Here is a 72089-nt window from a genome sequence, read left to right as displayed (position 1 = left end):
TTGCCCAAACCCAAACCTGCCCAAGACTTGCCTGCTACACAAAGGACTAGTGGATAAATAAACTTGCCTGACGTTTTTACCTAACTTTCCTGATAGTGAACATCAACTTGCGTGGTACCTAATAAAAACACGGACTCCTACCCGAACCAACAAAACAGGGCCAAACTTGCCTGACATTTAGCATAAACTTGCCTGACGTTTGGCATAAACTTGCCTGCTGGAAAAAAAAGTCAAGGAAAATTCCTCCGCAATCTGCAGCGGGGGCACGCACACCTCCAAAACCTATTTTCGACCATGAAAATCGCACTAACCAGCCGTGGGGGCGAACATACATCCATGGATGACTAGAACTAGCGCGAAGTGAAAAACGCTGGCCAGGTCGGAAAAACGCATGACGAATCCCTAGTAAAACTTCGCGCCACCAGCAACGGAGAGACCCAGAGCGGGATTTACCTTCACATCGATGAACCGCCTCCTTCCTTCGCCACCGCCCGCACAGAACGACTCCCGTCTCGCTTCGTCTCATTCGCCGTAACTACCGCTCTACGTGGCCCGCCGATCTCGCTTGCGAGAGCAGCTCCCCCAACGGCCGACGAGCCGCGCGGGAGAGCAACTCGAAGCGCCGACCACCCCGCGACGCCTAACCACTCCTGAGAGCACCGATTTGAACTGCGGCGAGGCAGATTTGGGCAGGCGCGTCGTTGATTTCGTCAATTTGGGCGAGGAGGAAGGAGGAAGGAGAAACCGCCCACACCACCGAATGGGGGGAGAGAGTCATTACGAGAGGTGGAGAAGACACAGGTAATGGCGGGCCCCACCACGCGCGACGTCTCATACCAGCCAGGTTCCACCTGGCCGCGATCGCATGCGATCGCGATGCATCCGACGGCTCTCGCAGGGTGTGCTCGTTTTAGTCAAATAGCACGCATGCACTTTTTAGAATTTGGGTTTTATTTTTGATGGGTAATCTGGTTTGGACCATGATATTGTTACCATCCCCCTTTTATGTGAATCAACATTAGTTTAAGTATACGATACTTGTGCTTTCTATTAATGTTTTCTAAACTACTCCCTTCGTCTCATAATGTAAGTATCAAAAAATATCTTACATTATAAGACGGAGGGAGTTGATCAATGGTAGAGTGATGCTTTTGCTGTATGCGGCACTCAGGTTGGTTTAAAGAGGGTTAAGGCCAGACACAATAGGTATGTTTGAAACATAGGACCGACTTGGTCAACAATATCTGTCTGTTTGTATATGAAAGGGCGATGGCGACGCAGACAACGCCGCAGGCGACGCCGGGAGGGTCCGCGCCCATCGGAGGGCAACTGGTAGGAGGCCGCTTTTGGGCCCTATGCGGCGACGTCGGCGACGAGGAAGACGAGGACGGGGACTCCGGCGGTGACCTGTCACCGGTGAGTTCTCCGACGCCATCTGATGCAATCTGCGAGGCTCTTCGCGTAGGTTACTCGGAGCAAGATGTGGCGAGCCTAGTGGACTTGGCGATCCCCATGGATAACCCGGCCCGGCAGGGACGTGTGGACGCGGTTGAGATTGTCCGCCGGGTAGTTCACCGGCGTACGTCGGCGACGGCAATCTGACCATGGCGAGGACCACTTCCGAAGGTATGTCTCCCTAAACCTACCTTGTCTGATTTTCTCGAGGCCGGGGCATGGAAAGTTGTCACAAGAAGAAGGAAATCGAGGCCGGCGGCGGCGGCGGCGCCAGCGCCGGTGACCAGAGGACCGACCAAGATCCGAGCCGACAGGGCAAAGCGTTTGAATTCGCTCTTGGGCCTAGGTGGGCTCGATTGGTCTGTGATGGAGCTGGGGAGGCCTGCTGATGGGTGTGAGGCCCATCGTGTGGCAACGCAGAGTGGGCCGGAGTTAGCTGGGTATGTGGCCCAGGCTAACCCGGACTCCACAGACTCCACGGGCGACGAAGGAAATACCTCCTGCATGCGTACGCGCGATCGGGTGTCGTCGTGCGTACTGTTGCCGTCGTCGCTGTGCCCTAGGTCGCGGCGCTGTGGGGGTTCTTCGGGATTCCTTCGCTGTGGTCCGGGGAGAGCTACTCGGATCCCTCCACTGATGGCGGGACGGGGGGATGCGGCGGCTGCCGGCCCCAATAACTAGCTGATCGCCAGGGCGGCACCGGCGACCCGTTGTGGCGGCGCTACACCTGGCTAGCGGCCGGTGCTGCCAGCCGGTCGTGGAGCGCCTCAGGGGCCGCGACCCGCGGTTGTGGCCGGTCGTGGCACCACGCCAGGGCCGCGTCCTACGCAGGTGGGGGCGGTGCCGGCCGCCGGGCGTAATGCTCAGGGTCTCTGGCCTCCGGCGCTGGCGGCAACTCTGCCGGTGGCCGCAAGGCGCGGTGTGGTTCAGCCGAGGCCGCCGACGCCTGTGCCAGTGGGGCGCGGTGCTACTCCGCCGAGGCCGCCGACGCCTACGCCTATGGGGCGCGGCGCTACTCCACAGAGGCCGCCCATGCTTGCTACGGTGCCGGGGTTGCCACCTCAGGCTGCGCCTCCGCCGCATTATGTGGCAAGACTGCCTCAGAAGCGTGCGGTGCCTGTTCAGACCCCACCTGCATTACCTGTTGCGGGAGAGGGAGGTGTGACCACGGCTCGGGCGCCGTCTAATCACGGTGGTAATGGCCCGCCCCGAGGGAAGTGGGGTGATGATGGTTTCAATGCTTATGGGGCTAGACAACATCGTGGTTCATCGTCTACGGGTGGCGGGCGTGGCTACGCATGGCAGGGTGATGGGTCAGACGAATGGCCTTTCTACGGTCCGCCGGGAGGTTTTGTCGAGGGGGCATCTGGCCCCGACTATAGGCAGCGAAGTGGTTACCGAGGGCACCGTGGGGGTCGCGGTGGTCGCGGTGGCAGGAACTGTTACTGCCAGCCCCCACCTCCGGTCGTGGTGGATCCGGCGGCCGATGCTACCGGTCAGGAGATGGATCTATCCGGGCAGGCTATGGAGGTGGTAACTGCTCTCGCATCTGCGGACGTGCCGCTGACGGAGTCCGTAGAGACGGAGGCTGCCGAGGCTGTTCACAAGGCGGAGGAGGAGAGAGCCTCCAAGTGGGCTCGTAAAAAGGAAAAGATGTTGTGCTACCGTTGTGGCGAGAGAGGTCACTTTATTGCTGAGTGTGAGACTGAGCTTTGTGATACTTGTCTTAAGCCGATGCATGACTCGGGGGAATGCCCTATTCTGCGAGATCAGATGCCGAGTATCACCATTTATGAAGTCTACTGTTCTGAACTGATGTTTTTTGAGTATCCCAGTGCGAGGGAGATACCTGACGAACCACAGAGTACAACTACAGGGATTGTAAAGGTAACTAAGTGTGTTGTGTCTGAGGCACTGATTATTCACAGGCTTTCTGAGTTAATACCAGATGACTTTGTGTGGGAACTTAGTCGCCTCGAGGATAACACATATAAGGTTGACTTTCCGACCTCGGAGGACTTGGAGTGCATGCTCAGTTTTGGGTTATGCGGAGTCTCTGGTACTGAGTGCATCCTCGAGTTCCATGAGTGGAAACGAGTTGAGCCGCAGGGCAAGCCCTCACTCAGGTTTGGTTGCGATTCTCTGGGGCGCCTTCCAAGCCGCTTCATGATGCCCGAGTTGCTGCTAGCTTGGGAATGCTGGTCAGGAAAACTGAGAAGGCCGATATGGCTTTCACCAGAGCTAATGGAGTGGCACGCTTACTGGTGAGTATCCTTGATATTGAGTTTGTACCTGACATGGTCAAGTGGACTTACAAGGGCAAGGTTTTCAACCTTGAGATTGAGTTTGAGGACTCAGATCTTTTTGCGGAGGCTATGGCAGGGACAGATGTGGATATGCAGGATAAGGATGATGGTTCGGGTAACACGGAATCGCGAGGGGATGAGGTTGAGCATCAGTTGGCCAATGGGCCGAGTTCCACCTCGCAGGCGCCTGGGTCTGGGGTGGCCCCTTCTGTTTCGGCGCCTATGCGCACTTTGAGATTCGGATCATTTGAGCCTGCATCCGCTCCTCCGAGGCTCTAGAGTGATCGGGTGGAGTCTGGGGACGTGCTAGAGGGCACGCTACCACCCTTAGACTTTGCAGGGTTTGACGGCTCTGCCGAGAGAGGGGGGATCGTGGGCAGGCGGCCCCCTCTTCCCCCTCTTCTCTTGTTGCTTCACCTCGGTCGAGGACTGTAGGGGAGGTATCTCCATTGCCCACTGCCGTCGTGTCGGCGGTGAAAGGGAGACCGGGGCAAGAGGCCTTTGGTCTTTCCTCTCCTGTGGTGGCTACGCCAACATCTCCTGCGGCGCCGTTTGGCGCTGAGGGCGGGCTACCCCTTGATCCGCCGCAGGGGTCCGGACTACCGGCGCCGTCTTGGCTGGGTGCATCACCCGCCGGCCTGGCAGCTCGTCCCAGTGAGGGGGGGGGGCAGGCGGCCTCTGATCTCCCTTCCCCTGTGCGCCTGTCAGTACCAGCGCCGATGTCGGGGCCGGGGGCTTCTCGTCTTCCGAGCGGTGGGGGTGAGGCGGGAGGCCTGACCCCTATCCAGGCTTCTAGGAGGTCATAGCTTTTGGAGGTATCCCGGATCCTGTGTCTCAGAGGCGGCGGATGAGCTGTCGCCTCCAGGACCGGCCGGAGGTTGATGACATGCAGCTGAGGTGCGCCAGGTGGGCGGCCAAGCTTCATGATATGGAGGTCACAACTGGTATGTCGGTCAACACCTCCAACTCTGTTCTACATTTTTCTGATGTTGAGATTATTCATAATGCAAATCAGTTAGGTGTTTCACTTGGTAGTAATGATAATGAAATCTCGCATTCAGTTAATGATATCTTGGATCTTGAAGTGGATCGTGCTTTAGACATGATTCGCAATCTAGCAGCGGTTAAACCTATGAACGATGCTGATATTGCTCAGTTGGGAGTCAGGGTGTTAGATTCGCTTTGTGCAGATATTGCCCCTCCTCCCCCTGAGACAGGGGAGGAGGATGGTTCTTTAACGATTGGGGATAATGAACCTATAGAGGATCTTGATACGTCCATTTTGCATCATGCTTTTATATCTATATTTATTGCATTATGGACTGTTATTTCACTTTATGTCACAATACTTATGGCTATTCTCTCTTATTTTATAAGGTTTACATAAGGAGGGAGAATGCCGGCAGCTGGAATTCTGGGCTGGAAAAGGAGAAAATATTAGAGACCTATTCTGCGCAACTCCAAAAGTCCTGAAACTCCACGGAACATCTTAAAATAAATAAAGAAAAATCCTCGCCAAAGATGAAGGCCAGGGGGCCCACACCCTGCTCACGAGGGTGGGGGGCGCCCCCCCCCCCTCCTAGGGCGCACCCCCCTACCTCGTGGGCCCCCTGGTGGGTCTCCAACGTCCATCTTCTGCTATATGAAGTCTTTCGATGAGAAAAAAACCAGAAGAAACTTTTCGGGACGAGACTCCGCCGCCACAAGGCGGAACCTTGGTGGAACCAATCTAGAGCTCCGGCATAGCTGTTCTGCCGGGGATACTTCCCTCCGGGAGGGGGAAATCATCACCATCGTCATCACCAATGCTCCTCTCATCGGGAGAAGGCAATCTCCATCAACATCTTCACCAGCACCATCTCATCTCCAAACCCTAGTTCATCTCTTGTATCCAATTCTTGTCTCAAAGTCCGGGATTGGTGCTAGTAGGTTGCTAGTAGTGTTGATTACTCCTTGTAGTTGATGCTAGTTGGTTTATTTGGTGGAAGATCATATGTTCAGATCCTATATGCATATTATTACCCCTCTGATTATGAACATGAATATGCTTTGTGAGTAATTACGTTTGTTCCTGAGGACAAGGGAGAAGTCTTGCTATTAGTAGTCATGTGAATTTGGTATTCGTTTGATATTTTGATAAGATGTATGTTGTCTAGCCTCTAGTGGTGTTATGTGAACGTCGACTACATAACACTTCACTATCATTTGGGCCTAGAGGAAGGCATTGGGAAGTAATAAATAGATGATGGGTTGCTAGAGTGTCAGAAGCTTAAACCCTAGTTTATGCGTTGCTTTGTAAGGGGCTGATTTGGATCCATATGTTTCATGCTATGGTTAGGTTTACCTTAATACTTTTGTTGTAGTTGCGGATGCTTGCAATAGAGGTTAATCATAAGTGGGATGCTTGTTCAAGTAAGAACAGCACCCAAGCACCGGTCCACCCACATATCAAATTATCAAAGTATCAAACGCGAATCATATGAACGTGATGAAAACTAGCTTGACGATATTCCCATGTGTCCTCGGGAGCGCTTTTCCTATTATAAGAGTTTGTTCCGGCTTGTCCTTTGCTACAAAAAGGATTGGGCCACCTTGCTGCACTTTATTTACTTTTGTTACTTGTTGCTCGTTACAATTTATCTTATCACAAAACTATATGTTACCACTTATTTCAATACTTGCAGAGAATACCTTGCTGAAAACCATTTATCATTTCCTTCTGCTCCTCGTTGGGTTCGACACTCTTACTTATCGAAAGGACTACGATATATCCCCTATACTTGTGGGTCATCAAGACTCTTTTCTGGCGCCGTTGCCGGGGAGTGTAGCGCCTTTGGTAGGTGGAATTTGGTAAGGAAAAATTTATATAGTGTGCTAAAATTTACTGTCACTTGTTACTATGGAAAGTAATTCTCTGAGGGGCTTGTTCGGGGTATCTTCACCCCGTCCAGTAGAGCAAAGATTTGCTCCTCAACCTACTGAACCTATTGAAAATGAAACTCCTTTTGAATTTCCTTCGAGTATGATGGAAAAACTGCTAGCTAACCCTTTTACAGGAGATGGAACAAAGCATCCTGATGAGCACTTAATATATGTGGATGAAGTTTGTGGATTATTTAAGCTTGCAAGTGTACCTGATGATGTTGCTAAGAAGGAGGTCTTCCTTTTATCTTTGAAGGGAGACGCATTGATATGGTATAGGCTATGTGATGATATGAGATCATGGAACTATAAAAGATTGAAATTGGAATTTCATTAAAAGTATTACCCTATGCATTTTGTTCATCGTGATCGCAATTATATATATAATTTCTGGCCTCGCGAAGGAGAAAGCGTCGCTCAATCTTGGGGGAGGCTTAAATCAATGTTATATTCATGCCCCAATCATGACCTCTCGAGAGAAATAACTATGCAAAGTTTTTATGCTCGGCTTTCTCATAATAATCAAACCATGCTCGATACTTCTTGTGCTGGCTCTTTTATGATGAAGACTATTGAATTCAGATGGAATTTATTGGATAGAATTAAACGCAACTCTGAAGATTGGGACCTCGATGAAGGTAAGGAGTCAGGTATGACACCTAAGTTTGATTGTGTTAAATCTTTTATGGATACCGATATTTTCCGTAAGTTTAGCACTAAATATGGACTTGACTCTGAGATAGTAGCTTCTTTCTGTGGATCTTTTTCTACTTATGTTGATCTCCCTAAGGAGAAGTGGTTTAAATATCATCCTTCCATAGAATTAAAGTAGTTGCACCTATTAAAGTTGAAGAAAAGACTGTCACTTATAATGATCCTATTGTTCCTACTTCTTATGTTGAGAAACCACCTTTCCCTGTATGAGTAAAGGATCATGCTAAAGCTTCAACTGTTGTTCGTAAAAGCAATATTAGAACTTATACACCCCCTGAGCAAGTTAAAGTAGAACCTAATATTGCTATTGTTAAAGATCTCTTGTCTGATAATATTGATGGGCATGTTATTCAGTTCGAAGGTGAAACTGCTCAAGGAAATATGCCCTAGAGGCAATAATAAAGTTATTATTTATTTCCTTATATCATGATAAATGTTTATTATTCATGCTAGAATTGTATTAACCGGAAACATAATACATGTGTGAATACATAGACAAACAAAGTGTCACTAGTATGCCTCTACTTGACTAGCTCATTGATCAAAGATGGTTATGTTTCCTAACCATAGACATGAGTTGTCATTTGATTAACGGGATCACGTCATTAGGAGAATGATGTGATTGACTTGACCCATTCTGTTAGCTTAGCACTTGATCGTTTAGTTTGTTGCTTTTGCTTTCTTCATGACTTATACATGTTCCTATGACTATGAGATTATGCAACTCCCGTTTACTGGAGGAACACTTTGTGTGCTACCAAACGTCACAACATAATAGGGTGATTATAAAGGTGCTCTACAGGTTTCTCCGAAGGTACTTGTTGGGTTGGCGTATTTCGAGATTAGGATTTGTCACTCCTATTGTCGGAGAGGTATCGCTGGGCCCTCTCGGTAATGCACATCACCTGAGCCTTGCAAGCATTGCAACTAATGAGTTAGTTGCGAGATGATGTATTATGGAACGAGTAAAGAGACTTGCCGTTAACGAGATTGAACTAGGTATTGAGATGCCGATGATCGAATCTCGGGCAAGTAACATACCGATGACAAAGGGAACAACGTATGTTGTTATGCGGTCTGACCGATAAAGATCTTCGTAGAATATGTAGGAGCCAATATGAGCATCCAGGTTCCGCTATTGGTTATTGACCGGAGACGTGTCTCGGTCATGTCTACATAGTTCTCGAACCCGTAGAGTCCGCACGCTTAACGCTACGATGACAGTTATATTATGATTTTATATGTTTTGATGTACCGAAGGAGTTCGGAGTCCCGGATGAGATCGGGGACATGACGAGGAGTCTCGAAATGGTTGAGACGTAAAGATCCATATATTGGACGACTATATTCGGACTTCAGAAAGGTTCCGAGTGATTCGGGTATTTTTCGGAGTACCAGAGAGTTACGAGAATTCGCCGGGGAGTATATGTGCCTTATTGGGCCATACGGGAATAGAGGAGATAGGCCAAAAGGAAGGAGGCCTGCGCCCCCCCTCTGGTCCAAATTGGACAAGGGGTGCAGCCCCCTTTTCCTTCTCCCTCTCCTCCTCTTTCCTTCACTGTTACTCCAACAAGGAAAGGAGGAGTCCTACTCCCGGTGGGAGTAGGACTCCCCCCTTGGCGCGCCCTCCTCCTAGGCCGGCCGCCTCCCCCCTTGCTCCTTTATATACAGGGGCAGGGGGTACCTCTAGACACACAAGTTGATCAAGTTGATCGTCTCTTAGCCGTGTGCGGTGCCCCCCCTCCACCATAGTCCACCTCGATAATATTGTAGCGGTGCTTAGGCGAAGCCCTGCGTCGGTAGAACATCAACATCATCACCGCGCCGTCGTGCTGACGAAACTCTCCCTCAACACTCGGCTGGATCGAAGTTAGAGGGACGTCATCGAGCTGAACGTGTGCTGAACTCGGAGGTGTCGTGCGTTCGGTACTTGATCGGTCGGATCGTGAAGACGTACGACTACATCAACCGCGTTGTGCTAATGCTTCCGCTTTCGGTCTACGAGGGTACGTGGACAACACTCTCCCCTCTCATTGCTATGCGTCACCATGATCTTGCGTGTGCGTAGGATTTTTTTTGAAATTACTACGTTCCCCAACAGTGGCATCTGAGCCAGGTTTTATGCGTTGATGTAATATGCACGAGTAGAACACAAGTGAGTTGTGGGCGATATAAGTCATACTGCTTACCAGCATGTGACACTTTGGTTCAGTGGTATTGTTGGATGAAGCGGCCCGGACTGACATTACACGTATGCTTACGCGAGACTGGTTCTACCGACGTGCTTTGCACACAGGTGACTGGCGGGTGTCAGTTTCTCCAACTTTAGTTGAACCGAGTGTGGCTACGCCCGGTCCTTGCGAAGGTTAAAACAGCACCAACTTGACAAACTATCGTTGTGGTTTCGATGCGTAGGTAAGAACGGTTCTTGCTCAGCCCGTAGCAGCCACGTAAAACTTGCAACAACAAAGTAGAGGACGTCTAACTTGTTTTTGCAGGGCATGTTGTGATGTGATATGGTCAAGACGTGATGAGATATAAGTTGTTGTGTGAGATGATCATGTTTTGTTGAAGTTATCGGCAACAAGCAAAAGCCTTATGGTTATCTCTCTATTGCATAAGATGCAAGCGCCAAATAATTGCTTTACTTTATCGCTATGCGATAGCAATAGTTGCAAGAGCAATTGTTGGCGAGACAACCATGTGACTACACATTGATATAGATCAAGATGATGGAGATCATGGTGTCATGCCAGTGACGATGGAGTTCATGACGATGCTTTGGAGATGGAGATCAAAGGCACAAAATGATGATGGCCATATCATGTCACATATTTTGATTGCATGTGATGTTTATCTTTTATACATCTTATTTTGCTTAGTTCGACGGTAGCTTTATAGGATGATATCTCACTAATTATCAAGGTAAAAGTGTTCTCCCTGAGTATGCATCGTTGCGAAAGTTCTTCGTGCTGAGACACCACGTGATGATCGGGTGTGATAGGCTCTACGTTCAAATACAACGGGTGCAAAACAGTTGCACACGTGGAATACTCAGGTTAAACTTGACAAGCCTAGCATATAACAGATATGGCCTCGGAACACGGAGACCGAAAGGTCGAGCGTGAATCATATAGTAGATATGATCAACATAGTGATGTTCACCATTGAAACTACTCCATCTCACGTGATGATCGGACATGGTTCAGTTGATATGGATCACGTGATCACTTAGAAGATTAGAGGGATGTCTGTCTAAGTGGGAGTTCTTAAGTAATATGATTAATTGAACTTTAATTTATCATGAACTTTGTCCTGGTAGTATTAGCATATCTATGTTGTAGATCAATATCTCGCGTTTAGGTCCCCTGTTTTATTTTTGATATGTTCCTAGAGAAAATTAAGTTGAAAGATGTTAGTAGCAATGATGCGGATTGGATCCGTGATCTGAGGATTATCCTCATTGCTACATAGAAGAATTATGTCCTTAATGCACCGCTAGGTGACGGACCTATTGCGGGAGCAAATGCAGACGTTATGAACGTTTGGCTAGCTCAATATGATGACTACTTGATAGTTTAGTGCACCATGCTTAAACGGCTTAGAATCGAGACTTCAAAGACGTTTTTAACGTCATGGACCATATGAGATGTTCCAGGAGTTGAAGTTAATATTTCAAGCAAATACCCGAGTTGAGAGATATGAAGTCTCCAACAATTTCTATAGCTAAAAGATGGAGGAGAATAGCTCAAGCAGTGAGCATGTGCTCAGATTGTCTTGGTACTACAATCGCTTGAATCAAGTGGGAGTTAATCTTCCAGATAAGATAGTGATAGACAGAATTCTCTAGTCACCATCACCAAGTTAGTAGAACTTCGTGATGAACTATGATATGCAAGGGATAACGGAAACGATTCCCAAGCTCTTCGTAATGCTGAAATCAATGAAGGTAGAAATCAAGAAAAATATCAAGTGTTGATGGTAGACAAGACCACTAGTTTCAAGAAAAGGGCAAAGGGAAGAAGGGGAACTTCAAGAAGAACGGCAAGCAAGTTGCTGCTCAAGTGAAGAAGCCCAAGTCTAGTCCTAAGCCTGAGACTAAGTGCTTCTACTGCAAAGGGACTGGTCACTGGAAGCGGAACTGCCCCAAGTATTTGGCGGATAAGAAGGATGGCAAAGTGAACAAAGGTATATTTGATATACAAATTATTGATGTGTATTTTACTAGTGTTCGTAACAACCCCTCGGTATTTGATACTGGTTTAGTTGCTAAGAGTAGTAACTCAAAACGGGAGTTGCAGAATGAACATAAACTAGTTAAGGGTGGAGTGACGATGTGTGTTGGAAATAGTTCCAAGATTGATATGATCATCATCGCACACTCCCTATACTTTCGGGATTAGTGTTGAACCTAAATAAGTGTTATTTGGTGTTTGCGTTGAGCATGAATATGATTTGATCATGTTTATTGCAGTACGATTATTCATTTAAGTAAGAGAATAAATTGTTGTTCTGTTTACATGAATAAAACCTTATATTGTTACACACCCAATGAAAATGGTTCGTTGGATCTCGATCGTAGTGATACACATATTCATAATATTGAAACCAAAAGATGCAAAGTTAATAATGATAGTGCAACTTATTTGTGGCACTGCCGTTTAGGTCATATTGGTATAAAGCACATGAAGAAACTCCATGTTGATGGACTTTTGGAATCACTTGATTATGAATCAGTTGATGCTTGCGAACCATGCCTCATGGGCAAGATGACTAAGACTCCGTTCTCCGAAATAGTGCAGCAAGCAACAGATTTTTTGGAAATCATGCATACTGATGTATGTGGTCCGATGAATATTGAAGCTCGCGGCAGGTATCATTATTTTCTGATCTTCACAATTGATTTGAGCAGATATGAGTATATCTACTTGATGAAACACAAGTCTGAAACATTTGAAAAGTTCAAAGAATTTCAGAGTGAAGTGGAGAATCATCGTAACAAAATAAAAATTTCTACGATATGATCGCAGAAGTAAAATATTTGAGTTAAGAGTTTGGCCTTCAGTTAAAACAATGTGAAATAGTTTCACTACTCACGCCACGTGGAACACCACAGTGTAATGGTGTGTCCGAACGTCGTAACCATGCTTTATTAGATATGGTGCGATCTATGACATCTCTTACTGATTTACCGCTATCGTTTTGGGGTTATGCATTAGAGACAACTACATTCACGTTAAATAGGGCACCATCTAAATCCGTTGAGATGACACCGTATGACTATGGTTTGGCAAGAAACCTAAGCCGTCGTTTCTTAAAGTTTGAGGTTGCAATACTTATGTGAAAAAGTTTCAACATGATAAGCTCAAACCCAAATCAGAGAAGTGCGTCTTCATAGGATACCCAAAAGAAAATGCTGGGTACACCTTCTGTCACATATCCGAAGGCAAGATATCCGTTGCTGAGAATGAATCCTTTCTAGAGAAGGCGTTTCTCTCAAAAGAAGTGAGTGGGAGGAAAGTAGAACTTGATGAGGTAACTGTACCTGCTCCCTTATTGGAAAGTAGTTCATCACAGAAATCTGTTCCTGTGACTACTACACCAATTAGTGAGGAAGCTAATGATGATGATCATGTAACTTCAGATCAAGTTACTACCGAACCTCGTAGGTAAACCAGAGTGATATCCGCACCAGAGTGGTACGGTAATCCTGTTCTAGAGGTCATGTACTTGACCATGACGAGCCTACGAACTATGAGGAAGCGATGATGAGCCCAGATTCTGCGAAATGGCTTGAGGCCATGAAATTTGAGATGAGATCCATGTATGAGAATAAAGTATGGACTTTGATTGACTTGCCCATTGATCGGCGAGCCATTAATATTAAATGGATATTCAAGATGAAGAGGGATGCTGATAGTAGTATCACTATCTACAAAGCTAGAATTGTTGAAAAAAGGTTTTCGACAAGTTCAAGGTGTTGACTACGATGAGAGTTTCTCACTCGTATCTATGCTTAAGTCTGTCCGAATCATGTTAGCAATTGCCGCATTTTATGAAATCTGGCAAGTGGATAAACAAGACTGCATTCCTTAATGGATTTATTAAAGAAGAGTTGTATATGATGCAACCAGAAGGTTTTGTCAATCCTAAAGGTACTAACAAAATATGCAAGCTCCAGCGATCCATTTATGGACTGGTGCAAGCATCTCGGAGTTGGAATATACGCTTTGATAAGTTGATCAAAGCATATAGTTTTATACAGACTTGCGGTGAAGCCTGTATTTACAAGAAAGTGAGTGGGAGCATTACAACATTTCTGATAAGTATATGTGAATGACATATTGTTGATCGGAGATAATGTACAATTATTCTGCAAAGCATAAAGGAATCTTTGAAAGGAGTTTTTCAAAGAAAGACCTCGGTGAAGCTGCTTACATATTGAGCATCAAGATCTATAGAAATAGATCAAGACGCTTGATAAGTTTTTCAATGAGTACATACCTTGACAAGATTTTGAAGTAGTTCAAAATGGAACAGTCAAAAAGGAGTTCTTGCTTGTGTTACAAGGTGTGAAGTTGAGTAAGACTCAAAACCCGACCACGGCAGAAGATAGAGAGAGAATGAAAGTCATTCCCTATGCCTCAGCCATAGGTTCTATAAAGTATGCCATGCTGTGTACCAGACCTATTGTATACCCTGCCCTGAGTTTGGCAAGGGAGTACAATAGTGATCTAGGAGTAGATCACTGGACATTGGTCAAAATTATCCTTAGTGGAATAAGGATATGTTTCTCGATTATGGAGGTGACAAAAGGTTTGTCGTAAAGGGTTACGTCGATGCAAGTTTTGACACTGATCCAGATGACTCTAAGTCTCAATCTGGATACATATTGAAAGTGGGAGCAATTAGCTAGAGTAGCTCCGTGCAGAGTATTGTTGACATAGAAATTTGCAAAATATGTACGGATCTGAATGTGGCAGACCCATTGACTAAACTTCTCTCACAAGCAAAACATGATCACACCTTAGTACTCTTTGGGTGTTAATCACATAGCGATGTGAACTAGATTATTGACTCTAGTAAACCCTTTGGGTGTTGGTCACATGTCGATGTGAACTATGGGTGTTAATCACATGGTGATGTGAACTATTGGTATTAAATCACATGCCGATGTGAACTAGATTATTGACTCTAGTGCAAGTGGGAGACTGAAGGAAATATGCCCTAGAGGCAATAATAAAGTTATTATTTATTTCCTTATATCATGATAAATGTTTATTATTCATGCTAGAATTGTATTAACCGGAAACATAATACATGTGTGAATACATAGACAAACAAAGTGTCACTAGTGTGCCTCTACTTGACTGGCTCGTTGATCAAAGATGGTTATGTTTCCTAACCATAGACATGAGTTGTCATTTGATTAACGGGATCACGTCATTAGGAGAATGATGTGATTGACTTGACCCATTCTGTTAGCTTAGCACTTGATCGTTTAGTTTGTTGCTATTGCTTTCTTCATGACTTATACATGTTCCTATGACTATGAGATTATGCAACTCCCGTTTACCGGAGGAACACTTTGTGTGCTACCAAACGTCACAACGTAACTGGGTGATTATAAAGGTGCTCTACAGGTGTCTCCGAAGGTACTTGTTGGGTTGGCGTATTTCGAGATTAGGATTTGTCACTCCGATTGTTGGAGAGGTATCTCTGGGCCCTCTTGGTAATGCACATCACCTGAGCCTTGCAAGCATTGCAACTAATGAGTTAGTTGCGAGATGATGTATTACAAAACGAGTAAAGAGACTTGTCGGTAACGAGATTGAACTAGGTATTGAGATGCCGACGATCGAATCTCGGTCAAGTAACATACCGATGACAAAGGAACAACGTATGTTGTTATGCGGTCTGACCGATAAAGATCTTCGTAGAATATGTAGGAGCCAATATGAGTATCCAGGTTCCGCTATTGGTTATTGACCGGAGACGTGTCTCGGTCATGTCTACATAGTTCTCGAACCCGTAGGGTCCGCACGCTTAATGCTACGATGACAGTTATATTATGATTTTATATGTTTTGATGTACCGAAGGAGTTCGGAGTCCCGGATGAGATCGGGGACATGACGAGGAGTCTCGAAATGGTTGAGACGTAAAGATCGATATATTGGACGACTATATTCGGACTTCGGAAAGGTTCCGAGTGATTCGGGTATTTTTCGGAGTACCGGAGAGTTACGGGAATTCGCCGGGGAGTATATGGGCCTTATTGGGCCATACGGAAATAGATGAGATAGGCCAAAAGGAAGGAGGCCTGCGCCCCCCCCCCTCTGGTCCGAATTGGACAAGGGGTGCAGCCCCCTTTTCCTTCTCCCTCTCCTCCTCTTTCCTTCACTCCTACTCCAACAAGGAAAGGAGGAGTCCTACTCCCGGTGGGAGTAGGACTCCCCCCTTGGCACGCCCTCCTCCTAGGCCGGCCGCCTCCCCCCTCGCTCCTTTATATACAGGGGCAGGGGGCACCTCTAGACACACAAGTTGATCAAGTTGATCGTCTCTTAGCCGTGTGCGGTGCCCCCCTCCACCATAGTCCACCTCGATAATACTGTAGCGGTGCTTAGGCGAAGCCCTGTGTCAGTAGAACATCAACATCATCACCACGCCGTCGTGCTGACGAAACTCTCCCTCAACACTCGGCTGGATCGGAGTTAGAGGGACGTCATCGAGCTGAACGTGTGCTGAACTCAGAGGTGCCGTGCGTTTGGTACTTGATCGGTCGGATCGTGAAGACATACGACTACATCAACTGCGTTGTGCTAACGCTTCCGCTTTCGGTCTACGAGGGTACGTGGACAACACTCCCCCCTCTCGTTGCTATGAATCACCATGATCTTGCGTGTGCGTAGGAATTTTTTTGAAATTACTACGTTCCCAACAACTGCTAGAATTGCTAAACCTTGTGCTAAAGATAAACATAGACCTGTGGTAGGCGTGCCTCTTATTTCTGTTAAAATAGGAGATCATTGTTATCATGGCTTATGTGATATGGGTGCGAGTGCTAGTGTTATACCGCATACTTTATATGAGGAAATTAAGAATGAAATTGCACCTGCTGAGTTAGAAGGTATTGATGTCACAATTAAACTTGCCAATAGAGATACTATTTCATCAATTGGAATTGTTAGAGATGTTGAAGTCTTGTGTGGGAAAACTAAATATCCTGCTTATTTTCTTGTTCTTACTTCTCCGCAAGATAGCTTTTGTCCCATTATATTTGGTAGACCCTTCTTGAACACTGTTAATGCTAGGATAGATTACGAAAAGAATGTTGTTACTATTGGCTTGGATGATATGGTTCATGAGTTTAATTTCTCTAAATTTAGTAAACAACATCGTGAGGAAGAATTACCTGGTAAGGATGAAATTATTGGCCTTGCTTTTATTGCCGTACCTCCTAGTGATGCTTTAGAACACTATTTGCTAGACCATGAAAATGATATCTTCATGAATGAAAGAAGGGAAATAGATGAAGTATTCTTTAAACAGGAACCTATTCTGCAACACAACTTGCCTGTTGAAATTTTAGGGGATCCTCCTCCACCCAAGGGTGATCCCGTGTTTGAGCTTAAACCTTTGCCTGATAATCTTAAATATGATTATCTTGATGAAAAGAAGATATATCCTGTTATTATTAGTGCTAACCTTTCAGAGCATGAAGAAGAAAGATTATTGAAAATTCTGAAGAAGCATCATGCTGCTATTGCATATACTCTTGATGATCTTAAGGGCATTAGTCCCACTCTATGTCAACATAAAATAAATTTGGAAGCAGATGCCAAACCAGTTCGTGATCCTCAACGACGTCTGAATCCTAAAATGAAAGAAGTGGTAAGAAAAGAAATACTCAAGCTTCTGGAGGCAGGTATAATTTATCCCGTTGTTGATAGTCAATGGGTAAGTCATGTCCATTATGTCCCTAAGAAGGGAGGTATTACTGTTGTTCCTAATGATAAAGATGAATTGATTCCACAAAGAATTATCACAGGTTATAGGATGGTAATTGATTTCCGCAAATTAAATAAAGCTACTAAGAAAGATCATTACCCCTTACCTTTTATTGATCAAATGCTAGAAAGATTATGCAAACACACACACTATCACTTTCTAGATGGTTATTCTGGTTTCTCTCAAATACCTGTGTCGGCTAGAGATCAATCAAAGACTACTTTTACATGCCCTTTTGGTACTTTTGCTTATAGATGTATGCCTTTTGGTTTATGTAATGCACCTGCTACCTTTCAAAGATGCATGATGGCTATATTCTCTGACTTTTGTGAAAAGATTTGTGAGGTTTTCATGGACGATTTTTCCATCTATGGTTCATCTTTTGATGATTGCTTGAGCAATCTTGATCAAGTTTTGCAGAGATGTGAAGAAACTAATCTTGTCTTGAATTGGGAAAAGTGCCACTTTATGGTTAATGAAGGTATTGTCTTGGGGCATAAAGTTTCTGAAAGAGGTATTGAAGTTGATAAAGCCAAGGTCGATGCTATTGAAAAGATGCCATGTCCCAAGGACATCAAAGGTATAAGAAGTTTCCTTGGTCACGCCGGATTTTACAGGAGGTTCATTAAGGACTTCTCAAAAATTTCTCGGCCTCTGACTAATTTATTGCAAAAAAGATATACCATCTGTCTTTGATGATGATTGTGTAGAAGCATTTGAAATACTTAAGAAAGCATTAGTCTCTGCACCTGTTGTTCAGCCACCTGATTGGAATTTACCCTTTGAAATTATGTGTGATGCTAGTGATTATGTTGTAGGTGTTGTTCTAGGGCAAAGAGTTGATAAGAAATTAAATGTTATTCATTATGCTAGTAAGACTCTAGACAATGCTCAAAGAAATTATGCTACTACTGGAAAAGAGCTTTTAGCAGTTGTATTTGCTTGTGATAAGTTCAGACCTTATATTGTTGATTCTAAAGTAACTATTCACACTAATCATGCTGCTATTAAATTCCTTATGGAAAAGAAAGATGCTAAACCTAGTGTCGGTGTCAAAACCGGCGGATCTCGGGTAGGGGGTCCCGAACTGTGCGTCTAGGCCGGATGGTAACAGGAGGCAGGGGACACAATGTTTTACCTAGGTTTGGGCCCTCTTGATGGAGGTAAAACCCTATGTCCTGCTTGATTGATATTGATGATATGGGTAGTACAAGAGTAGATCTACCACGAGATCAGAGGCTAAACCCTAGAAGCTAGCCTATGGTATGATTGTTGTTCCTACGGACTAAAACCCTCCGGTTTATATAGACATCGGAGAGGGCTAGGGTTACACAGAGTCGGTTACAATGGTAGGAGATCTACATATCCGTATCACCAAGCTTGCCTTCCACGCCAAGGAAAGTCCCTTCCGGACACGGGACGAAGTCTTCAATCTTGTATCTTCATAGTCCAGGAGTCCGGCCGAAGGTATAGTCTGGCTATCCGGACACCCCCTAATCCAGGACTCCCTCAGTAGCCCCTGAACCAGGCTTCAATGATGATGAGTCCGGCGCGCAGATTGTCTTCGGCATTGCAAGGCGGGTTCCTCCTCCAAGTACTTCATAGAAGATTTTGAACACAAAGGTAGTGTCCGGCTCTGCAAAATAAGTTTCCACATATTGCCATAGAGAGAATAATATTTACACAAATCTAATATGCTGACGTATTCCGTAGCATGACATCACACCACGGCCAAGTCTTTATTCGAATCGTTTCACTGTCCCACCTCAGCGCGTTTAGCGAGGCGGTTTCCTTGGCACGTCTTGTCAAAGCAGAGATCGTGTCCCCTTATTCCAGGATTCTCATCAATACGGGCGTGGGTAACCCAGTCGTACCCATTGGTATGTTTTCTCGATCAAAGGCGAGTCCCAAACGGTCACGGGGAGGGCCCTTGGTATTCAACCTCTTATAAAGAGACCAAGGCCTTACTCCTTTCTTTCAATCTCAAACGAGTTCGCCCTTCGCCTCGAGTTCCAACACCCAAGGCTCCAGATTTCAGGCGCTTCAGACCTTCGACAATGTCCGGTTCCAACCTTCGAGGCCGATGGACAGAGGAGGACGTGCTGAAGTTGAGAGAGGCCAGGTTCTTGACCGGCGAAATCTGGCATAGGCTGCCTGCTCAAGGGCAGGTCATTCCCACTCCCAAGCCTGGTGAGAGTGTGGTGTTTATGTCTCACTTCCTTCGGGGGCTAGGCTTCCCGACGGATCCCTTCGTGAGGGGGCTCATGTTTTATTATGGGCTGGAATTTCACGACTTAGCCCCGGAGTCCATCCTCCATATTTCCTCATTCATCGTCGTGTGTGAAGCCTTCCTCCGTATTACTCCTCACTTCGGACTATGGCTCAAGACCTTCAAAGTAGAGCCAAATATGATCGAGGGACGGCACGCGGAGTGCAGAGGTGCTTTTATAAGCAAGAATGCTGGTGCTCCATGGCCTGAGGGCTCTTTTCAAGAGGAGTCCAGCTTATGGAAACGAGAGTGGTTTTATATCACCGCTCCCAGGAGCACCAAGTGGGTGGCGCCACCTGCCTTTCGCTCGGGTCCCCCACCACAGCTAGTGTCATGGGTCAATAAAGGATTGTACTGGGGGCCATCCAAGGATGTGCCTTGTTGCAGGGCCGCATTCAAGATCTCTTAGAAAGAGACATTAGCCTGGTTGTGGTGACGCAGGTCATGTTGATCCGCCGAGCCTTGCCCGGCAAACGTCGCCCCCTTCGCCTGTGGGAGTTCAATCCGGAGGGACCACGAGCTCTCCAGCATTTCATGGGCGCAACGCCCGTGTAAATGTACAAATTGTTCTTCGGATCACAAGCAATGTGTCCGGACTTGACCGAGGACGCAGGCCTGAGCTGCAATCGCCCGGATACTCAAGTAAGTAGCCTTGTGCCCGGACTCGCTATCTGTATATTTATCATAAAATTGCCCCTAAAAGAGATGTCCTTTAAACAGGAGTGGATAGCGAAAGCAAAGCTAATCAGGTGTCCGGCCCCCCTCCCCGAGACCACGCCGGATCCCGTGCTAGTCAGGATGTTGGAGGTTGTGCCTTTGGAGGAAAGCGAGGGAGGGGACAAGGAAGCTACAGCCTCCTCGAAGAAGGTTGTATGGAAGGGAGGAATCGAAAATTCCTCTCCTCAGGGGAAGAAGAGGACCGCCTCTAACGACCCGGAGACCATGGCCTCAAAGCGGGGGAAGAAATCTTCGTTAGAGGATCCTGCGCCGGGGGATACTTCGGCTGAATTATGCCCTCAAGGGGATCAGCCCTCCACCAAGCCATAAGTAGAGAGGAGTTTTTCTTTTCAAGAAATGAGAGAAATCCTTGCGTTATATCTGAGAAGAGTAATCGAAAATTTACCTTGTATCTCGGACCTTAGCCCTTCTCAGCGGAGCTTGTCTTCGGGGGATCTTCTTCCGGAGATGATGGAGAGTGGAACGCCTCCCCCTGCCGTACCGCCTTGCGAGGTGGGCGACCCTGAGGTATCGTCGCGGAGGGTTTCTCCGAATCCGGCAGGGCCGGAAGGTAGTCATATAGCCCCCCAAAGCCCTCCGCGTCCGGCCTTCGAAAAGGGCCATCGGACGAGTCCGGCACCATCTGGTGCGCGGTCGGAGGAGCTGAAGGATCTGCTAGGGCGAGCATCTATCTCAAAGGAGCACCATGCATTGATGGGTACGGTGATTGAGAGGATTTCATCCGCGGAGAGCAGATTGCACGAGGCCGTCAAGAGTTTACTGACAGGTTTTGAGGTACGCGAAATAATGTACCCTTTTTGGACAGTTGCGCATAAATAAGATGCGCCCTGTGTAGATGGTAGCCCCTGAGACTCTGTGCGTTGTCAAAAGTGACGGCGCGCAGAGGATCATAATCCCAGGTCTAATATGCCGCCTTCATACGTAGGTGGCGAAGTGTCGGGTGGCCAGCTGGACTGATGAATTTGCCGAGCTAAAGCGGCAACTTGACGTGGCAGATGCCGACATCGCGCTTGTCAACAAGCGGCTTGACGAGGCACAAGGTATCTAATTACTCCGGCGGCACCTGGTAAGAGGAGCTTTATGCCAGTATCTTACAATGTGTGTGCTTGATGCAGATGGTGCTGCTGCCATGGAGAATATTCGGGCGGAACTTGCCCGAGCCAAGGAGCAAGCTAGGAAAAGTGATGCGGCTGCCAGAAAGGCAATTGAAGAGCTGAAAGCCGAACAGGCTGCTCACTGCTGAAGCAAGAAGGAAATGGCCGAGATGGCTGTGAAGCTGAAGAGCGCTGCTGACCGTTGCAAGCTTCTTGAAAAAGAAGATCAAGCGGAACAAATGGACCTGGAGAAGGCCGTTGCTGATGCCAAGGATGCTCGCTCTGCGATGAGAGCTATGAAGGAGGAGCTGCGTCAGGCCGGAGAGATCGCGGCTGGAAAGCCCTTTATGTTGCGGAGGAAGTTCTGTGATCCTAAACATGCTCCGTTAGACCGGATGTGGAGTACGGCGGACATCTATCTGGATTTGGCAGCGAGTGACGCAGATTCGGCCGAACACTTCCGAGATCAAGAACATCACGAAGTGGAAAAGCTCTTTTGGTCACAGTTCCACAATCCAGAGCGTCCACTGTCATTAGCCGATCGTTTGGCCGAATGGGCCAAGCTAAATAGGTTGTCCGGACTCGCCATGAAGTATGTCATGAGTCATTTGTGGCCAGAGAGGCCAGAGCCGAAAAGTTATTTCAACTTGGTGCAGCAGTTCCTTGGTGCGGCGCCGCATATCAATGCGATGAAGAGGTCAGCATGCATAGAGGGTGCGCGGGTGGCTCTTGCCCGTGTCAAGACATACTGGGCGGAAATGGAGGCCACCGCTGTTGCATCCCCAGACTCGGATGGAAGCCGAGTACCTGCCGAGCACTATTTTCAGGAAGTTCTGCAAGGCGCTCGTTTAATAGAGAAGCAGTGCTCGAAGGATACTATATTCGAATAGCATATATTATTGTAAAACAATATTTTTATAAATTGTAGAAGCTTTTTATACTTGTGCCTGCAAGTATTATAATACCTCCTGTGCGGCCGTTTAACATATATGTATATATAATCTGAAAGATGGCAGACATCGGCTTCAGCCCCCCCACACGTAATGTGGGGGTGTTCGCAGAAGGTGCATTTTCACACTTGATCCAACGTCTTGGTCCTACAAAGGAGGTGATAGCGCAGCGAACTAGGCAATCGAACTATGATGCTTTATCACTTTCACTTAGCCATAGGAGTTTGACAGTGTGGCTACTTATATAGCCCCTAGTGGCGCCTGCGCTCGCCCGAACTCGGGGCGCGTATGTGCCTGGCCGGGAAGCGGCCCTTCGTTAATGCGGAGGAATCCTAAAGATTCCGGTAAGTCATCGAGTGGTTGACCAGTCTCACGCTATATCATGACAGTCAGTTTTCGGCTTTCTCTACTGAGGTGCTCGCCTGGCCGAACCGGGGCACAATCGCAGTAGTTCTCCTGGTGCCGCCTTAGCCGATAGAGCGGAACGTAAGGTAGCAAAACACAGGAGCCGAGCAAACCCAACATTTGACCAAAGACATGATTCGGAGATGATGCATATAAGGCCAAACTCGCGACGCCGAACACTCCCTAAGGTATTCGGTCTTTATGAGGGCGGGCAGGATAACGCCCTTAGTAATAAGCCCCTAGTGTCCAGGTACGCGCAAAACTCTGACGTGGCCACATGCCAAAACGCCAGCCTCCTCCTTGGTTATACCAAGAAACCAGGGGATGTGTATCAACAAGAGACAGTAAAAAAGGTTTACGCAAGGTCTTAATCTGAAAAGAATCCTTGGAACGAGTCCCTGCTGCACGTCTGCGCCTGTGTCTCCGTTGTGCCGTATCCTGGACGGGTGTAGCACGATGTTCATCTGTAAAAGAGAGGAACTTAGTTGAAGAAAGATCGTGCCGAACATGAGTTATACTAAATAATCAAAGTATAAATCGAAATAGGTAAAATTAAGCTTTATTGTCTCTTGTTTTATATGCGCGGAGCCCCTAGTACAGGGGTATACGGCTATTAAGCCTTTATCAATTGTATGTTTATGCCAGACTCGTCTAGCCGTGTCCGTGGTCTTGACGACCTGTTTAGGTTCTTTGGCTGGTGAAGCCGCTTTATTGTGGGGCTGTCAAGGCAGCCACACTGTCTTCCGCGCGAGAGGAACACTCAATGTTTTCCCTTTAATAAGATGATGCCTCGTGGACCGGGCATCTTAAGCGTAAGAGATGCATAATGCGGTATTGCGTTAAAGCGGGTGAAAGCTTCGCGTCCCAGCGGTGCTTGATAGCTACTTGAGAATTGGGCGATGTGGAAAGTTAGCTGTTCGCGACGGAAGTTATCAGGGGAGCCGAACATAACTTCTAGCCGGAGAGAACACATGCAGCGGGCATCCGGGCCTGGCGTTACCCCTTGAAAGGAGGTTTTGCTATGGCGAATTTTTGTTGGGTCTATCCCCATGTTGCGGATTGTGTCCTAGTATAACAGGTTTAGACCACTACCGCCGTCCATCAGGACATTTGTAAAGTGGAGTCCGTCGATTATTGGATCTAATACCAAGGCAGTCCAGCCTGCATTCCGGATACTTCTAGAGTAATCCTGATGGTCGAATGTGATTGGTTTTAACAACCATTGGCGAGACTCCTTTGGGATAGGCCGTATGGCGCGTATCTCTGGTGGCGCCATTCTGTTCGTCACGTGAAGTAAGTTTACTGTTTTGACTTCTTGTGGGAAATCCTTTTGTTTCCTGGTGCTCTGCTTGTGGGGTTCGTCGTCGTCCTCACTTGGTGTGTCGAGCCCCTTGTGTTCGGCGTTGAGTTTGCCGGCTTGCTTGAAAACCCAACAATCTCTATGGGTATGGTTCGCAGGCTTCCCGGGAGTACTGTGTATTTGACATATCTTGTCCAAGATTTTGTTTAAGTTGGATAGCTCGTCCCTGTTATCCTTGAGGGGCGGCTTTCTCTGATTCTGCCGCGAGCTTTTGAATCCGGTGTTGACCGACGTGCTCTTTGGGCTGTTTCCCTTATTCCGGCGCTGGTCCTTGCTGTGTCGGGGTTTTCCGTTTCCATCCCTAACTTCGGATGTACTTGGGTTGTTGGTGCTACATCTTGCCAACCAGCTGTCCTCTCCTGCGCAAAAGCGGGTCATGAGGCTTGTTAATGCGGCCATTGTTCTTGGCTTTTCTTGGCCGAGGTGTCTGGCGAGCCATTCGTCTCGAACGTTATGCTTAAAAGCTGCTAGGGCTTCGGCGTCCGGACAGTCGACTATCTGATTCTTTTTAGTAAGAAATATGTTCCAGAATTTCCGGGCTGACTCTTCAGGCTGTTGAGTTATGTGACTGAGATCGTCTGCATCTGGAGGGCGGACATAGGTCCCTTGAAAATTTGCCCGGAAAGCATCCTCAAGCTCTTCCCAACTCCCAATGGTGTTTTCGGGAAGGCTTTTGAGCCAATGCTGAGCTAGCCCTTTAAGCTTGAGGGGTAAGTATTTTATGGCGTGGAGGTCATCTCCTCTGGCCATGTGTATGTGGAGGATATAATCCTCGATCCAGACCCCAGGGTCTGTTGTTTCGTCGTACGCCTCTATGTTTACGGGCTTGAATCCCGCTGGAAATTCATGGTCCAGCACCTCATAGGTGAAACATAGGGGGTGTGCGGCACCCCTGTATTTGGGTGTGCCGTGATGTACGGATATTTGTTGTGTTGCATTGCTTACTAGAGCTTGCTTTCTTGACCCGTAGATAGATCTGGCTAGGCCATCTTTTTGATGCAGATCCTTTGGTGGATCGCGTGCCGGCTTGTGTGCGGCGCCGCTTGCCGCTCCATGCTGGCCATGCGGTCGTCTATCCGACCGGGTGCCTTTCCTATTTTTTAACTGCGGGGGCTCTAAGGCCTCCTCGTCAAATACAGGCAGTAGCTTTCGCTTTGGATAGCTTTTTGTGCGGTGACTGCCGCCATATTTGTCTGCGGTGTTGCGTACTTTGCTCCATCTGATTCTGAGTGCATCTTCCGTAGTTTTGAGCTTCCGCTTCTGCTTTTTCAGGCTATGCGCAGTGGCGACGAGCCTTTTGTGGAGGTTCTTCTGCTCCATGAGTTTATCCGGCGTAAGGTCGTCCGAACTGTTGTTTTCGCTGGGGACGGGGTGTTCGGTTTGTTTATCCAAGTTGCTCTGTTCGGACGGTTGCTCGAAGGCATGTTCGTCGTCCGCCGGCTCGTCCTGCTCTATGGTTGGGTCTGTATGGCTATTGTCTCTGTCGAGGCGGGGCTTGGAGCGGCGCTTACGTCGCCGCTTTGATTGCTTTTCGAGTGAACGATCCCTCGTTGCATCCCTGTGTTCCTCGTCGTCACTTCCTTTGGGTGTCTCCACCATGTATACATCATGAGATGAGGTGGCTGTCCAGTGCCTTATAGGCGTTGGTTCATGTTCATCTCCTACATCGTCGTCCATACCGTCGATGTCTTCGGAGTCGAAGTCGAGCACATCATTTAAATTATCGACAGTGGCTACGAAGTGGGTGGTGGGTGGGCATCGAATTTCTTCGTCGTCCACATCCCAATCCTGCCGGTCATAGTCCGGCCAGGACTCTCCTGACAAAGAGAGAGACCTGAGTGAATTCGGAATGTCGCCGAAGGGAGGGTGCTAAAAGATGTCTGCGGCGGTGAACTCCATGATCGCCGCCCAATCGGATTCGATCGGTAGGGGCGCGGAGGGCTCGGAGTCCGGAGAGGAGTTCGACACCTTGGAGTCATGGGCTTCGTAGAGGACAAGGCTGGTGTTCGGCTTGATCGCTATAGAGATTGCAGCCCCCGAGGCGGTGTCTAACCACCCATCCTCGATTGGTGCGATCGGCTTCGAGCTAGGGGTCGGAGCGGACACAGGTGCGGCCTCCAGGGCACTGTTCGGCGGCAGAGCTAGATCATGCCCATCGTGACAGTGCGGCGCGCTCGGCTGTGACTCGAATCCGTCGAAGATCAAGTCTCCGCGGATGTCGGCCGTGTAGTTCAAACTTCCAAATCTGACCTGATGGCCAGGGGCGTAGCTTTCGATCTGCTCCAGATGACCAAGCGAATTGGCCCGCAGTGCAAAGCCACCGAATACGAAGATCTGTCCGGGGAGAAAAGTCTCACCCTGGATCGCATCGCTATTGATGATCGGAGAAGCCATCGGGCCTAAAAGTGACGACACAGAGGAACTCTCAATGAAAGCACCAATGTCGGTGTCAAAACCGGCGGATCTCGGGTAGGGGGTCCCGAACTATGCGTCTAGGCCGGATGGTAACAGGAGGCAGGGGACACAATGTTTTACCCAGGTTCGGGCCCTCTTGATGGAGGTAAAACCCTACATCCTGCTTGATTGATATTGATGATATGGGTAGTACAAGAGTAGATCTACCACGAGATCAAAGAGGCTAAACCCTAGAAGCTAGCCTATGGTATGATTGTTGTTCCTACGGATTAAAACCCTCCGGTTTATATAGACACCGGAGAGGGCTAGGGTTACACAGAGTCGGTTACAATGGTAGGAGATCTACATATCCGTATCGCCAAGCTCGCCTTCCACGCCAAGGAAAGTCCCTTCCGGACACGGGACGAAGTCTTCAATCTTGTATCTTCATAGTCCAGGAGTCCGGCCGAAGGTATAGTCCGGCTATCCGGACACCCCCTAATCCAGGACTCCCTCACCTAGACTTATTAGATGGGTTCTCTTGCTACAAGAATTTGATTTGCATATTGTTGATAGAAAGGGAGCTGAGAACCCCGTTGCAGACAACTTGTCTAGTTTAGAGAATGTTCTTGATGACCCACTACCTATTAATGATAGCTTTCCTGATGAACAATTAAATGTTATAAGTACTTCTCGTAGTACTCCATGGTATGCTGATTATGCTAATTATATTGTTGCTAAGTTTATACCACCTAGCTTCACATAGCAGCAAAAGAAAAAGGTTTTCTATGACTTGAGACATTACTTTTGGGATGACCCACATCTTTATAAAGAAGGAGTAGATGGTGTTATTAGACGTTGTGTACCTGAGCATGAACAGGAACAGATCCTACGCAAGTGTCATTCCGAGGCTTATGGAGGACACCATGCTGGAGATAGAACTACACATAAGGTATTGCAATCTGGTTTTTATTGGCCTACTCTCTTCAAGGATGCCCGTAAGTTTGTCTTGTCTTGTGATGAATGTCAAAGAATTGGTAATATTAGTAGACGTCAAGAAATGCCTATGAATTATTCTCTTGTTATTGAACCGTTTGATGTTTGGGGCTTTGATTATATGGGACCTTTTCCTGCCTCTAATGGATACACACATATTTTAGTTGTTGTTGATTACGTTACTAAGTGGGTAGAAGCTATTCCAACTAGTAGTGCTGATCATAACACTTCTATTAAAATGCTTAAGGAAGTTATTTTTCCGAGGTTTGGAGTCCCTAGATATTTAATGACTGATGGTGGTTCACACTTTATTCATGGTGCTTTCTGTAAAATGCTTGCTAAGTATGATGTTAATCATAGAATTGCATCTCCTTATCACCCACAGTCTAGTGGTCAAGTAGAGTTGAGCAATAGAGAGCTCAAATTAATTTTGCAAAAGACTGTTAATAGGTCTAGAAAGAATTGGTCTAAAAAACTTGATGATGCATTATGGGCTTATAGAACTGCATACAAAAATCCTATGGGTATGTCTCTGTATAAAATGGTTTATGAAAAAGCATGTCACTTACCTCTCGAACTAGAACATAAGGCATATTGGGCTATTAAAGAGCTCAACTATGATTTTAAACTTGCCGGTGAGAAGATGTTATTTGATATTAGCTCACTTGATGAATGGAGAACCCAAGCTTATGAAAATGCCAAGTTGTTTAAAGAAAAAGTTAAAAGATGGCATGACAAAAGGATACAAAAGCGTGAGTTTAATGTAGGTGATTATGTATTGCTATACAACTCTCGTTTAAGATTTTTTGCAGGAAAACTTCTCTCTAAATGGGAAGGCCCCTATGTTATCGAAGAGGTCTATCGTTCCAGTGCCATAAAGATCAACAACTTCGAAGGCACAAATCTGAAGGTGGTAAACGGTCAAAGAATCAAACATTATATCTCAGGTAATCCCATAAATGTTGAAACCAATATTATTGAAACCGTAACCCCGGAGGAATACATAAGGGACACTTTCCGGAACGTTTCAGACTCCGAAAAGGAATAGGTATGTGGTATGGTAAGTAAACCGACTCCAAAACAATTTTTAAGGCAACATTTCTCCGTCTGGGAATATTTAGAAAAATAGAAAAATAAGTAGCAGTCCGGGAAGGACACGAGGGCCCCACGAGGGTGGTGGGCGCACCCTACCCCTCCGGGCGTGCCCCCTACCTCGTGAGCACCTCGTGTGCCTTCCGGACTCCGTTATCTTGCACGATGCGTATTTTGGTCGGTAAAAATTCATTATATAACCTCCCGAAGGTTTTGACTCCCGTATCACGCAAATCTCCTCTGTTCTTGTTTCGAGCTGTTTTCTGTCAGGGTTTTCCAGGCTAGGCATCATGTCGTCTCCCTCCTCCAACAATGGTGACAACGATGCTTGGCTAATGAAGATAGATCTAAAGAGGGAAGAGCCCACGAGGGTCAACAAGGATGAAAGGATCGAGAAGGCCACGGAGGATCAAGCTCCGGCAGCAAAAGACATCCTTCAACTTGATCATAACCTTCTTACCCCAACTGAGATCGAAGCTTTCAAGATGATTGAGTTAGCTCGTATACAAAACAAGTATCTCACACAAGAAAATATTTTGTTGAAGGAGCATATTGTCGCACTCAAGGGCATTATTCGCAAGCTGGAGGACCTCTTATGCTCGATGTGCGATTATCCGTCACCTCCACCTTCTTCACCGACAAAGGAGATATAATCACATGGGTATGGGCACTCCCCTTGGCAACTTCCAAGCTTGGGGGAGGTGCCTCGGTATCGTATCACCATCACAACTCCTATTTTTATCGTTTTTCTTAGTTCGATCCTATTAGAAGTATCTTGATCTAGTAGAATAAAGTTTATGGCATGATCTAGTTTTGAGTTTTGCTTTATGATCTCTCTTTGTAATCGAGTCCGTGAGCTATATATAATAAAGATTAGTGTTGAGTCAAGGGCTTGATTATTTTGCCATGATCTTGGGTGAATAAAAGAAAGAAGAAAAGAATAAAAAGAAACAAAAAGTTCATATTGATCTTATTGAGAGTAATGACTTCACATAGAAAGAGTATGATGATTAAAAGTTGTTGGGAGTTGGCAGACATAGCTTTGGTCATTGTTGCAATTAATAGGAAGTAATAAGGAAAGAGAGGTTTTCACATATAGACATATTATCATTGACATCTTTTATGATTGGGAGCACTCATTAAAATATGACATGCTAAAGGGTTGATGTTGGACAAGGAAGACAACGTAATGAGTTATGTCTTTCTTATATTTGAGATAAAGTATGTTGTCATGGATCCTCTAACTTGTTGAGCTTGCCTTTCCCCCTCATGCTAGCCAAATTCTCAGCACCAAGTAGAAATACTACTTGTGCTTCCAAATACCCTTAAACCAGTTTTGCCATGAGAGTCCACCATATCTACCTATGGATTGAGTAAGATCCTTCAAGTAAGTTGTCATCGGTGCAAAGCAATAAAAATTGCTCTAAATATGTATCATTGATTGGTGTGGGAGAAATAAGCTTTATACGATCTTGTGATGTGGAAGTAATAAAAGCGACGGACTGCATAATAAAGGTTCATATCACAAGGGGAATATAAAGTGACGTTCTTTCGCATTGAGATTTTGTGCATCCAACCATAAAAGCGCATGGCAACCTCTGCTTCCCTCTGCGAAGGGCCTATCTTTTATTATTATCTTCGACCTTATGCAAGAGTCACGGTGATCTTCACCTTTCCTTTTTCATTTTATCCTTTGGCAAGCTCAGCATGTTGGAAAGAACATGATATATATATATATATATATATATCTAATTGGATATAGGGGAGCATGAATTATTACTATTGACATTACCCTTGAGGTAAAAGGTTGTGGGGCAAAACTATAAGCCCCTATCTTTCTCTGTGTCCGATTAAAACTCCGTAACCACAAGTATTGCATGAGTGTTAGCAATTACAAAGGACTAGATGATAGTTGAGTATGTGGACTTGCTTTTTAGCTCTGGCATAGACTCTTTCCGATGTTATGATAAATTGCAATTGCTTCAATGACTGAGATTATAGTTTGTCGGAGCCCAATAAGGTTTATGATTTATACTTTTGCATCGTGAATAGATCATCACTTGAACATAAGTAATCATATGACAAAATCTATATATGTTGCTGTTATGAGAATAAACATGATACCTTCATGTCCGTATTTTATTTTTATCGACGCCTCTACCTCTAAACATGAGGACATATTTATTGTTATCGGCTTTTCGCTTGAGGACAAGCGAGGTCTAAGCTTGGGGGAGTTGATACGTCCATTTTGCATCATGCTTTTATATCGATATTTATTGCATTATGGACTGTTATTTCACTTTATGTCACAATACTTATGGCTATTCTCTCTTATTTTACAAGGTTTACATAAGGAGGGAGAATGCCAGCAGCTGGAATTCTGGGCTGGAAAAGGAGCAAATATTAGAGACCTATTCTGCGCAACTCCAAAAGTCCTAAAACTCCACGGAACATCTCAAAATAAATAAAGAAAAATCCTCGCCAAAGATGAAGGCCAGGGGCCCACACCCTGCTCACGAGGGTGGGGGGCGCGCCCCCCTCCTAGGGCACGCCCCCTACCTCATGGGCCCCCTGGTGGGTCTCCGACGTCCATCTTCTGCTATATGAAGTCTTTCGATGAGAAAAAAACCAGAAGGAACTTTTCGGGACGAGACTCCGCCGCCACGAGGCGGAACCTTGACGGAACCAATCTAGAGCTCCGGCAGAGCTGTTCTGCCGGGGATACTTCCCTCCGGGAGGGGGAAATCATCACCATCGTCATCACCAACGCTCCTCTCATCGGGAGAGGGCAATCTCCATCAACATCTTCACCAGCACCATCTCATCTCCAAACCCTAGTTCATCTCTTGTATCCAATTCTTGTCTCAAAGTCCGGGATTGGTGCTAGTAGGTTGCTAGTAGTGTTGATTACTCCTTGTAGTTGATGCTAGTTGGTTTATTTGGTGGAAGATCATATGTTCAGATCCTACATGCATATTGTTACCCCTCTGATTATGAACATGAATATGCTTTGTGAGTAATTACGTTTGTTCCTGAGGACAAGGGAGAAGTCTTGCTATTAGTAGTCATGTGAATTTGGTATTCGTTTGATATTTTGATAAGATGTATGTCGTCTAGCCTCTAGTGGTGTTATGTGAACGTCGACTACATAACACTTCACCATCATTTGGGCCTAGAGGAAGGCATTGAGAAGTAATAAATAGATGATGTGTTGCTAGAGTGACAGAAGCTTAAACCCTAGTTTATGCGTTGCTTCGTAAGGGGCTGATTTGGATCCATATGTTTCATGTTATGGTTAGGTTTACCTTAATACTTTTGTTGTAGTTGCGGATGCTTGCAATAGAGGTTAATTATAAGTGGGATGCTTGTTCAAGTAAGAACAGCACCCAAGCACCGGTCCACACACATATCAAATTATCAAAGTATCGAACACGAATCATATGAACGTAATGAAAACTAGCTTGACGATATTCCCATGTGTCCTCGGGAGCGCTTTTCCTATTATAAGAGTTTGTTCTGGCTTGTCCTTTGCTACAAAAAGGATTGGGCCACCTTGCTGCACTTTATTTACTTTTGTTACTTGTTGCTCGTTACAATTTATCTTATCACAAAACTATCTGTTACCACTTATTTCAGTACTTGCAGAGAATACCTTGCTGAAAACCGCTTATCATTTCCTTCTGCTTCTCGTTGGCTTCGACACTCTTACTTATCGAAAGGACTACGATAGACCCCCTATACTTGTGGGTCATCAGATCTTTCTGAGGGTCTCCCTGACACCGGTTGTGAGGACCGGGTGGAGGATATACCCAAACCTAAACGCAAGTGGCAACGCAATATCTACCCGACATCGGCAGTGCGTAGAAGTGCTAGGAACCGGATGACCAAAAAATTTCATGATGAGTTATGATAGGATTTTTTTGGAATAGCAGAGGTCTGAGGGACTTGGATAAAAGACGATTTCTAGCAGAGGCTTCGATCGAACAGAGGCTGGATTTTATTGCTCTTTCTAAAACAGGAAGAGGCAATTTCGCACCTCAATTCCTTAATACGTTGTTGGGAGGGGCCGATTTTGATTGGCATTGTCTACCACCGAGAGGAAGATCAGGCGACATCTTACTTGGGGTTAGATGTGAGACGCTGGAAGTCCGGAGTGTGGTCATGGGAGATTTTGCTGTCAAATTTCGGGTTAGGTCGAAGATCGACGGGTTTAATTGGGCCTTGGTGGGCCGGCTCAAATCCGGCTCAAAAATGGGCCGGGATGGGTCGCCCGCGAACGAAAAACAGACACGCGTCCGTTTGAGTCGACGCCTTGGGCCGCCTTTTGTGTCCGCGCTGATCTAAACAGATGGCCGCGGACAAAATGGGTCGCCCCATTGGAGTTGCTCTTACGACATGTGTTGCACAACCAATGCACCACTTTAACGAAGGAGGAATGAGAGTCGGAAATCCATTTTGGCTCTAGGGAGCACATGCTCCTGCATGCCAAAAATGTATTTTTAAAACGTTATTTCTTTTAAAAAAAGATGTGTTCATTACCGTACCCAAATGGTACATACATATTTGTTTTAGGGGGAAAACCTAAGCATTTTGACCTGTGCAAAAAAAAACAAGTCAAACGCCAAATTTACTTTCAAATATTACACTTAGTTTTTTTTTCACCGACGAAGCACTGCTATCCCATATGGTATGAAAATTGTCAAGCACACTTATTACACTAATATGAACATCCACAAAAAAGTTTCAGATTTTTTAAACTTATCTATTACTCCCTTCGTCCGGAAATACTTGTCCTTAAAAATGGATAGAATGATCATGGGTGGCCCCATTTACCATCGGCTCTGGGTGAAAACCCTTGGTATGGCAGGTTCCAGACCAGGCGGTGGCAGCAATGTGTCGTCGTGTCCTTCTTGAAGGCTCCGTCAAGTGAGCAAGGTCCTCTGCTACCGGTTATCAGTGTGAGTTTTGTAGACGACGTCTTCTTTTTTGCGTGTGTCGAATCCATGCATCGACGGTGGTGCTCTCATGAGGAGTGTGGTTCAGTGAGGTGGTTGTGCTCGAAGACCTCCCTTTGGTGCTCTGGCGCCAGTCTTCGTTTGCGCTCTAGGGTGGTGAGCATTCCATCGTCCGACGGTGCGGCGCCCTTCAAGCCAGGGCGAGGAGCCGGGGGCTCCTTCTTATGATGGAACAGGATGGCACTGGCCGCCGTGCGCCCAGACGATGGCAGTGCTATAGCCCCTCTGTCGGCTGATCTCCTTTTGAGCCAGCTCCATTCGCAGCATTGGCGCTTCGAGCATGTCTGAGGGCTCCAGTGTCTCGTTTACTTACTATTTGAGTCGCGTTACTGCTCCTACGCATCCTTGTATCCTGTCGGAGTTTTTATTTTCGCTTCTCTTTGTAGCGTTATGTTGTATCGTTGTTTGGACTCGGTGGGGAGCAACTAGTTATCGAGCGCTCCTTCGGGAGCCTCGCAACGATCAGCGCCACTTGGCGCGCTCTCAGCCATTCGCCACGTGTCGCGCTCTGGACGCTCTCTCCGAATTTTTTTTTCTGCACGCGTTTTCGCCTTTTAAAAATGTTTTTTCCTGGTGTTTTTTCGACGTTTTGGTTTTCTTCCGGTCTTTCTTAACTTTTTGATCAATTTTTTTTCGATTTTTTTCTTTTTCATGAAAAAACGCGTTTTTTCTTTCGCGAAAGTCATGGTTTTTTTTCCGCGAGATGCACGGTTGTGCTTTAGCGAGAGCCACGGCCGCGCCTTTCGGAAACGGGAAAATAACGCGTTTTCTGTTTTTTTTTTCTTTCGCGAGAGGCACGGTTGTGCTTTCGCGAGAGTCACGGCCGTGCCTCTCGAAAAGGAAAAATAAAACGCGTTTTCTGTTTTTTTCCTTCGCGAGATTCATGGTTTTGCTTCCGCGAGAGGCACGGTTGTGCTTTCGCGAGAGTCACAGCCGTGGCTCTCGGAAAGGGAAAAACAAAACGTGTTTTCTGTTTTTCTTTCTTTCGCGGGAGTTATGGTTTTGCTTCCGCGAGAGGCACGGTTGTGCTTTCGCGAGAGTCACGACCGTGCCTCTCAGAAAAGAAAAAAAAATACGTGTTTTCTGTTTTTCTTTCTTTTGCGAGAGTCACAGTTTTGTTTCTGCGAGAGGCACGGTTATGCTTTCGCGAGAGTCACGGTCGTGCCTCTAGGAAACGAAAAAAACGCGTTTTCTGTTTTTTTTCTTCCACGAGAGTCACGGTTTTGCTTTCACGAGAGGCACGGGTGTGATTTCGCGAGAGGCACGGGCATGCCTCTTTCGGAAAGGGAAAAAACCACGCTCCCGTTCGGTTTTTTTTGTGAAAAAAGTCCGTCAAAACCTATCAATATGAGATCTAGTTTTAAAGATCTCAACGCAAGGAATTCAATGGCGAAACCGGTTCAAGATTTCGACGCACGGTTTAAAAGATAAAACGTTTTGAATAAACGGATCTAGAAAAAAGGAAAAACTACCAGGTTGCGACAAGTGGCGCGTTGCATGTACGCCGCTTGTCGCGACCTGGAAAGTGAAGCGTTCTTTACGACGAGTACTCCTTAATTAATGATTTTGGATTCGATGTCCTCGGCTAGGCGTCATTAATTTAACGCGGGGACGTAGGCCTCTTATCAAAAAAGATACGCAGGCTTCTGTGGGCCGGATCACGTAGTGTGGTTTTAGGCCCTCGTGCGAGGGTAAACTGCAGGTATTCAAGCCCAAAAGCCCGCAGCCCACAGGGCAGCGTATCGTTTTCTGCAGCGAGCGAAGCACAGGGGCAATTGAACGCAGAAAGAAAAAAGCACAGGGGCACCCTTCAAAAAAAAAAGCACAGGGGCAATTATGCCAATTCAGGATGGCTAGGGCAGCCCTCCCTCGTTGCCACCCCTATATATAACAGCACCTGGCATCGTTAAAAGTCCAAACCCTCATCTATCCTCCGCCGCCAGTTGGGTTCCCCTTCCCCTTCTTTTGCCTTCCGTTTCTTCTCTTTGCCGATTAGTTGATTGCCTATTTCTTCGCGATTTCTCTTCACTACGGAGCATCTAGATCGCGGCATTAGACGATGATGATCTTTTCAACTTACCATCAAACTCTGAATCGATACTGTGTCGATTACACCCAAGTTTTCGTGAGTCTAATGCGATCTCCCTCTTCGGTTTGTTGTCTTTTCTAGTTTTGTTTTTAGATTGAATTCGATCTGCATTCTTTGAAGGCAATAAATTAGAGTCTCTGGTGCGCTTCTTAATAGCGTAATTCAGCGCTGTACGTTGCCCAGATGAATCTTTGGGCTAAGATTCTGGCACAGACCATTATTCGAGATGGTTTGTGCATTCAACTTGTCCATACATAACTTTGATGTTGTCGATAAATGTTAATATCTTTTTTTGGTGATTTGGTCGCTCATGTGTCTTCCTGTTCTAACTTTGAGGCATCTTGTTCATTGGCTATGGATGCGTTTTATCTGTTACCTTTAGCTTTCATTACATAAATCAAAAAACATTAACAGGACAAATTACTTGCATAACAGATGCCAATTAAAATCTAATGTTAGTCAAACAATTCCAGTGCAGTGACTATTAATTACAAGGAGCGATAGCCCAAAATTTCCTTCGGTGCCAGTGTTTTCACAGTTCGACCCCATCCCTGTCGATGTACCTTATTAATGACTTCCACTTCCATATGGTGGATCCATCGCACAAAACAGGGCGGTGTGCTAGATTTCTCTTGGGCAAGGTTTCCCTATTGCAGAAAAATCTGTTGGAGCGATCTATTTGAATGTTTTGTGTGATGTTTTTTGCAAGATCAGCTTCTTGTCTGGATGTTGTAACTCACCATTCCAGCCAATCGGCAAATCATCCTGCCATCTTGCTAGATTGAAAACCCAGTCGGCTTTCAACTCACCTGGATCTGATTACTCGATGATTTTCTGGGCCCTTTCCGTCGGCATATCACGCGAAGAGATTTTTTATTCTTGTTGAAGAAAAGCAAGTCACTCTGTCCTTAGTTTTTCTAGTTTGTGAGATAGTGGATGTGATCTTGAGCGTTGATATACAGACACCCTTGGGACGATTTCAAGAATCCCATGCAGAACTACATTGAAGAGCTCGGACCAGAAAGTGCTGCATCACACTGTAAACATTAGCTTCTTCTCTACCGCTGCAAGTGTCTTTCCCTGTATCATAACTGATGTGGTTTGCTCTGGGATGAAAATGCCCATTTGCACCTGCTTGATTCGGCTGTGTGCTTTCGAATTTATTTTCTTGGGCCCGATGCCACGTCTCCTGTAGCCACAAGCCTTGACCGGAGATGCTACATTGTGCCAACAGTGAGTTTTTGGACATTTCACATTTGATAGGAACCTGTGGCTGTGATTCAGTCGGTACACAGAGCCGTTTTTTGTGATTACACTTCTTGCTTGGCATACTTAATCTTGTTCGATTGGTTGCAGTCGGTGATGTAATTGTTTAATTATGCTGAGTTCCTCTGATTATCTCAACAACAATCACCATCTTTCGACTGAGATTGCACTTCTCTGATTTAGTGTTGGAAAATCCCCATCTTTCTTTGATTTGCTTATATAGGATCTGTGATTTGATTTGTATGGTAGGACGAATGCCATGAGGTATCTGATGCTTGGTCTCTTTCAATGGCCTTGTTTCTCGTTAGATTGGCAGAGAGGGAGAAGGAAACGGGTTTTTGCGACACGGGCTGCTCCCATACCCGGAGCTTCCTGTTACTATACCCCCGTTTACATTTACTCATTTTCTAATATTGTTTGTTGTTTGTTCTTGGTGATGATCAACACTGATTAGATGGCTGATACAATCCATTCCTTAAACCATGGGGACAATACGAGGCATTTGTCTGAGAGAACACCCTTCTTTATCCCCTTTTCTGTCATGTAGCTGCTTTTTTTATTCGCCTGTATGCTGTTTGTCTTGTTCTCTGTGATGATGAAAACAGATGACGAGTCTGATGCAATCCATTCTATTAAACCGTGTGGACAATTGAGGCATTTGTCTGAGGGAACATTAGCTTAGTTGTATCCTTTGCTTGGGTTTCTCTTTTCAAGTTATTTTGTAGAGATTGTGTTGCTGGCATGATGAGGAATACAATTGTTGCAGCAAATCCTTCAGAATGTTCCTCTTACTTTGCTTGGGTTCCTCTTACTCATTCAGAATGAGAGTTATTTTGTAGAACCCAAGCAAAATAACTCTCATTTCTACAAATGTTGAGGCATTTGTCTGAGGGAACATTAGCTTAGTTAAATCCTTTGCTTGGGTTCCTCTTACTCATTCTGAATGTTGAGTTGCAGCAAATTTTAATTTCTGAAGGAACTCATCTTACAATGGCTCTCTCTTTGTTTCACCTTGTACAGGAGATTTCCTGCAGACAATGTTTGATGTGAGATCTGGACTAAGCAAGAGCTGATTCATGCCAAAAACATGACATGGCCATAATTTGACTAATGAAGTAAAATTTGCAGTTACTGAATCCACCAGAACGTTCGGCAATGAAAGGAAAATGAAACCAAAACGCTGTCTACCTTTTGCGCAATGAATGCAACGGAAGAATAGAGAAACTATACACAGATCTAAAGTGACATCAGTAGCCAGACTGTTGTAAAAAACAACATCAGAAGCCAGACAGGCTTCTTGCATTCTGATTCCAGTTCCGCTGGGCATCTCAATTTCCCAAACAAAGGTGATTTTAGAGCATCTCCAACAAAAGGCAAAAAAAATTTGTTTGCTCCAGAAATGTTTCTGCTTTTCTGGAGGAGTTGGTACCCAAAAATTGGAAATACAATTGAAACATGGAATGTGAAGAAAGGAAACGCATTTTTGGTCGGTGGAGGTCGTTGAGGCTGAGATGGTCGCCGGGACAGCAAGGAATGGCATTGGGATCCTCGAGGGGCTGGAGGGGGGAGTCAAATACGATGGCTCCATGCCCATTGACTCGGTGGCGGTCGTGGCGGCGACTAATCGATGGCGGTGGGCGGTGGCGGTTTTGCAGCGGTGGTGCAAGGAATGGTTTGAATTCGATGGCTATCACAAGGGTTGCGACGGACATACCATACCAATACCAACAGGGTGCTTGAATCCAAGGGACTATTTTTAGTCTGACTAAAAATAGTTCTTTTTAGAGGCTAAAGTTCCCAGCACTCTTGATTAAAGAGAGGGCAGGACTAGTCTTAAGGCTAAAATTTTTTAGTCATAGAAAACTTAATAAAATATGTATTAGTCCTTTCTCTTCTTACTTAATTCCTCTTTTTTAACACATGCGAGTTTTGGATTGGAGGGTTTGGAGGATAATAAATGCTCAATAATTTGATTTTAGTTTCTTTAGTATTTGGATCCAAGCATGGGTGAGGCTAACACGTTTTAGTTCCACTACTTTTAGTCATGGGACTAAAACGTATCCGAGCACCCTCTAAGCTATCAAGACGATAATTCTCAAAGTAGAGCAAGGAGTCTATCTCCCCTAAACTAGGGTTTTGAGTTCCTCTGGCGGCGCACCCGCCGAGAAGTCTATCTATCCCTGCGGCGGTACCGCCGAGAGTTATCAATCCCCTCCCAACCCATCTCCCTGCTTGGAACTTTATCCAACGGGGAGGCGAGGGGGCGAGGGTCTCGTTCTCATCCGCAAGAAAAGTTAGGGTTTTGGAGTGGTTCACATGATGGGTTCTCAGGCGGAAGCAGGGGGATCGAGGCAGCGCTCTGAACCTATTGAGGATTTGCTGGGGCGGCTTGAACTCCAGGAGGATGAGGAGGATCAGTTTGTTTGGGAAGAAGAATTCCAGGAAGAACAGGTTGCAGCTAAGTGGTTGGCGATTCCTAAGGTACACATAGCGAAGGGATTCAGTCCGTCTGCCTTGTATGCTGACATGAGATCGGCATGGAACCCGACGAAAGAGCCATGGTGGCACAAGATTGAGGACAACCTGTTCACGGTCCAATTCGGGTGCTTAGGAGATTGGAACACTGCTATGAATATGGGTCCTTGGTTATTCTGAGATCAAGGCCTACTGATCGAAGAATATGATGGGTTTCAGAACCTAAGGTATGTTGTTCTAAATAAGATAACAGTTTGGGCAAGAATTCTGAAACTACCAGATAACTATCTAATTCCAGTGGTCATCAAAGGGATGTGTAGGAAGATGGGCAAGGTGACTGAGATACAAACTACACTGTCGGTTGGTTTTGCAAGAGAATTTGTTAGAGTTAGAGTGGAGTTGAATGTGATGAAGAAACTGATCAGATTCGTGGGTATCACGCGGGATGAGGTCACTGATTACTATCAAGTGCAATATGAGAAACTCCCTATTGGACGACCTCTATTGGTAAATACTGAATATTATAATTTTACTGATACGGCTACAGGAGCAGCGCATCCGAAGAGATTTGAAGCAAGGTGGTTAAGAGAGGAAAATTTTAATAATATCGTCATGGAGGCATGGAATGCAGCTGGAGTAGACGGAGGCTTGAACTCCATATTGTAGAAACTAAATAAGATGCATGATACCTTCCATGACTGGGACCAAAGATTACTGAAGAAACCTAAGAAAAGGTTGCGCAAAGCTCAAAGAGAATTAGAGAAGGTTATGGCTGGTCCGCTGAATGATGAAAGTGAAGAAAGAATAAAAGAAATTGCTGAACTAATTGAATACCTCCTCGAGCTAGAAGAAATACAAGTTATGCAACGTTCAAGGGCCACTTGGTTGACTAGTGGAGACTGGAATACGGGCTTCTTCCAAGCTTTCGCATCGGCACGTAGGAAGAATAACTTTATAAAAAGGCTCAAAGATGAAGGGGGGAACTGGATGGAAGGTATTCCGGACTTGAGCTCACATATTCAGAATTATTTCTCTCACATGTTCACTTCCGAAGTGCAGCACACCGACTCTAGCATACTTCAGAAAGTTCAGCGCAAAGTAACCTTTCTGATGAACGACTTCCTACTACGCCAGTACACGGCTGTTGATGTGAGGAAAGCCGTGTTTAGCATTGGTGATCTTAAGGCCCAGGCCCCAATGGGCTTCATGCCATTTTTTTTCAAAAAATATTGGCATATTCTGGGAGATGATATTACACAAGAAGTCCTGCTAGCTATTAATTCCAGGAAGATCCCACCTGAATGGAATGAGACAACGATTGTTATGATCCCGAAGATGGATACTCCAGAGCTGGTAACTCAATTTCGCCCAATTAGTCTTTGCAATGTCCTATATAAAATTGTGTCCAAAATGCTAGCTTTCCGTCTGAAAATTATTCTACCTGATATTATTTCGCCAACCCAAAGTGCCTTTGTTCCTGGGAGGATGATCACTGACAATATTCTAATTGCATATGAATGTATACAGAAGATCAAGAATAAAAGAGTTGGCCGAACAGGGTTATGTGCAGTCAAGTTAGATATGCATAAAGCATATGACAGGGTGGAGTGGTCCTTTCTTCGTGATATGATGTCTGCCTTGGGCTTCCACGGCCAATTTATTGAGATGATGATGTCATGTGTAAGCTCGGTCAGCTACAGAGTAAGATTTAATTCTCATGAAACAGGGTCTTTCACACCTATGAGGCATTCGTCAGGGTGACCCCCTATCCCCATATTTGTTCCTATTGTGTGCAGAAGGTCTTTCCAGTCTATTGGAGTTTGAAGAAGAAGCTAGTGGCATAGAGGGAATAAGAGTGTGCAGAAATGCACCATCAGTATCACATCTTTTATTTGCTGATGATTCTCTCATTCTCATGAACGCAGATGTCCTAAATGCAGCTTCCTTACAACATGTTCTGGATACCTACTGTCAGAGTTCGGGACAATTGGTGAGCCTATCAAAATCTAGTGTGTACTTCATCCCTAACACCCCTGTGGTAACAAAAACTGAGGTTTGTCAACTACTACATATTGATACTGAAACTTTGTCTGACAAATATCTTGGGTTGCCGGCAATGGTAGGAGCAGATAGGAGTGACTGCTTCAGATACTTCTGTGAAAGAATAAAAGAAAGATTGAAAGGATGGATGGAGAAGCAACTATCTATAGGTGGTAAGGAAATACTTATTAAATCTGTAGCTCAAGCAATCCCTGTCTTTGCCATGTCAGTATTCAGCCTACCGAAGGGGATTTGTAAGGAGATAACTGATTTGATAGCTCAATTCTGGTGGGGTGATGACGAAGATCATAAAAGAATGCATTGGTACACTTGGTGGAAACTCTGTTATCTGAAGAATGAAGGGGGAATGGGCTTCAGGGATCTTTATTCCTTCAACTTGGCTATGCTCTCTAAGCAGTGTTGGCGTCTCATCAACAATCCGGAGTTGCTATGTGCTTGGGTTCTGAAAGCAAAGTACTACCCGAATGAAAGCTTACTCCAAGCAACTCTAAAAAATGGAGCTTCCTTCACGTGGCAGAGTATAATGAAGGGATTAGAGACTTTTAAATTGGGATATATTTGGCGAATTGGAACCGGTGAGAATGTGAAAATATGGACCGATCCCTGGGTACCATCGAGCCCTAACAGGAGGGTAATTTCGAGCAGGGGACAATCTATCCTTTCTACGGTTAGCGACCTCATTGACCCTTACACCGGTGCATGGGATGAATCGCTGATCCGCTCTATCTTCAACCCGGTGGATGTTCGAAGGATTTTGCAAATTCCCTTGAATACTGCAGCTTTTGAGGACTTCATTGCCTGGAATCCTGATCGGAGAGGGGTCTTTTCAGTCCGATCAGCTTATCACATACAATGGTGTCAGACTTACCGACAACATGCAGAAGTTTTGGCAAGTCCGTCTGGCTCAACTTCACCGGAAATCCGGAGTAGAGTTTGGAAACTGCAAGTCCCTCGTAAGGTACAGATTTTCTGTTGGCGTGCTCTCCATGGAATAATCCATTTGAAAGCAATACTCACAAACAGACATGTAGGCTCTAATGGGTCGTGCCCGATCTGTCACCAGGCTGCGGAAGATGTACGCCATCTGTTCTTCGAATGCACACATGCTCATGATCTACGGCAGAAACTAGGTATTATGGATATAATCGAAGAAGCTATAACAGTTGACCGCTCGGGATCTATCATTTTTGAACATCTACTGTTGGCGGAGGACACGGCACTACCTCTTAGACCCAGTCTTGATGTGAAACAGGTGCTGATTGTTGGAGTTTGGTATCTATGGTGGGTTAGGCGTGAGTTAACGCATGGCCATTCTCCGTCCTAGCTATAGCAAATAACTACCACCAGATAAATAGTAGGAATCGGTCTATACAGGAGCAAACATGGAGAAAACCAGAGCCGAACTTTGTGAAAGTCAATGTGGATGCGTCTTTCCATTTGGACGATGGAACTGGAGCTACGGCGGCGGTCATTAGGGATCACAAAGGAAACTTTCTGGCTGCCCAATGTCACTATATTCACTTTGCAGCGGATGTGGTGACCACTGAAGCGTTGGCTATGCGCGATGGACTGGTATTTGCCAATACCTTGGGTTTTTCTCGAGTTGAAGCAGAGTCTGATTCCCTCATGGTGATTGATTCTTGCACTGGACAAACAAGATGGTGGGACACTGCAGCGGCAATTTTTGCGGAGTGTGTGGATGCGGCTACGTCTATTGGGAAGGTTAATTTTAATCATTGCTTTCGGTCATGTAATGATGCGACGCATGTGCTAGCTAAACATAGTTTTTGTAATAAGATTTCTAGTAGCTGGACGGACGAGCCTCCCGGCTGTCTTGTCTCCAGACTTGTGGATGATGTTTTACCTCTTTAATTTGCAATAAAGCTAGCCATGATGGCCTTCCCTAAAAAAAGCTCTCAGGTGGCAACAGGGCTAAGGGACGGCCAATGAAGTCGCGGTTGCAGCATGCGGTGACAACAATCTATCAGAATCGGCGTGGGGTTGCAACGGTCATGGGGGGAGATTTTGCGGGTGGTTGGCTTCCCGTTAAGGCGTTTTTATACGGCGACTAATACGCGCTGGCCGAAAGTTTCGGCCGGTCGCGCCCCAGCCACCCGATTGGCCCACCCTGAGCCGTTGGATGCTCGTTCATCAAGGTCGTCTTCTTCCTTCTCATCTGTGTTCGCGTTTCAAATCTGAAGAAACACCGTAGGCCATGGCGGCCGCCCCGTCATCGCCGCGTCGCGCAACGCAGCGCCCGGCTGCCCTCCCCCGTTTGTCGCCGTCGACAGCCGCCACTGTGCTCTCTGCCGCTGCTCGCCGCCGACAGACGCCCATGTTTCATTGATAAATGCAGCTCACCTGCCGACCGGTTCCAGCGTGTGCCACCGTGGTTGCAACATCCCTGAGCCACCGCCTCCGCTCCGTGTCCTCAACAAAAAAAGCAAACACACAAAACTCCATTAGTTTGTCAGTAGTAGCAAAATCACATGCTGGTTGCAGCAAAAAAATCAAATCCAACAAAAACACCCAAAGTTGCACCGCCCGCTGCAAATTTCTCATGTATCCTTCCAGCAAAAATTCTTACGTGTTCCAGCAATTTTTTTGCCGGTTCCAGCAAAACATCTCGACACCGTCCCATTGCATCACCAATTGATAGCGGATGCAACTTTTTCTCCGCCCGGTTCCAGCAAATTTTTTTATGGTAGTAGCACCGTACCTCATCGTCTTTACCCCGGCAGCTGCCTGGTTGCAGCAAAAAAGAAGATGGTTCCAGCATCTCCAGGATCTGGTTCCAGCAAAAAAACTCCCTGGTAGTAGCACCGTACCTCGTCGTCTTCACCACCGGTGGCTGCTGATTCCAGCAAAAATGGATGATGGTTCCAGCTCCAGGGAACACTGCTTCTAGCATATCGTGTGCCAGTTGCAGCTTTCCAGTCAGTGGGTTCCAGCACCTCTTGTATCTTTGCCTTGCCGGTTTTCGCTCATCGCTGGAACGGTTCCAGCATCGCCATCGTCACCTAGGATGCAGCTCTCACGACAGGAAAACGGAAGCCAGCCATGGCTACTAGCGCGTCCGGCTGCGACGGCCGTGGAGAAGAGCGCTCGAAGCCAGCCATGGCATTCACTTCGCAGTTGCTGCAAGGTTGCTTGGAGCGGCCAGGGCGCGTCGACGACGAGCTTTTTGGTGCCCCTCCTGGTCGTATTTTGCCGCAGGGAAGAAGAAAGGGGATGGGCAGTGGAGGAGATGGAAGGCAGAGAAGAAACACGACACGACGAGGGGAATGGCTGAAGGTAGGGGATGGAGTGCAAAAGGATAAGATAAGGAAGGGGCGGTTCACGCGGGTCCACCGGAATACATGCGTCTCGCGCGGGGGTGGCTTCGCATGGGCGCACGACGCCAGCGTGGCGCGCGTCCGGTGGAAGATTCATACGGTGCGCCGTTTTTAAACGTTTCCCTTTTTATACGCAGCACTTTTAGCAAAATTTTGGGCGAAATATATTTCTTTTGGGGTACCATATATAGGGCATTTGTGAATGTTTTTTTGGCCTGGAGGGTCCCAAATGATATATTTTTTGGGTACGATTACTATTTTACATTATCTTGAGATGCTTTAAGACAATTTTATTTCTAGAGAATATATCTATTATCCATATTTGATGTGTTATAAATAAAAATGATAAATGATATGATTATGAGAATATTTTGATTGATTGTGTAACATTTTAGCCTGTTCAACAAGATAAAATTTGACAACAGAGCAAAACATACATGTTTTTTGGGTGAAACGCAACATAATTGACACAACGTATTAACCTAGGTTGGCGGTCCCTAGCCCGATGGCCTAATCCTGCCTATGCTCCCATGCCCGCTATCGGCCCTAATGAAAGTGCATCTTTAGTCCCTAAGGATAATTTGTGCCAATATATCTCGAAGTACTAATTGTACTTCAAGTACATTACATGAGAAGTTCTTTCTATGAATAACATAGGAGTGAAAATAATTCTTCATTTTATTTTAGTGCAAGATCACATTGAGTCCATAGGCATGTCGATACTATCAAAAGGGAATGAGGATATGACAATAAGCTCTTTGATCATGTGCATAAAGATCAACTCCAAAACTCCTTGAAGAATTTCTACTATACCAACTTAATCAACTTCATTCGGTGCCATCGAACCATTTTCACTCGGAGCCACTGATATAACCAAATATAGCTGTTGTTTCAAACCCTAGTTTAATCAAAGCCTCCAACATTCCATTCAGAGCCACCGAAGCAACATAGCAAACCTTCTATCATCATGTAGAAAATTGAAAGTACAACTATCCCTGGGTGGTTTTGGTAATTCCTAACAACATGTAGCTCATTGAGCTAACATTATTCCAAGATTAATATTTCAGGAAAAGCTCAATGAATGACATGGCATGGATGAGGAAAGTGGATCCCTTAAAATTCTAAGGACAAAAAGTTTGGCTCAAGCTTGAAGCTCAAGACTCTACATTTTATATTTTAGTGATCCAAGATCACATTGAGTCTATAGAAAAAGCCAATACTATCAAGGAGGGATGAGGTGTTGCTTAATGGCTTGCTTGCTCAAAATGCTTAGTGATATGCTCCAAAATCCTCAACTACCTTCCCACATCCACATATGACCTCAACCAAAAGTCAAACTCGGCCCCACCGATTCTTTCTATCTGGCGCCACTGAGTTTCAAATGTCATAGCCACTGCCACAAACCCTAAGCAAATCGGTCTCACCGATAGGGATCTCGGTCTCACCGAGATGGATTGTAATCTCTCTGTTTCCCTTCGTAATGTTTCGGTCTTACCAAGATGAGCAATCGGTCCCACCGAGATTGCAATGTAAACTCTTTGTTTCCCTTTTGTAACATTTCGGTCTCACCGAGATGAGCGAATCGGTCCCACCGAGTTTACCTTACCAACTCTCTGGTTAGCTTATTACCAAAATCGGTCCCACCGAGTTTGTGTAATCGGTTGCACCGAGATTACGTTATGCCCTAACCCTAACCATATCGGTCCTACCGAGTTGCATCTCAGTCCCACCAAAAATCCAAACGGTCACTAGGTTTGCTGAATCGGTCCGACCGAGTTTAACCATTCGGTCCCACCGAGTTTGGCAAATTGTGTGTAACGGTTAGATTTTGTGTGGAGGCTATATATACCCCTCCACCCACTCTTCATTCATGGACAGAGCCATCAGAACATACCTACACTTCCAATACACATTTTCTGAGAGAGAACCACCTACATTTGTGTTGAGGTCAAGATATTCCATTCCAACCATATGAATCTTGATCTCTAGCCTTCCCCAAGTTGCTTTCCACTAAAATCTTCTTTCCACCAAATCCAAATCCTGTGTGAGAGAGTTGAGTGTTGGGGAGACTATCATTTGAAGCACAAGAGCAAGGAGTTCATCATCAGCACACCATTTGTTACTTCTTGGAGAGTGGTGTCTCCTAGATTGGCTAGGTGTCACGTGGGAGCCTCCGACAAGATTGTGGAGTTGAACCAAGGAGTTTGTAAGGGCAAGGAGATCGCCTACTTCGTGAAGATCTACCGCTAGTGAGGCAAGTCCTTCGTGGGCGACGACCGTGATGGAATAGACAAGGTTGCTTCTTCGTGGACCCTTCGTGGGTGGAGCCCTCCGTGGACTCGCGCAACCGTTACCCTCCGTGGGTTGAAGTCTCCATCAACGTGGATGTACGATAGCACCACCTATCGGAACCACGACAAAAACATCCGTGTCTCCAATTGCGTTTGAATCCTCCAAACCCTTCCCTTTACATTCTTGCAAGTTGCATGCTTTACTTTCCGCTGCTCATATACTCTTTTGCATGCTTGCTTGAATTGTGTGGAGATTGCTTGACTTATGCTAAGATAGCTAAAATCTGCCAAGAACTAAAATTGGGAAAAGGCTAGATTTTTATTTGGTCAAGTAGTCTAATCACCCCCCCTCTAGACATACTTTCGATCCTACAAGTGGTATCAGAGCTTTGATCTCCATTTGCTTTGATTTCCATAGCTTTTGGTGGTCATAGCCTTGGTCTCACAACCTAGGAGAGTATGGCGTCTAGCGAGGGAAATTATCACCGTAGAGGTCCTTACTTTGATGGCACTAATTTTGCTAGTTGGAAGCATAAGATGAAAATGCATATTCTTGGACATAACCCCGCCGTTTGGGCTATTGTGTGTATTGGCTTGCAAGGTGAATTCTTTGATGGGAAAGAACCGAATCGTGAAGCTACCACGGAAGAGTTGAAGATGCTGCAATACAACGCTCAAGCTTGTGATATCCTCTTCAACGGATTGTGCCTTGAAGAATTCAACAAAATCAGCCGTCTTGAGAATGCAAAGGAAATTTGGGATACTTTGATTGATATGCACGAAGGTACCGACTCCGTCAAGGAATCCAAATTGGATGTGCTTCAAAGTCAACTTGACAAGTTCAAAATGAAGAATGGTGAAGGTGTCGCTGAAATATACTCTAGGCTTGCTCTTATCACAAACGAGATTGCCGGCTTAGGGAGTGAAGAGATGACCGATAGATTCATCATCAAGAAGATCCTAAGAGCCTTGGATGGAAAATATGATACCGTGTGCACATTGATCCAAATGATGCCCAATTACAAAGATCTCAAGCCAACAGAAGTCATCAGAAGAATTGTTACTCATGAGATGTCACTCAAGGATAAAGAGGAACTTCACAACAAATCAAGTGGTGCTTACAAAGCCTCATGTGAAGCCCCCACATCATCGAGTGAGAAACAAACCTTCAATGAAGAATTGAGCTTAATGGTGAAGAATTTCAACAAGTTCTACATGAGTAGAAGCAAAGAGAGAAGCTCCAAGTCAAGGTCCTACAATGACAAAAGATCTTCTAGTCAAGAGCGAAATTGCTACAATTGTGGAAGGCCCGGACACTATTCCAATGAGTGTACGACCCCCTACAAGAGAAGAGAAGATTCTCCCAAGAGAAGAAGTAGAAGAGAAGAATCACCATCTAGAGAAAGAAGGAGTAGAGATGATCGTTATGAACGAAGACCCTCACGGAGAAGCAAGGATTCGGAAAGAAAGGACAAGTCATCAAGGAGCTACACAAAACGAAGACATCAAGCTCATGTTGGTGAATGGGTATCCGGCTCCGACTCCGACAACCACTCCGAGAGAAGCTATCACTCCGACTCTGAATATACTCAAGATGAAGGTGTTGCCGGTCTAGCACTTGTGACAACCAACTCCTACGACATATTTGACTCACCAAATGAAGGAGTTGGAACGTGCTTCATGGCTAAAGGCCCAAAGGTATCACACCCCGAGTATGTTGATTTCAATAGTGATGAAGATGACTTGTTAGGTGATGATGATTTACTTGTTGACAACTCTAGTGATGAATACTATGATAAAACGTCAATTAATCATGCTAATCAAGATAAAACGAATGACAATGATAAGGAGAAGATTGAGTCTCTAACTAAAGAACTAAACACTCTTAAGTTAGCTCATGAAACTATCTTAGGAGATCATCGAGAACTTTTAAGGACTCATGAGAAATTACGCTTTGAAAAGCTCAACCTTGAGCAAGAGCATGAGTTCTTAAAAGCAATCAATGATGATCTTCGCAAGAAAAGTTCTTCTTACATTGCCAAACGTTTACTCTTATCCACTTACATGCCTCAAGTCAAGTCTAGTAACAAGAACAAGAAAGATTCTTCCTCTAGTAGTAACAATAATCATGCTAAATCCAATATTGTTGCTTCTAGTAGTTCTATTGATTCCACTAATGATTCTCTTAGCCAAGTTACACTTGAGCAAGAAAATAGCTTATTGAAGGGAATTATAGAGAAAGGTGTTTACGAGAGCCTTGCCAGAAGTAAGCAATTCGAGGAAATTGTACGCAAGCAAGGAAGGCACCGGAAGAATCAAGGTGTTGGTTTTGAACGAAAGTTCTATGCCAATGGAGTTGAGTGGGAAGAAGATCAATACCCCAAGACGAAGTTTGTTCCTCAACAAGAGAAGTATGATCCTACTTCTCTTAAAGGGACACAAGCTCAAGATGATCTTCCACCACAAGACCACAAGCAAAAAGGCAAGGACAAGCTTCAAGAGGAAATTGATGCATTTGAAGAAGCTCCTAAGGCCTTGGTCAAGTGGGTTCCCAAGACTACTTCAAGTTCCACTTCATCAAGTACAACTACAACACCGAGGATTCCCATCAAGATGGTGTGGATCCCGAAGAAGAACTAGAGAGTTCTTGAGGGTGACTCCGCCAACATACTTCACTCTTATCATCTTGGCAAGAACAAGTGCAATCAACTTCCACATCTTGCACTAGTTCAAGGAGTCACAAACCCTCTTGTTGGTAAGACAAGGGACAAGGTAACCTAAAAGCTTTCATAGACATCATCTTGTGTGTGCATCACTCTATGTCCATGGATATCCTTGTTTGTTCCTTGTGGGACTAACCCGTGTAGGTACTGAAAGTGCAACTCACTCCAATGGATAGCTCCAAATGATCTACATCAACATTGAGCATCCACATCTTCAACATCTACATGAAGTCATCATCGACAAAACCCAAGGTTAGTTCATCCCTCTTAGGGGGGATCTCACATTTAGGGGGAGCTTTACTCTAAGAATTGAACTAAAGCAACTCTAATGGTGTGAACACAACAATGCTTTATGTAAAAGTGGTAACCCCACTTGTGCTTAAACGATGAGTATGACCTATGATCAAATGTTCTCATTTGACTGCTAAGTCAATATACTCATATATAGATGACCTAGTCATCGCAAATTGTTTGATAGATGCTAGAATTGGTTGTGCATGCTTTGCCACATATTTCAATTGCCATTTTATTGTGTGAGCATGTTTATTGCATATTTCACTCATTCGAGGACATCCACTTGTTGTTTTGATTGATTGTTTTTCTTTTCTTTTGCCAAGTGGATGGACAAGAATGCCTAAGAACCCTCTCTAGCTATCTATGCTTTTCTCGTCTCAAACTCTATTCATGCTACATCACAAAATTTGATCAAGTCAGATTCAAACCACTCTGTGTGAGGAACACTCGGAGTCCCCGATTCGTCATAGACTTAAACTTCCAAAACTTCTTTGTGCTTTTCGGTCTTTCTGATTCCTCCATTTCGGTCATACCGAGATCACTAAGTCGATCTAGGTTTTCAATCTCGGTGCAACCGATTTGAACATTTCGGTCACACCGAGTTTCAGTAACTGCTTGCAGTTATGAATCTCGGTGCCACCGAGTTGCTCCACTCGGTCACACCGACAGGGTCGGGCTATATATATACTCACGGGCAAAATTTTGGAAATTTCTCTGAAACCCCTTCGCCCGCGCATAGCTCGCTCTGCCTCCTGGGTCTCCGGATCGTCTTCCTCATCGCCAGCCACCTCCCGTCGCTGGTCTCCGCTGCCGTCAACGGAATTCTTCCCCACCGTTGCCGCTGTAGCGAGTTCATCGCCGAACTAGGGTATGGACTCGATCACAGTGCTATCCCCGTCCGATTCCTAGCACATTGTGTTTATTATGATTCTTACCACGATTGAAACGCTTCTATCCAGTCAAAACACTCCATAGATTAGAGTTGAATTGAAAATTTAGGGCTAGGTTTCCGCCGAAACCATCTCGGACCCACCGAGTTGTGGAACTCGGTACTAGCGATTCGGCTCAGGCCATTGCACATGTAATTTTCGGTCTGACCGAGAATTGCAAATCGGTGTGACCGAGTTCAGGACTTTGTGAAACCCTAGCAGTCACGATGCCACCGAACTGTGACTCGGTCTGACCGAGTTCACTAGTTTAGGTTCCAACAACTGCTTCGGTATCACCGAGTTTACAAATCGGTTGATCCAAAATGCTTTCTGTGGAAAATTAAAACTAAGTTTTTGACTCATTCTTTTGCAAAAACCTCTGCATTTTGTGATGCTCATCCACTCTATCTCATCTATATCTATTCACAGGGTCTGTTGTCAGTGTTTGCAATATGTCTGATCAGAGTGACAACCAGAACAGGTCAGAGGAGCAGGTTCACCTGAGTGAGGGCACTAGTCCGTCTAGCAGTTCAGATGATGGTAGCAGGAGCACTCCCAGCAACTTGCCCAAAGCTGCCACCAGAACAAGGAAGAAGAAAACTTCAGAGTCTGAGGATGAAGACTATGTGGCAGTTGAGGATGAGGCCACTTCCAAGAAGAAAGTGGTTAAGAAGGAATATAGCACTGCTGCTGCCACTAAGCCAGGCATGAAGCAAAAGGTTCCTGCAAAGAGAATTCCAATGTCTAAGGCCAGAGCATCTACTCAAGTCCCTTTGGGATCTGAACCCAAAGAGGCTACTGCAGAAGGGAAGAAGAGGAAGGAGAGGATCAAAAAGACCACTGCTAGAGTGCTTGGGAGATCCTCAATCATGAGAGATTCTGAACAGGAAGAGGAAGAAGAGGTTGCTGCACCAGCACCTAAGGCCCAGAAGCTTATGGGTGATGCTATCAGGACAGGGGCTGCTTCATCAAAGCCCAAAGAAGCACCCAAAGCAGCCTCCAAGCCCAAGAGTGCACCTAAGAGGAATACCAGGAGTATACCAGCTGCTGAGAAGAACAAGGCCCCAGTGCCTGAAGTTGCTGCTGATGAAGATGATGAAGGACAAGTCCTGAGAAAGCTCAAACCCAAGATTCCAGACCACAATGATGCTCATCCTGTGGCTGAGAACATGAAGATCAGGAGAGACTCAGGGTTGAGGCTATGGAGAGAGACAGATCCATATGCTACCAGGAGAAGGACTGCTGTTGATTACAGGTTCCACACAAAGGAACAACAGGACTTCTATGAGACAGTGTTGTTGGACAAGAAGCCTATAGTGTGTGAAATGAGGTGGGTTGACTGGAAGTATATCAAGGAAAATGATGAACACTATCTTGGTGTGTTTGACAGCTTCAGTGCTTGTGGAGTTGCATACTTTGTTGGGCAGAAGCTCACAAAGTGGAATGAGGAGCTCATAATGCAATTCTACTCCACAACACACTTCTATCCAGATGGCATGATAGTATGGATGTCTGAAGGTACAAGGTACCACTCAACTATTGAGGAATGGGAAAATCTGATCAATGCTCCTAAGGAAGAAGAAGATGACTTGGATGTCTATGCCAAGAAGAAGATGGATCACAACTATATGGCAAACATGTACAAGGAGATTCCTGAAGATGATCTTGAGACTCACTAGTTTGGGTCAGTAAAACACTTGCTATCAGGGCTGCCTACAATCAATTGGATCCTTAGGCACACTCTCTTGCCCAAGTCTGGTGATCACAGAATGATCAGAGGCCATGCAATTAACTTGCTACATATATTTGATGTGCCACAGAAGTTCAAGGTCATGAGCCTTATAGTTGAGACTATCAAGAGGACTGCAGCTGACCAGAAAAGAAGTTGTGGATATGCCCCACAGATCCAAGAGTTGATAAACTCAAAGATGGGCACAGACACATACTTGTTGGATAAGGAACACTTGCCTATCTATCCTGACTTTGAGGATAATCAAGTTGTGATGAATGAGAATGAACCATCATTAGTACAAGCTCAAGAGAAGAAGGAGAAAGCAAAGAAAGAGAAGGCTGCCAAGATGCCAACTCAAGAGAAGGCATCTGAGTACTTTTTAAAAAGCAAGCAGGACCAGCTTGGTTATTTGATAGTATCAACTCTGAGGATTGAGAAGGGACTGACCACCCTGACTCAAAACCAAGAGAGCTTGGAAAGAATCGTGGAGCAAAAAATTCTATGATTTGGATGTCAAAGTAACTGAGATTCAGTCAGCTGTGGAGCAACTACAAGATGATATGCAGGAGAGGAAGGGCAGAACAACCACTGATGCATTTGCCTGAGTGCCTCGAGCTCAGAGATCAACTGCAGTGCTTGTTCCAGACACTAGAGCCACTTCATCTGCACCAGCTATAGCTTCAGTGCCACCAGCTCCAGCACCTACCCCAGCAGCTCCATCTACTTCGACTGAAGGCTTTGTTCTTGGAGTTCTCCGGACACCACCACCTGAAGACCAAGCCTGAGAGACGTTTTAGTGCTATGCATTTTCTATGAACTTTTTGGTAACTTGTTGCCAAAGGGGGAGAAAAATGTATAGATCATAGGCTTCGAGAGCGAGTGTTGTTTTTATTCTCTCTTGTTTTGGTGGTTGAACTTTGTCTGTCTTTTGATTGCTTGAGATACTATGCTATTATCTGTGAGACATTGATGATCATGTGGTTGATCATAAGCTACACTTATGCTTGTTAGATGATATTATCTTACTTACCCTTATATGATCATTCACTTTGCTTGGTGATGAGTGCATGTATTTAATTCTTATCATTTTGAGCGCTCCACCAAGATGTATGTGACATGGAAGAGTAACCCATGATCCTAACTCATTGTGCATTTGCAGTCCAAAGCAAATCTTAAGATATGCACAAATTTAGGGGGAGCTCTTTCTTTTCACATACTTCTCAAAGCGACAATATCTTTCACTCTTATTATCATTTGTCGAAGCTTTGATCTATATGTTGTCATCAATTACCAAAAAGGGGGAGATTGAAAGTACAACTATCCCTGGGTGGTTTTGGTAATTCCTAACAACATATAGCTCATTGAGCTAACATTATTCCAAGATTAATATTTCAGGAAAAGCTCAATGAATGGCATGGCATGGATGAGGAAAGTGGATCCCTCAAAATTCTAAGGACAAAAAGTTTGGCTCAAGCTTGAAGCTCAAGACTCTACATTTTATATTTTAGTGATCCAAGATCACATTGAGTCTATAGGAAAAGCCAATACTATCAAGGAGGGATGAGGTGTTGCTTAATGGCTTGCTTGCTCAAAATGCTTAGTGATATGCTCCAAAATCCTCAACTACCTTCCCACATCCACATATGACCTAAACCAAAAGTCAAACTCGGCCCCACCGATTCTTTCTATCCGGCGCCACCGAGTTTCAAATGTCATAGCCACTGCCACAAACCCTAAGCAAATCGGTCTCATCGATAGGGATCTCGGTCTCACCGATATGGGATTGAAATATCTCTATTTCCCTTCGTAACGTTTCGGTCTTACCGAGATGAGCGATCGGTCCCACCGAGTTTACCTGACCAACTCTCTGGTTAGCTTATTACCAAAATCGGTCCCACCGAGTTTGTGTAATCGGTCACACCGAGATTACGTTATGCCCTAACCCTAACCATATCGGTCCTACCGAGTTGCATCTCAGTCCCACCGAAAATCCTAACGGTCACTAGGTTTGCTGAATCGGTCCGACCGAGTTTAACCATTCGGTCCCACCGAGTTTGGCAAATTGTGTGTAACGGTTAGATTTTGTGTGGAGGCTATATATACCCCTCCACCCACTCTTCATTCGTGGACAGAGCCATCAGAACATACCTACACTTCCAATACACATTTTCTGAGAGAGAACCACCTACACTTGTGTTGAGGTCAAGATATTCCATTCCAACCATATGAATCTTGATCTCTAGCCTTCCCCAAGTTCCTTTCCACTCAAATCTTCTTTCCACCAAATCCAAATCCTGTGAGAGAGAGTTGAGTGTTGGGGAGACTATCATTTGAAGCACAAGAGCAAGGAGTTCATCATCAACACACCATTTGTTACTTCTTGGAGAGTGGTGTCTCCTAGATTGGCTAGGTGTCACTTGGGAGCCTCCGACAAGATTGTGGAGTTGAACCAAGGAGTTTGTAAGGGCAAGGAGATCGCCTACTTCGTGAAGATCTACCGCTAGTGAGGCAAGTCCTTCGTGGGCGACGGCCGTGATGGAATAGACAAGGTTGCTTCTTCGTGGACCCTTCGTGGGTGGAGCCCTCTGTGGACTCGCGCAACCGTTACCCTCTGTGGGTTGAAGTCTCCATCAACGTGGATGTACGATAGCACCACCTATCGGAACCACGACAAAAACATCTGTGTCTCCAATTGCGTTTGAATCCTCCAAACCCTTCCCTTTACATTCTTGCAAGTTGCATGCTTTACTTTCCGCTCCTCATATACTCTTTTGCATGCTTGCTTGAATTGTGTGGAGATTGCTTGACTTGTGCTAAGATAGCTAAAATCTGCCAAGAACTAAAATTGGGAAAAGGCTAGATTTTTATTTGGTCAAGTAGTCTAATCACCCCCCTCTAGACATACTTTCGATCCTACAAAAATCCCGAGCAAAACCATCAAATTCATTTAGACCTATCGATGCAACCTAAAGTTTACACTTTTTTTTCAACTCGGAGCTACTGAGCAAAACTAGTCAAAGCCTTCGAGATGTGTATAAAGGCACCACCACATATCCCACTAGTTCAACTCAAAGCAAACTCCACTCCTGTCATTTGTTCTAATAGAGAACTCCACCTCATTGTGTTGACTTCAAAGGGAATCCACTCAAACGTTCTCCAAATCCATAGCCAAATCTTGAGAGTTTGAGTGTTGAGAAGATTATCTTTCCAAGCACAAGAGTAAGGGATTCATTCTCAAACAACCTCATCTTGTTACTTTCGGAGGGTGTGCGAGCAAGTCTTAAAGCTTGTGAAGAAGGTGTAACACCTTGTTTATTAAGCTATAGTATTCCCCTGTTAATGGTGCCATGTCATCACAGACCATTGTTTGAGATGGTTTGTGCATTCAACTTGCCCATACATATCTTTGATGTTGTCGAGGCTGGTTTGTCTTTTTTGGTGATTTGGTCGCTCATATCTTGGTATTAGTTTTGTTATTTGAATATAGTTATCTTTCATTGGCTTTGGATGTGTTTATCTGGTATCACTACATCTAAATCAAGAAAAAGAAACAGGGCAAGTTACTGAGGTAAGATGTGTTTATCTGGTATCACTACATACCGTTGCTCGAGATGGTTTGTGCATTCAACTTGCCCATACATATCTTTGATGTTGTCGAGGCTGGTTTGTCTTTTTTTGGTGATTTGGTCGCTCATATCTTGGTATTAGTTTTGTTATTTTAATATAGTGATCTTTCATTGGCTTTGGATGTGTTTATCTGGTATCACTACATCTAAATCAAGAAAAAGAAACAGGGCAAGTTACTGAGGTAAGATGTTGACAGATGCCAAACCAAATGCAATGTAATTATACTTAGTCAAACAATTCCAATGCAATGACTTCGGATTAATTACATGGAACTACAACACGAAATTCTCTTAGGTGCCATTTTTTCACTGTTCAACCCTATCCCTGTCGATGTTATACGAACTTATTAATGAATTTCCATCACAAAACGTTTGTGCTAGATTTCTGTTGGGCAAGGCTAGCCCATGTGCAGAAAAACCTGATGCAACGACCGATTTGAATGTTTGTTCAGTGTTTCTTGCAAGATCAGCTTCTTGTCTGGATTTAGTAACTCACCATTCTAGCCAATCGGCAAATCATCTTGCCATCTTGCTAGATTGAAATCCCAGTCGGCTTTCAACTCACCCGGGTCTGATTACTCTATGATTTTTCGGGCCCTTTCCGTCGGAATATCACGCAAAGAGATTTTTTTAATGTTGGCTGTGGTTAAAAGGTTATTTTTGATGCCATGATTATCCATATAGGTTTTTGGCAGTGGTGGCTGCTATCACCGTGAGCCTTCAAACCAAAAAACTACTTCTCTTTCCAGTGAGCATTGCCTTGTTCCACCCAATTCCGTCTCCCTGGACCAGGAAGTGCCGTATTACACTGTAAACAACAACTGCTTCTCTGCTGCTGCAAGTGTCCATCCCTGTATCAATGGTACTGATACGTCCATTTTGCATCATGCTTTTATATCGATATTTATTGCATTATGGGCTGTCATTGCATATTATGTCACAATATTTATGCCTATTCTCTCTTATTTTACAAGGTTTAGATGAAGAGGGAGAATGCCGGCAGCTGGAATTCTAGGCTGGAAAAGGAGCAAATATTAGAGACCTATTCTGCACAACTCCAAAAGTCCTGAAACTTCACGGGAGCACGTTTTAGAATATATAAAAAATATTGGGTGAAAGAAGTACCAGAGGGGGGCCACCCACCGTCCACGAGGGTGGGGGCGCCCCCTGCCTCGTGGACCCTCTGGCAATCCTCTGATGCCCATCTTCTGCTATATGGAGTCTTTTGTGGAGGAAAAAAAATCATAAGCTAGCTCACGGGACGAAACTCCGCCGCCACGAGGCGGAACCTTGGCGGAACCAATCTAGGGCTCCGGCGGAGCTGTTCTACCGGGGAAACTTCCCTCTGGGAGGGGGAAATCATCACCATCGTCATCACCATCGATCCTCTCAGTGGGAGGGGGTCAATCTCCATCAACATCTTCACCAGCACCATCTCATCTCAAACCCTAGTTCATCTCTTGTATCCAATCTTTGTCCCAAAGCCTTAGATTGGTACCTGTGGGTTGCTAGTAGTGTTGATTACTCCTTGTAATTGATGCTAGTTGGTTTATTCGGTGGAAGATCATATGTTCAGATCCTTTATGCATATTAATATCCCTCTGACTATGAACATGAATATGATTTATGAGTAGTTACGTTTGTTCCGGAGGACATGTGAGAAGTCTTGCTATAAGTAGTCATGTGAATTTGGTATTCGTTTTCAGATCCTTTATGCATATTAATACCCCTCTGATTATGAACATGAATATGATTTGTGAGTAGTTACGTTTGTTCCGGAGGACATGTGAGAAGTCTTGCTATAAGTAGTCATGTGAATTTGGTATTCGTTCGATATTTGATGAGATGTATGTTGTCTTTTCTCTAGTGGTGTCATGTGAACGTCGACTAAATGACACTTCACCATTGTTTGGGCCTAGAGGAAGGCATTGGGAAGTAATAAGTAGATGATGGGTTGCTAGAGTGACAGAAGCTTAAACCCTAGTTTATGAGTTGCTTCGTAAGGGCTGATTTGGATCCATATGTTTCATGCTATGGTTAGGTTTACCTTAATACTTATTTTGTAGTTGCGGATGCTTGCAATAGGGGTTAATCATAAGTGGGATGCTTGTCCAAGGAAGGACAGTACCCAAGCACCGGTCCACCCACATATCAAATTATCAAAGTATCGAACGTGAATCATATGAACGCGATGAAAACTAGTTTGACGATAATTGCCATGTGTCCTCGGGAGCGCTTTCCTTTATATAAGAGTTTGTCCAGGCTTGTCCTTTGCTACAAAAAGGATTGGGCCATCTTGCTGCACCTTATTTACTTTAATTACTTGTTACCCATTACAAATTACCTTATCACAAAACTATCTGTTACCGATAATTTCAGTGCGTGCAGAGAATACCTTGCTGATAACTGCTTATCATTTCCTTCTGCTCCTCGTTGGGTTCGACACTCTTACTTATCTAAAGGACTACGATAGATCCCCTATACTTGTGGGTCATCAAGACTCCTTTCTGGCGCCGTTGCCGGAAAGTGAAGCGCCTTTGGTAGGTGGAATTTGGTAAGGAAAAATTTATATAGTGTACTGAAATTTACTGTCACTTGTTACTATGGAACACAATCCTTTGAGGGGCTTGTTCGGGGTATCTTCACCCCGACCAATAGAGCAAAGAGTTGCTCCTCAACCTACTGAACCTACTGAAAATGTTTACTTTGAAATTCCTTCGGGTATGATAGAGAAACGGCTAGCTAATCCTTTCATAGGTGATGGAACATTACATCCCGATTTGCACCTAATCTATGTGGATGAAGTTTGTGGATTATTTAAGGTTGCATGTATGCCCGAGGATATTATCAAGAAGAAGGTCTTCCCTTTATCTTTGAAGGTAAAGGCATTGACATGGTTTAGGCTATGTGATGATATGGAATCATGGAACTACAACTGATTGAAATTGGAATTTCATCAGAAGTTTTATCCTATGCATCTTGTTCATCGTGATCGTAACTATATATATAATTTTTGGCCTCACGAAGGAGAAAGCGTCGCTCAAGCTTGGGGAGGCTTAATTCAATGTTATATTCATGCCCCAATCATGAACTCTCAAAATAAATGATTATTCAAAATTTTATGCTCGGCTTTCTCTCAGTAATCGCTCCATGCTCGATACTTCTTGTATTGGATCTTTTATGATGAAGACTATTGAATTCAAATGGGATTTATTGGAAAGAATTAAACTCAACTCTGAAGATTGGGATCTCGATGAAGGTAAGGAGTCAGGTATAACACCTAAGTTTGATTGTGTTAAAAAAATTATGGATACCGATGCTTTTCGTGAATTTAGCACTAAATATGGACTTGACTCTGAGATAGTAGCTTCTTTCTGTGAATCCTTTGCTACTCATGTTGATCTCCCTAAGGAGAAGTGGTTTAAATATAATCCTCCCATTGAAATAAAAGTAGTTGCACCTATTAAAGTTGAAGAAAAGACTATCACTTATAATGATTCTGTTGTTCCTACTGCTTATATCGAGAAACCACCTTTCCCGATTAGAATAAAGGATCATGTTAAAACTTCAACTGTTGTTCGTAAGAGTAATACTAGAACACCTACACCCTCTGAGCAAATTAAAGTTGAACCTATTGTTGCTATGGTTAAATATCTCTTGCCCGATAATATCGATGGGCATGTTATTTACTTCTGTGATGAAGCTGCTAGAATTGTTGGACCTGATACTAAAAATAAACATAGACCTGTTGTAGGCATGCCTGTTATTTTTGTTAAAATAGGAGATCATTGCTATCATGGCTTATGTGATATGGGTGCTAGTGCAAGTGCAATACCTCATTCCTTATATAAAGAAATTATGCATGATATTGCACCTGCTGAGATAGAGGAAATTGATGTTACAATTAAACTTGCCAATAGAGACACAATTTCACCAGTTGGGATTGTTAGAGATGTTGAAGTCTTATGTCGGAAAGTTAAATATCCTGCTGATTTTCTTGTTCTTGGTTCCCCACAAGATAACTTTTGTCCCATTATATTTGGTAGACCCTTCTTGAATACTGTTAATGCTAAGATATACTGCAATAAGGATATTGTTTCTGTTGGTTTAGGGGATATGTATCATGAATTTAACTTTGCTAAATTTTGTAGACAACCCCATGATAAAGAATTGCCTAGTAAAGATAAAATTATTGGTCTTACTTCTATTGCCGTGCCTCCTAGTTTAGAACAATATTTGCTAGACCATGAAAATGATATGTTTATGAATGAAAGAAGGGAAATAGATGAAGTATTCTTTAAACAGGGACCTATTTTGAAACACAACTTGCCTGTTGAAATTCTAGGGGATCCTCCACCCAAGGGTGATCCCGTGTTTGAGCTTAAACCATTGCGTGATACTCTTCAATATGCTTATCTTGATGACAAAGAGATATATCATGTTATTATTAGTGCTAACCTTTTAGAGAATGAAGAAAAGAAATTACTCAAAACTCTAAAGAAGCACCGTGCTGCTATTGGATCTACTCTTGACGATCTTAAAGGCATTAGTCCCACTCCATGCCAGCACAAAAAATTGGAGAAAGACGCAAAACCGGTTTTTGATCATCAACGACGGTTATTGATACGTCTCCGTCGTATCTACTTTTCCAAACACTTTTTCCCTTGTTTTGGACTCTACCTTGCAAGATTTGAATGGAACCAACCTGGACTGACGCTGTTTTTAGCAGAATTGCCATGGTGTTATTTATGTGCAGAAACAAAAGTTCTCGAAATGGCCTAAAACTTCACGGAACGTGTATTTGGAAATAATAAAAAATCCTTGCAAAAGATGAAGACCAGGGGCCCACCACCTGTCCACGAGGGTGGGGGGCGCGCCCCCTACCTCGTGGGCCCCCCTGGAGCTCCTCCGACCTCAACTCCAACTCTATATATTTGGTTTTAGGGAGAGAAAAAAATAAGGGAGAAGGATTCCTTGCATTTTACGATACGGAGCCGCCGCCAAGCCCTAAAACCTCTCGGGAGGGCTGATCTGGAGTCCGTTCGGGGCTTCGGAGAGGGGAATCCGTCGCCATCGCCATAATCAACCATCCTCCATCACCAATTTCATGATGCTCACCGCCGTGCGTGAGTAATTCCATCGTAGGCTTGCTGGATGGTGATGGGTTGGATGAGATTTATCATGTAATCAAGTTAGTTTTGTTAGGGTTTGATCCCTAGTATCCACTATGTTCTGAGATTGATGTTGCTATGACTTTGCTATGTTTAATGCTTGTCACTAGGGCCCGAGTGCCATGATTTCAGATCTGAACCTATTATGTTTTCATCAATATATGAGAGTTCTTGATCCTATCTTGCAAGTCTATAGTCACCTATTATGTGTTATGATCCGTTAACCCCGAAGTGACAATAATCGGGATACTTACCGGTGATGACCGTAGTTTGAGGAGTTCATGTATTCACTATGTGTTAATGCTTTGGTCCGGTACTCTATTAAAAGGAGGCCTTAATATCCCTTAGTTTCCGCTAGGACCCCATTGCCACGGGAGGGTAGGACAAAATATTTCATGCAAGTTCTTTTCCATAAGCACGTATGACTATATTCGGAATACATGCCTACATTACATTGATGAATTAGAGCTAGTTCTGTGTCACCCTAGGTTATGACTGTGACATGATGAACCGCATCCGACATAATTCTCCATCACTGATCCATTGCCTACGAGCTTTCCATATATTGTTCCTCGCTTATTTACTTTTCCATTGCTATTGTTACAATCATTACAAAATACCAAAAACATTACTTTTGCTATCATTACCTTTTACTACCATTACCACTACTATCATATTACTTTGCTACTAAATACTTTGCTGCAGATATTAAGTTTCCAGGTGTGGTTGAATTGACAACTCAGCTGCTAATACTTGAGAATATTCTTTGGCTCCCCTTGTGTCGAATCAATAAATTTGGGTTGAATACTCTACCCTCGAAAACTGTTGCAATCCCCTATACTTGTGGGTTATCAAGACTATTTTCTGGCGCCATTGCCGGGGAGCATAGCTCTATTCTTTGAGTCACTTGGGATTTATATCTTCTTATCATTATGAAGAACTTGAGAGATCCAAAAACCAAAATTTATCCCTCAACTACGAGGGGTGGTAAGGAACTGCCATCTAGCTCTGCACTTGATTCACCTTCTGTTTTGAGTAAGCTTGCGACACCTAAACCTGCTTCTGCTATTCATTCTGATATGGCGCATGTTATTGATGATGCCACTTCTGCTATGCATGATACTTATGATGAAACTACTTCTACATTTGATACTACTGTGCCACTTGGTGAATTTCTTGATGAACAACTTGCTAGGGTTAGAGAGAAAGAAATTATTGAAACTGATTATATTGAAGATAGTGATGATGAAGACTCTCCCCTTAATACTTATGAATTGTCTATTGTTCCTGAGGGTTATGTTCTGGATGAAGAATCTGCTAGAGCTATTCTTGCTTGTAATAATAGAAGTGATCTTAAGAAATTATTAGCTAAATGAAAGCAGCAATCTCTTAATGCTAGAATGAAACCTGACCCTGCTTTTTCTACTTCACCTATCTGTGTTACTGATAAGGATTATGAATTCTCTGTTGATCCTGATATAATTACTTTGGTCGAATCTGATCCTTTTCATGGCTATGAATCTGAAACTGTTGTGGCACATCTTACTAAATTAAATGATATAGCCACCCTGTTCACTAATGATGAGAGAACTCGCTACTTTTATATCCTTCAAATATTTCCATTCTCATTAAAGGGTGATGCTAAGATATGGTTTAATTCTCTTGATCCTGGTTGTGTGCGTAGTCCCCAGGATATGATTTATTACTTCTCTCCTAAATATTTCCCTGCTCATAAGAAACAAGCTGCTTTAAGGGATATATATAATTTTGTGCAAATTGAAGAAGAGAGTCTCCCACAAGCTTGGGGGAGGCTTCTCCAATTACTTAATGCTTTGCCTGATCATCCTCTTAAGAAAAATGAAATACTTGATATCTTTTATAATGGACTAACCGATGCTTCCAGAGATTACCTGGATAGTTGTGCTGGTTCTGTTTTCAGGGAAGAACACCTGATGAAGCTGAAATTCTATTGAATAATATGTTGACAAATGAAAATAATTGGACACTTCCTGAGCCTATTCCTAAACCAACTCCGAAGAAGAGAGGTGTTCTATTTCTTAGTCCTGAAGATATGCAAGAGGCAAAGAAATCTATGAAGGAAAAAGGTATTAAAGCTGAAGATGTTAAGAATTTACCTCCTATTGAAGAAATACACGGTCTTAATTTACCGCCTGTTGAAGAAACATATGATCTTAATCCATTACCTATTGAAGAAATTCATGGTCTTGATAACCCGACACAGGTAGTAAAGGTAAATTCTCTCTACAGATATGACAAAGCTGAAATCCCATTTACTAAGTTTGCTAGCCCATGCTTAGATGAGTTTGATAAATTTATGGTTAAGCAAGAAGACTTCAATGCTTATTTTGGTAAACAATTGAAATACAATTCAAATGTGCTTGAACACTTGGGTGATTATATGGCTAATGTCAAAGGTGAACTTAAACTTATTAGTAAACATGCTTCTATGGTTACCACTCATGTAGAACAAGTACTTAAAGCTCAAAATGATTTGCTCAATGAATTGAATAGTAAGAATAATGATTATGCTGTTAGAGTGGCTACTAGAACTGGTAGAATGACTCAGGAACCTTTGTATCCTGAAGGCCACCCTAAGAGAATTGAGCAAGATTCCGAGAGAAATAATATAGATGGACCTAGTCCTTCTAAAAGGAAGAAAAAGAAAAATGATAGGACTTTGCATGCTTCTAGTGAACCTATTACTGAAACACCTGAGAATCCAAATGATATTTCTATTTCTGATGCTGAAACACAATCTGGCAATGAACCTGAAACTAGTGATAATGTTAATAAAAATGTTCATGATGATGCTCAACCTAGTAATGATAATGATGTAGAAATTGAACCTGCTGTTGATCTTGATAACCCACAATCAAAGAATCAACGTTATGATAAGAAAGACTTTGTTGCTAGGAAACACGAAAAGGGAATAGAACCATGGGTTCAGAAACCCATGCCTTTTTCTCCCAAACCATCCAAGAAAAAGGATGATGAGGATTTTGAGCGCTTCGCTGAAATGATTAGACCTATCTTTTTGCGCATGCGATTAACTGATATGCTCAAAATGAATCCTTATGCTAAGTACATGAAAGATATCGTTACTAATAAAAGAAAGATACCGGAAGCTGAAATTTCCACCATGCTTCCTAATTATACTTTTAAGGGTGGAATAGCAAAGAAACTTGGAGATCCAGGAGTACCCACTATACCATGCTCCATTAAAAGAAACTATGTTAAAACTGCTTTATGTGATCTTGGAGCTGGTGTTAGTGTTATGCCTCTCTCTTTATATCGTAGACTTGATTTGAATAAGTTGACACCTACTGAAATATCTTTGCAAATGGCTGATAAATCAACTGCCATACCTGTCGGTATTTGTGAGGATGTGCCTGTTGTGGTTGCAAACGTTACTATTTTAACGGACTTTGTTATTCTTAATATCCCCGAGGACGATAGTATGTCTATTATTCTTGGAAGACCCTTTTTGAATACTGCAGGGGATGTTATTGATTGCACCAAAGGCAATGCCACTTTTCATGTTAATGGTAATGAGCATACGGTACACTTTCCGAGGAAACAACCTCAAGTTCATAGTATCAACTCTATTGAAAAAATTCCATCGATTATATTTGGAGGTTTTGAATTTCCTCTTCCTACTATCAAGAAGAAATATGATATTCTTATTATTGGGGATGTGCATATTCCCGTTGAGGTAACATAGTGTTATTCGAAATTTCTTCGGTTCCATGTTATTCGGAATGAGTTCGTTAACAAGACTTGATCAACCTTGTTAGTGGATTCCTTTTGATGAGCATGAGATGGATGAAACTAGAAGGCACAACCTTCTGTACCCTACTTTTACTTTCTGTTATTTATTTTAAATAAAATAAAAATAGTATTTTCTATCTATCATCTGAATTATCCGTGCAAAATAAAAATACCCCAAAAATAAAAGTTCTCCAAATGCCTTGAAATTTAAATATCTTTTTTCTAGAATATTTGAGAATATTTGGCACTGAGAACATAGCAGGAGGAGCTGGCACCTGGCCACGAGGGTCAGGGGCGCACCCTACCCCCTGGGCGCGCCCCCTGCCTCGTGGGCCCACGGTGGCCCTCCTCCACTTATCCTTGCACCCACACACTCCTTCTTCCTCCCACAAACACAAATATCCAGCTCAAACCCGAGTCCAAGCTCATTTTGCTGCCATTTTCGATCTCCTTGCTGAAAGCACCTCTCACAAAATTGCTTGGCGAGATTGTTCCTTGGTATGTGACTCCTCCATTGGTCCAATTAGTTTTTGTTCTAGTGCTTTATTCATTGCAAATTTTTGCTGCCTAGGTGACCATGTTCTTGAGCTTGCATGTCAAATTTATATGGTTCCAAGTAGTTTTGATGCATGATATAGGCTCTAGGCACTTGTAGGAGTAGTTGCTATCAATTTTGTTGAGTTTGGTTCACTTTTATTTTGAAGTTACTAAAAAATTTCAGAGAATAATAAAGAGATTTTTGAGGGGCTCATCGAGCCGAAGCTCGAAGGAAAAGCAAAATGAAGAAGCAATGAAGCCCAAATATAATTTGCCTCGCACCGCGGAGGTTAGGCCGTGTGAATGGCCCTCCCATGAATTCTTGAGAGCAACCAGGATTTACGAGGATTTTTATGAATTGGCTAAGAATGCAGGCCTCACCGACTTACTCCGTGACCAACGCGAATAGTATCTCTTACTCACCAATACTTTTGTGCAAAACTTCTACTATTATCCTAGGGAATCACCTCCTTCAGTAGAGTTTCATTTATATGATGTGGTTAAGAAGATGTCACTTTATGATTTTTGTCGGGTTTGTTTGATCCCTTTGAGGGAAAAATAGAGGAACCACATCATGACGATGTGGATGGGTTTATTGATACCATCACTATAGGGGCAAAGAGGAAGGTTTCTGATGCACGAATCACTAGCACACATTTTCCTATTTTACGCTACTTTGCAATATTTGCTAGTCGTTGCTTAATTGGTCGCGGAAACTGTGGAAACCTTAGTGTTCCTGATATTATTATTTTGTTCCACGGTTTATTCTGTGATAACTCTGTTAGTATGGGCGGTATTATTGCTAAACATTTAAGTCTGAACCGTACAAAGGGCACCATCTTTGGAGGCATCTATGCTTCACGCCTAGCTGCACATTTTAACATACATATTAGGCATTATGAGAAGGAAGAAAAATTTCTGCCTCGTGTTTATTTAGATTATAAGAGTATGGTAGCACATGATTTCATTACAAAGAATAGGGAAGGGGAGCTTAAATACAAATTGTTCTTTGATAAACATCATCCGGAGACTATTACCTTGCCTGCTCCTTCCTTATTTGATTTATCTGCAGGCCAGTACCTCGTCTCGCTGGAGGACATTCACGCCTACCGGAACCCTGCACCAGCCACAGAGCCAGAGTCGGAACCACAAGTTGATCCTCCACAACAGTCTAATTACCAGTGGGATCCAGAGATGATTGCTAATCAGTGGCAATCAGAGACTTCTTCTTCTTCGCAGTACGACCCCAACTATTACTAAGGATATCCGCCAGGCCAGCCGTGGCCATAGACCAACTTAGGCCAAAAGCCTAAGCTTGGGGGAGTATGTATTTCTCACCGACATTACATTCATGTTCAGACACTCATTTCTAGATGTTGGTGCTCATACTTTTTCATTGTATCATCCATGCTAGTTTATTTCCTTTTTATGCTTTCTTCTTGTGTGTTTAATAAACCTTAATAAAACCCCAAAAAATTAGTTGTAGCTTTTAGCTAGTTTTAATTTCCGTGCTTGTAGTAGTAATTAAAGATAAAACCCAAAAAGATTTCCTGTTCTTCTTTTGCTTGTTGGGAGCTTTCCCGTGTAAATAGTTTTATTTCTTTTCTTTTCTTTGGGGGGCAGTAGGAGAATACCATGATTAAATTGTTGAAGTGGCTCTTATATGCATTATTGTTGATCTGACAAAAGAGCCCATATTGCCTTGTCTTCTCCTGTTTATTGAATGCTTGCAGATTCCAGCTTAGTCCAATGCACGCGCACTATTATTATTGTTCACGTCATTCGGTCGTGCAAGTGAAAGGGAATTATGACGATATATGATGGACTGACTGAGATGAGAAAAGCTGGTATGAACTCGACCTCTTTTGTTTTTGTAAATATGATTAGTTCATCCTTCCTGATTCAGCCTATTATGAATAAACATGTTTGCAATGACAACTAGAGATCATAGTTTCTTGTGCCATGCTTGATTAGCTAGGAGCTTATAATGGTTTACCTTGCGTGCCAACATGCTATTAAAATGGTTGTGATGTGGTATGATAGGGTGGTATCCTCCTCTGAATGATTTAATTGACTTTACTTGGCACATGTTCACGCATGTAGTTGAAACAAAATCAACATAGCCTTCACGATATTTATGTTCATGGTGGATTATATCCTACTCATGCTTGCATTCGGTGTTGATTAATTTTAGTGCATGTTCATGACTGTTGTCGCTCTCTAGCTGGTCGCTTTCCAGTCTTTTGCTAGCCTTCACCTGTACTAAGCGGGAATACTGCTTGTGCGTCCAACTCCATAAACCCCAAAGTTATTCCATATGAGTCCACCATACCTACCTATATACGGTATCTACCTGCCGTTCCAAGTAAATTTGTATGTGCCAAACTCTAAACCTTCAAATAAATATCATGTTTTGTATGCTCGAATAGCTCATGTATCAACTAGGGCTGTCCGTATCTTCCATGTTAGGCGGGTTATTCTCAAGAGGAGTGGACTCCGCTCCTCACTCACGAGAAAGTGGCTGGTCACCGGGATGCCCAGTCCCATGCTTTATGCAAAATAAATCAAAATAATTGCAAACAAAACTCCCCCTGGGACTCTTGTTATTTGGAGGCACTCATTGTTTCGAGCAAGCCATGGATTGATGCTTGTTGGTGGAGGGGGAGTATAAACTTTACCATTCTATTTGGGAACCGCCTATAATGTGTGTAGCATGGAAGATATCGCCATCTCTTGGTTGTTATGTTGACAATGAAAGTATACCGCTCAAAATATTATTCACCTCTATTTCAAAACCAAGCTCTGGCACCTCTACAAATCCCTGCTTCCCTCTGCGAAGGGCCTATCTATTTACTTTCATGTTGAGTCATCATCCTCTTATTAAAAAGCACCAGTTGGAGAGCACCACTGTCATTTGCATTCATTACTGTTAGTTTATATTGAGTATGACTTGACTGGATCTCTTTTACCATGAATTACAATGTCTAGCAGTCCTTGATCTTTAAAGGTGCTCTGCATTTATGTTTTGCGGTCTTAGAAAGGGCTAGCGATATACCATCTTGTTATATCATACTATGATTGTTTTGAGAAAGTGTTGTCATCCGAGATTTATTATTATTGCTCGCTAGTTGATTATGCCATTGATATGAGTAAACATGAGACCTATGCGTTATTGTGAATATGGTTAGTTCATAATCTTTGCTGAAAACTTGAATGCTGGCTTTACATATTTACAACAACAAGAGCAAACATAGTTTGTAAAAGTTTTTCTTTATCACTTTCAGTTTGTCAACTGAATTTCTTGAGGAAAAGCAAAGGTTTAAGCTTGGGGGAGTTGATACGTATCCGTCTTATCTACTTTTCCAAACACTTTTTCCCTTGTTTTGGACTCTAACTTGCATGATTTGAATGGAACTAACCCGGACTGACGCTGTTTTCAGTAGAATTGCCATGGTGTTATTTATGTGCAGAAACAAAAGTTCTCGGAATGACCAGAAACTTCACGGAACGTCTATTTGGAAATAATAAAAAATCCTTGCAAAAGATGAAGACCAGGGGGCCCACCACCTGTCCACGAGAGTGGGGGCGCCCCCCTACCTCATGGGCCCCCTGGAGCTCCTCCGACCTCAACTCCAACTCTATATATTTGGTTTCGGGGAGAGAAAAATAAGGGAGAAGGATTCATCGCGTTTTACGATACGGAGCCGCCGCCAAGCCCTAAAACCTCTCGGGGGGGGTGATCTGGAGTCCGTTCGGGGCTCCGGAGAGGGGAATCCGTCGCCATCGCCATCATCAACCATCCTCCATCACCAATTTCATGATGCTCACCGCTGTGCGTGAGTAATTCCATCGTAGGCTTGCTGGACGATGATGGGTTGGAAGAGGTTTATCATGTAATCAAGTTAGTTTTTTTAGGGTTTGATCCCTAGTATCCACTATGTTCTGAGATTGATGTTGCTATGACTTTGCTATGCTTAATGCTTGTCACTAGGGCCCGAGTGCCATGATTTCAGATCTGAACCTATTATGTTTTCATCAATATATGAGAGTTCTTGATCCTATCTTGCAAGTCTATAGTCACCTATTATGTGTTATGATCCGTTAACCCCAAAGTGACAACAATCGGGATACTTATCGGTGATGACCGGAGTTTGAGGAGTTCATGTATTCACTATGTGTTAATGCTTTGGTCCGGTACTCTATTAAAAGGAGGCCTTAATATCCCTTAGTTTCCGCTAGGACCCCGCTGCCACGGGAGGGTAGGACAAAAGATGTCATGCAAGTTCTTTTCCATAAGCACGTAGACTATATTCGGAATACATGCCTACATTACATTGATGAATTGGAGCTAGTTCTGTGTCACCCTAGGTTATGACTGTTACATGATGAACCGCATCCGACATAATTCTCCATCACTGATCCATTGCCTACGAGTTTCCCATATATTGTTCTTCGCTTATTTACTTTTCCATTGCTATTGTTACAATCACTACAAAACACCAAAAACATTACTTTTGCTATCATTACCTTTTGCTACCGTTACCACTACTATCATATTACTTTGCTACTAAATACTTTGCTGCATATATTAAGTTTCCAGGTGTGGTTGAATTGACAACTCAGCTGCTAATACTTGAGAATATTCTTTGGCTCCCCTTGTGTCGAATCAATAAATTTGGGTTGAATACTCTACCCTCGAAAACTGTTGCGATCCCCTATACTTGTGGGTTATCAGTTATATCCTAAGATGAAAGAAGTGGTAAGAAAAGAAATACTAAAGCTTCTGGAGGCAGGTATAATTTATCCCGTTGCTGCTAGTCAGTGGGTAAGTCATGTCCATTGTGTCCCTAAGAATGTATGAATTACCGTTGTTCCTAATGATAAAGATGAATTGATCCCACAAAGAATTGTTACAGGTTATAGAATGGTAATTGATTTCCGCAAATTAAATAAAGCTACTAAAAAGTATCATTACTCTTTACCTTTTATTGATCAAATGCTAGAAAGATTATCCAAACATACATATTTTTGCTTTCTAGATGGTTATTCTGGCTTCTCTCAAATACCTGTGTCAAAAGGGGATCAAGAAAATACAACTTTTACTTGCCCTTTCTGTACCTTTGCTTATAGACATATGCCTTTTGGTTTATGCAATGCACATGCTACCTTTCAAAGATGTATGACTGCTATATTCTCTGACTTTTGTGAAAAGATTGTTGAGGTTTTCATGGATGATTTCTCCATTTATGGAGCTTCTTTTGATGATTGCTTAAGCAACCTTGATCGAGTTTTGCAGAGATGTGAAGAAACTAATCTTGTCTTGAATTGGGAGAAGTGCCACTTTATGGTTAATGAAGGTATTGTCTTGGGGCATGAAATTTCTGAAAGAGGTATTGAGGTTGACAAAGCTAAGGTTGATGCTATTAAAAAGATGCCGTGTCCTAAGGACATTAAAGGTATAAGAAGTTTCCTTGGTCATGCCGGATTTTATAGGAGGTTCATTAAGGACTTCTCTAAAATTTCTAGGCCTCTGACCAATCTCTTACAAAAAGATGTTCCTTTTGTCTTTGATGATGATTGTGTAGAAGCATTTGAAATACTTAAGAAAGCTTTGATTTCTGCACCTATTGTTCAAGCTCCTGATTGGAATTTACCATTTGAAATTATGTGTGATGCTAGTGATTATGCTGTAGGGGCTGTTCTAGGACAAAGGGTTGATAAGAAATTAAATGTTATTCAATATGCTAGTAAAACTCTAGACAGTGCTCAAAGAAACTATGCTACTACTAAAAAATAATTTTTAGCAGTTGTATTTGCTTGTGATAAGTTCAGACCTTATATTGTTGATTCTAAGGTAACTGTTCACACTGATCATGCTGCTATTAAATATCTTATGGAAAAGAAAGATGCTAAACCTAGACTTATTAGATGGGTTCTCTTGCTACAAGAGTTTGATTTGCATATTATTGATAGAAAGGGAGTTGAGAACCCCGTTGCAGACAACTTGTCTAGGCTAGAGAATGTTCTTGATGACCCACTACCTATTGATGAT

At 44.1% G+C, this 72089-nt stretch overlaps 1 long non-coding RNA gene and 6 other non-coding genes across 7 annotated transcripts; all 7 read left to right on the top strand.

Annotated features, from left to right (window-relative positions):
- The first annotated feature begins 35650 nt into the window (after window positions 1–35650).
- Window positions 35651–38964, top strand: LOC147985734 (uncharacterized). The gene is made up of 2 exons (XR_015616845.1): window positions 35651–36847; window positions 38095–38964. It is a non-coding gene; the product is annotated as an uncharacterized LOC147985734 (long non-coding RNA).
- LOC125541979 (small nucleolar RNA snoR2/U65) lies at window positions 36980–37126 on the top strand. The gene has a single exon (XR_007297767.1). It is a non-coding gene; the product is annotated as a small nucleolar RNA snoR2/U65 (small nucleolar RNA).
- LOC125541851 (small nucleolar RNA Z196/R39/R59 family) lies at window positions 37160–37243 on the top strand. Its single transcript, XR_007297694.1, has one exon. It is a non-coding gene; the product is annotated as a small nucleolar RNA Z196/R39/R59 family (small nucleolar RNA).
- Window positions 37327–37472, top strand: LOC125541951 (small nucleolar RNA F1/F2/snoR5a). Its single transcript, XR_007297742.1, has one exon. It is a non-coding gene; the product is annotated as a small nucleolar RNA F1/F2/snoR5a (small nucleolar RNA).
- On the top strand, window positions 37503–37589 carry LOC125541994 (small nucleolar RNA SNOR75). Its single transcript, XR_007297780.1, has one exon. It is a non-coding gene; the product is annotated as a small nucleolar RNA SNOR75 (small nucleolar RNA).
- LOC125541993 (small nucleolar RNA SNOR75) lies at window positions 37659–37745 on the top strand. The gene has a single exon (XR_007297779.1). It is a non-coding gene; the product is annotated as a small nucleolar RNA SNOR75 (small nucleolar RNA).
- Window positions 38965–57202: 18238 nt separating the features above from the next.
- On the top strand, window positions 57203–57297 carry LOC125541948 (small nucleolar RNA Z152/R70/R12). Its single transcript, XR_007297740.1, has one exon. It is a non-coding gene; the product is annotated as a small nucleolar RNA Z152/R70/R12 (small nucleolar RNA).
- Window positions 57298–72089: the final 14792 nt, after the last annotated feature.

This window comes from Triticum urartu, chromosome 2A (assembly GCF_056163025.1).
Source record: "Triticum urartu cultivar PI428250 chromosome 2A, HENAU_Tu73, whole genome shotgun sequence".
Lineage (NCBI taxonomy): Eukaryota > Viridiplantae > Streptophyta > Magnoliopsida > Poales > Poaceae > Triticum > Triticum urartu.
The sequence above is the reverse complement of the archived record's forward strand: the minus strand, read 5'-3'. Positions and strand labels throughout refer to the sequence as shown.